Below are 72,089 nucleotides of genomic sequence, written 5' to 3' on the forward strand. Positions count from 1 at the left end.
ACCAGATTCTCAAAACAAAAAAAAGGGACAGGTCATAGACATAGAAGTAGGACTACAGTTTGAAGTAACCATCGACATAAAAGTAGGACTATTTGACAGCTGTCATAGACATAGAAAGGGGACTACAATGTCAGGTCCCTCCACAGACCGAGTGGGCACTAGCTATGCAGAATCTGTAGGTTGTGAAGGAAACTCACACTGTCACAGGCTGCTTGAGCAGGACCCTGGGTGTACATACATCTGTGAAGGAAGCTTACGGTGCCACTGTCTGTGCTGAGCCTGTACTGTATAGGAGAAACGCGCACTGCCACAGCACATGCTGCCAGGCAAGTGTGCGTGTGTGTGACGCTTGCATTGGTGCTGCGTGCATTATACCTGCTCTCTACAAGACAGGATTTTGCCCTATCACTGCCTGTGCACTTTCGCTGGTGTGTGTATGTGGTGTGTTGCAGCCTGAGGTGGGGGTATCAGCGTAGTTCTCACAAATGCACCTCAGGTGATGGGGTTTCCTGGATATGTCACCTGTAGGATTAAGAAGACCTGTGTTGTTATCCTGGCTGTCCTCACGGGACCGGATTGTGGGATCCTACGCATGTCTTCCTCTTACGCACTTTTCAAGAAAAGGGCAGGCTGTGAGCAGGCACAGCGTTTGAAAATAAGCGTGATGGAAATTATACAAGACGCAATCTAATTCCTCCCGCATACTTTGGAAGCAGAAGACTGGGGCTGACAAATGTAACTTAATTTCCTTTTCTGTGCCTCAGTTCACAATGTGGGCTACTCGAGAACATTAATTAATTAATTCAAGAGGTTTACAGTGCATGTCACATAGGGAATGCATGGGTGTCCCGTATACAGGATATGTAAGAAAGAAAGCCAGTTTGTCTCGGTGTCACAGAAGGTGCACTCATGAACTTGCAGGGTGTTCCATACAGGTGTATGCCTCGGCTCAAGAGAGTCCCCACTGGTGAATCCCTCATGCATTATATTAATGTGCAGATACATTCCTCAGGTGGTAACCATGTTTAGGTTGAATTCGTAAAAGACGATCTTGGCAAATGTCCAAAGGAAGATGCCCAAAACTTTAAAAGGAGCATCGGTTTGCAGCACTTTTTTTTAAAGCACTTCAAATCATCACTTTATTCAGTTCGACCAGATGAAAGTCATTTGTGGGGCTGCAGAATACCTCCCCGAACATCCCTTAAGCTGAGCAAGTATACGTTTTAAAGGGGAACATTAGTGTACTCAGTATCGGCCTGCTGTTTGAAAGACTATATTCCAAAAAAGGCAACACCTACTCGCTCCAGTAATTTAAATCTGACTTTTTTCTCCTAAAAACGGAGAATGGCTGAGCAGTGGATTTACAGGTTTGACTAGACATTTGTCGATTTCCCCCTCCTCTAATGTGCACATGAGGCCTGAAGGGCCCACTCGAGAATGCACTGTAGTTCTAGTTGACAAAAGTGCCAATGGCAAAGCATCGGGCCATTGGAGACCAGAACTCGCCAGAATCTTGGCTAACTTCAGCTTCAGAGTGCCATTGTAGCATTCGACTAAACCAGCTGATTGGGGGTGATTCGCAGCATGAAATTTCTGCTTAATGCCCAAACCTTCACACACTCTCTTCATGACTTGGCCCACAAAATCACTTTCATTATCACTCCACACCATCCTTGGCAATCCATATCTAGGGAAGAATTCCTTGAGTAGGGCTTTGGCTGTGGACAAGGCAGTATCATCTTTCAGGGGGTATGCTTCGACCCATCTCGAAAAGGCACAAACAACTACAAGGACATATTTTAAGTTGTTACATCTTTCCATGTGTATAAAATCCAATTGCAGCACCTCGAACGGATACGTCGGAGGTGCAAAGTGACCAGCTGGAGTTGGGGTTCCCTTGCCAGGATTATACATCAGACAAACCATGCAATTTTTGACCAGATTCTCCGCACACTTAGGAATTCCAGCATTCTGCCATACTGGAGCCAACAACTTACAAATCCCTTTCACACTGATGTGAGCCATTCCATGCGCCATCGTAACCACTGCAAGCACATACGCATCAGGTAACAACCATCGCTGATGTTCCGACAACTCAACCCAGCAACCAGTCGAATCCAATTTTCCCGTACTCTCTCCACACATTCAATTCTTTCACCGCAGCTTCAGCCTGAATTGACTTCACACTCTCTATCGTATCCTCACACATTCCTCTATCTGGAACCCATCTTGCTGGACCCGCAACATACATTCGACTCGTCACATCTTTCGCTGCTTCTTTTGCTACTTCATCCGCAAACGCATTACCACGACCAACGTCATCGGTAACCTTCTTATGTGCACTACATTTCACGATCGCAACTTGCGTCGGCAACGTAAGTAACTCAAAAAGCTCATTCACCAACTGACCATGTTGGATCTTCGTACCATGAGAAGTAAGAAATCCACGTTCTTTCCACAAGCGTCCGAAGCTATGAGCAACACCAAACGCATACTGGCTATCGGTATACATAGTCAGTCGCTTTCCTTTCGACAACACACACGCTCTCGTCAGTGCAATCAACTCTGCTGCTTGAGCTGAATTCTGCGGTATACGTGAAGCTTCAACAATCGTATGCAAAGTTGTAACCGCATAGGCTGCAGTCGTATCGCCATTCGGAAGCTTAAAGCATGAACCATCTACCCATAAGGTACCATCAGACTTCGCAAGAGGAGTATCTTTCAGATCAATTCTACCCTTTGTTTCTTCCTCTGTCCTAAGAAAGCAATCATGCTGTTCCTGAACATCCGTCTCTACAGAAATCGGCAACAACGTAGCTGGATTCAACCTGTTGCATCGCTTTATATGCACATGACTCGCCAAAAGCGTCAACTCGTAACCTGACAATCGAGCACAAGTAAAGTGCTGTGTTTTACTCCTGTTTAACAAAGTATCCACTGCATGTGGAACCATCACCATCAACATATTATCCATTACCAAACCAGCAGACTGTCGAATAGAAACAGCTGCTGCCGCTCTAGCTCTCAAACAACTCGGCAACGCTCTAGCTACCGGATCCAAAGTCGATGAGAAATACGCACATGGACGCTGCTTATCGCCAAACTGCTGTGTCAGGACTGACAATGCACATCCCTCTCTCTCATGGACATAGAGCAGAGGTATTCAAACTTTTCCAGGTTGAGCCCCCCCAGCTGAATTCCCGTAGATGTTGGGCCCCCCCACCACCCAACCGAAACCTCGGGAATCCGGCACACCACATGACCGACTGCAACGCGCACACCACGGGCCATATCCGGCAAACAATGCTCAACACAACAAGAGTGCCTAGCAAACTGCAGGCCTGTGAGTGGGTGTGGCGAAACGACAGAGGCGTACCACACAGCTCTAAACACAATCCTCCATGGCAAAGGAAGTCATCACAACCCTCCCCATCCATCATGTACACCTTGTGATCCACCAACTCCCCCACCATTCATTCCTTCCCTCCATCTGTGCCCCATCCACATTCAAACCCCTTCAACCACTTGCAAACCCATCCACCATCCATCCCTCCATCCATCATCTCACCCATCCATCCCTCCATCCACCCCCTCACCCATCCATCCATCATCCATCCATCCCTTCACCCAATCCATCCCCTCACCAATCCATCCACTCTTCCACCCATCCATCCACCCACTCATCGATCCAACCACTCACCCCTTCACCCAAGTTATCCTCCCACTCATCCATCCACTCCTCCATTCATTCATCCATCCACTCCTCCATTCATCCATTCATCCACTCCTCTATTCATCCATCCACTCCTCCATTCATCCACTCACTCACTCATCCATCCAACCACCCACCCTCTCACCCATCCAGCCATCCCCCCCACCCACTCATCCACCCACCAAGTCACTCATCCGTCCACCCACTCAACCCCCCACTCATCCATCTACCAAGTCACTCATCAGTCCACCCACTCAACCCCCCACTCATCCATCCACCAAGTCACTCATCCCTCCCGCTCTCCACCCTCCCCCCACTCATGCATGCACTCTCTGACCCATCCATCTCCATGCTCCTCTCCTCACCTATCTATGCACACACCTGCCCATCCACTCTGCCAATCATTCATCCATGTCCTCACTCATCCATTCATCCATCCTCCCCCTTTCTCTCCATTCCCCCCTCACCCAGCCACCCATCCCTCCATCCACCCTTTACCCATCCACCCACTCATCCATCCACTCATCCACTCATGAATCCATCCATTGACCTCTCTCACCCCTTCACTCCTCCATCCATCCCCCCGTCCATCCACCCTCCTCAATCACCCATCCATCCCCACATCCACCCCTTCACTCATCCATCCATCCATTCATTCACCCCTTCACCCATCAATACATCAATACATCCATCCATCACCTCTTTCATCCATCCACCCACCGACCCGTCCACCATCCACCCCCCCCATCGATCCATCCACCATTTCACTGATCCATCCATCCCTCCACCCATCCATCTACCCTTCCAACCATACACACATCCATCCATTCCCATCCATCCCTCCACTCATGCATCCATCCTCTCTCCCACCATCCATCCACCCCTTCACCTATCCATCCACCCCCTCACTCATCCATCCACCCCCCACCCATACATCCACCATGTCACCCACACATCCACCATTCCACCCATCACTCCACCCATACATCCACCACTCCACCCATACATCTATTCACCCACATGGCAACATAACGGACGTCTGGTAGCCGGCTCCACCCGACATCCCTCGCTCTCCCTCTGTCTGCCTGTCTCCCTCCCTCACTCTCCCTCTGTCTGCCTGTCTCCCTCCCTCGCTCTCCCTCTGTCTGCATGTCTCCCTCCCTCACTCTCCCTCGCTCTCCCTTTCTGCCTCTGTCTCCCTTGCTCTCCCTCTGTCTGCCTCTGTCTCCCTCCCTCACTCTCCCTCTGTCTGCCTGTCTCCCTCCCTCGCTCTCCCTCTAACTGCCTCTGTCTCCCTCGCTCTCCCTATGTCTCCATCGCTATGCCTCCCTCGCTCTCCCTCTGTCTCCCTCGCTCTCCCTCTGTCTCCCTCGCTCTCCCTCTGTCTCCCTCGCTCTCTGTCTCCCTCGCTCTCCCTTGCTCTCCCTCACTCTGCCTCACTCGCTCTCCCTCTGTCTGCCTGTCTCCCTCCCTCGCTCTCCCTCTGTCTGCATGTCTCCCTCCCTCACTCTCCCTCGCTCTCCCTGTCTGCCTCAGTCTCCCTCGCTCTCCCTCGCGCCGCCTCCCTCGCTCTCGCTCTGTCAGCCTCTGTCTCCCTCCCTCGCTCCCCCTCACTCTGCCTCCATTGCTCTCCCTCTGTCTGCCTGTCTCCCTCCCTCGCTCTCCCTCTGTCTGCCTGTCTCCCTCCTCAGCAGCCAATGGCCAACACTTATAGGATATGTAGTGCTCTTCCATTCCAACCTGCTTCACACGCAATGTATCATACTCTATTGCCAATACTTAGCAAATTTTTTTGTGTTGTAATTCTTTATTGAGAACAAAATCATGTTACATAGCAATTTTTTATGTTTTTTTTACTAAATTATTTTGGAAATACAAATCGAAGCATGATTGTGGCCATTCGTGTTAAGGTGCATCTAAAGACAAATACATATCCAGGAGAGTGAAGGCGTGAAAATAAAAAATATCATGGACTTATAAAGCAGCCACTTGTAATGAAACCAGTGTTCAACTGGTAACACGCACAAGCTAACTCTAGAGTTATATACATATACTCCGCCATTCTACCATCGTTTTTAAAGCCGCCAAAGTGAACATTTCATATGTTAGTGATTATTATAAAGAATCCTTTGATATGGGTCCAAATGAACTTCTAATTGCAGCTCTGTCCGTCTGTCTCTGTCTCCTTCCTCCCTCCCTCTCCCTCTTCATTTCACCATGCCTGTGTGTGCCCGGGCTGACACAGCTTCTGGGCACGCACACACTCTGCCAGGCAGCCGCATCCAAGCACTTCACACCTCTTTAAGAGACCATTCGCATGCTAATGAGCTTTGTTCAGCTCTTAGGCCCCTGCAGCCCCACTCTGACGGAAATCGCCTGCCCTCACAGAGTCTCTACAAAGGGAAGATCGGAGTGGAGCTGCGCCCCCCCCTGGGATGGTGCCGCGCCCCCCCAGGGGGGCGCGCCCCACAGTTTGAAGAACCCTGACATAGAGTGTACAAGGCTTGCTGTAGTCGGGGGTACCCAACACCGGAGCTGAACACAATGCATTACGTAATTCAGAAAAACTTTTCTGGCATTTGTCAGACCAAGGAAGAGGATTCGGAGTATCCTTAAGAGTAAGTGCTAACAAAGGTTTCACAAGTAGAGAAAAGTTCGGAATACATTGCCTACAGTACAAGGTAATACCCAAGAAAGCACGCACTTCTCTCTGTGTGGTTGGCACATTCATTTTCGCAATCGCTTGAATTCGTTCTGGAGTCAACCTTCTTCCCTCCTTTGACAAGAGATGACCTAAGTAGGTCACTTCTTGGCAACAATACTGCAACTTCGAAAGTGACACTTTATGATGGAGGTCAGACAAATGCCGCAACAAAGAAAGAGTAGCTTCTTTACAAGTCTCCTCATCATCAGCAGCAACTAACAAATCATCTACATACTGAATAAGAGCAGCACCATCAGGTAAGACAATCGCATCAAGCTGTGTTTTCAAAGCTTGACTATAGATGGACGGACTTTCACAATAACCTTGAGGAGCGCGCTTAAACCGAAAGCTTCGGCCTCCTAAAGAGAAGTCAAAAATATCTCTACTCTCCTCAGCAATCGGGATACTGAAGAAAGCATTCTTCAGATCTATCACCGAAAACCAGGTAGCTGAGGCAGGAATCATAGTCAGCAAAGCAGTAATATCTGGAAAAACCGGAAACTGTGGCACAATAATTTTGTTTACTTCTCGAAGATCGATCACAAACCTATACACAGCCAGTTGAGAAGAATCCGTACGCTTCAGAACAGGCAAAACCGGACTATTGCACACATTATCTCTCGTCTCTTCTAGCACACCTTTCTCAATCAGAACATAGATTATCGCTAAAAGTGCTCTTTCACCGTCACTAGAAATCCTGTATTGGGAAATACGTGGCAATCTAGCATTCACTTTCAGCGTCACAACGTATGGTGGAATCTCCAAAAGACCCACGTCAGTAGGACCAGTAGCCCAAAGAGTATCAGGGAGAGAACGCAATTCCAATGGAAGCCGATCTTTAGACAAATACATCGGAGAGACCACTCCCTTACCCAATGTATGCTGTACTCCTGAAGAAGAACAATGCAATGTCGCATACAATCTCTTCAACAAATCCAATCCCAACAAATTCTCACCACAACCTGTCGTCAGAATGAGGGGTGCTTCTAATTCACAAGGTCCAACAGAAAGAGACAAAGGACTAGAAACTGGATTACAAACCGGGGCGCCAGAAAAACCTACCGAAACATTCGTTAAGCCAGACAAAGGTGCACCAGGGAGTTTAGAGTGCATGATAGAACTCTTCGCCGCACCAGTATCCAACAGAAAAGGCTCTGACACACCTGATGTAATCACTTCAACATAAGGTCCACTCTGATCTACTGGAACTGACACTGCTCCCTCTCTTTGTCTAGGCTGTCCTAGCAATCGTTACCGTCAGCATTCTAACTCTCAACATAGTAATCATCAGCATAATATTGAGTCGACTGACCAGACGCAACATTCTGTTGATCAAAACAATTCATCGTATTCTGTGGAGGAAAGGATCGTGCATTCTGGGGGAACACACCACGTCCTCTACCTCTAGGATCTTGCTGAACACCTCGGCCTCTCACACCAGAAGCACCATTCGTACACTGTAACAGAACCGGACAACTACTCTTAATTAAGCCCTGGAGCAGGCACTTGGCACTGTGAGCAGACCCCAGGCGCTGTGAGCAGCCCCCTGGCGCTGTGAGCAGACACCTGGTGCTGTGAGCAGACCCCTGGCGCTGTGAGCAGCCCCCCGGCGCTCTGAGCAGACACCTGGCAATGTGAGCTGACATCACTAAAAGGGGCGGGGCTGGGCCTGGCATCACCCTCTGGAAAAGACCAGGAAGACCTCTTGGAAATCTCTGCAGTCCATAAACTGGAGAAAAGAACAAAGGTGGGGAAGGGGCCTGTGGGAAACCCCAGGAGACATCCCAGACTGCGTCGAAGTATCCCCGAGCCCTCCCCTGGCTTCCTAGGATGACAGATGGACTTAGATGATAGTGACGGTGATATCAAGAGGGTGTGTGCGCGCTCAGATATATAGCTCCTCTTCTGTATGCTTCTACACCTGAGCATATATGTATGTACAAATGAAACTGCAATTCTAGTTACAATCGAACACCAGATCTGAACCCCAGACACATAACAGGCAAAGTAGTCTGTGCCATGGTAGAAGCAGCATGTACCTGATAAAATATGTCCTCTGGAAAAAGACCTACAGAAAATCCTTTCTAAATGACACCAAGTTTGAATATTTACCACTGCTCCTCTGCCAGTTAATAGCCCCTTAAAATTCTATCATAAATGAATCTCTAACATACCAGGGCTCTGCCATCACATGCCAAGCTTCTTCCAATACAAATGTAAGTTTTGCTCAAATATGCCAAAGTTTCCCCAATTACATAACGCTGAGTGTTGTTAATATGATGATCAAGGCGCTAGCCTGTCCCCGGGGCTGCTCAGCTGTGCGAGACATTAGGATGCTGCTCAACGTGCCAGGGGTCTGCTCACAGCGCCAGGTGTCTGCTCACAGTGCCAGGTGTCTGTTCACAGCGCCAGGTGTCTGCTCACAGCGCCAGCGGTCTGCTCACAGTTCCAGGGGTGTGCTCACAGTACCAGGGGTCTGCTCGTAGTGCCAGGGGTCTGCTCGTAGTGCCAGGGCTCTGCTCACAGCGCCAGCGGTCTGCTCACAGTGCCAGGGGTCTGCTCACAGTGCCAGGGGTCTGCTCGTAGTGCCAGGGCTCTGCTCACAGCGCCAGCGGTCTGCTCACAGTGCCAGGGGTCTGCTCACAGTGCCAGGGCTCTGCTCACAGCGTCAGCGGTCTGCTCACAGTGCCAGGGGTCTGCTCACAGTGCCAGGGGTCTGCTCACAGTGCCAGGTGTCTGCTAAGAGCGCCAGGGGGCTGCTCACAGTGCCAGGGGTATGCTCACAGTGCCAGGTGCCTGCTCACAGCCCAGGGGTCTGTCAGAGCACCATGGGTCTGTCACAGCACCAGGGGTCTGCTCACAGTGCCAGGGGTCTGCTCACAGTGCCATGGGTCTGCTCGTAGTGCCAGGGGTCTGCTCATAGTGCCAGGGGGTCTGCTCATAGTGCCAGGGGGTCTGCTCACAGTGCCAGGGGTTTGTTCACAGTGTCAGGGGTCTGCTCACAGCGCCAGGGGTCTGCTCATAGTGCCAGGGGGTCTGCTCATAGTGCCAGGGGGTCTGCTCATAGTGCCAGGGGGTCTGCTCACAGTGCCAGGGGTCTGCTCACAAAGCCTGGAGTCTGCTACTCAAAACTAACATTCATGTTGGTAATGCAGTGATGCCCCAGAGTGTGAAATGCGTCTTCCTGTGCCAGTCACTTACCCGGCCCCTGCAGATAAAGCACCATCACCATGTCAATAACTCACATCGACGGAACACACAAAGACGACCATGGACGATTTCAATATGTCAATGAGTATATCACAATAAGTAGGAGTGTACCTTCTTTTTTAATTTTGTATTTCAAATTATTTTATTAGGAAATTGTTTACTTACACAGTACAGAGATAGTGAAGGCAAAACTGGTCTTGTTATAGCGTCGTCCGTTGCAGTTAGTATACACTAGATATGATGGGTCGCTTTTATGCTGAGTATGCATAAACGGCCTATGACATTTGCAGCATTTAATGTTCTTGTGCGTTGCCTTCGCAATTGAGAAATCAATTGGAATTTTTTTTATTCTCCCCCTTTTTCCTAATGTTGTGTTCTTTGTTTCTTCTTTTTTTCCCAGAGTTTTATATAGCGCGAACTTGACCCGAAGGTGTAAGGTATTTGAGCGCTTTACACGAGCACCAGTTGCTTTAAATGAGGACACATTCATTTTTAGTAGGCACAGGAAGATGAACTGATTTTCCCAGGGTTACAGGATGTTGCGCATCCTTGCTGAGACTTGACCCAGTTCCCCAGATTTGAGGTCCAGCGCCCTGGCCGTTAGGCTACTTCCTCTCCCCTATGTTATTAGTTTTCGGCAGTACTGTGCTTGTGAAATCTATTGTTTTTCATATAAACTTAAGAGGGGTTTAAATCCTGCCACCTCTCTTTCCAGGCTTTTCATTAGTTTATGTGCTTGCCACTTACTTTTCCTCCATTTCTTTTGGCTGTAGCATATTTTCCTGCGTTTACCAATGATTGTAACTCATCTGCTTCTCTTGTCAGTTTCCCGTAGCCAAAATACTGTTAATAGCCGCTTTGGTAGAACTATTTTTGATAAAGTTTTGCCTCGTTCTGCTTTTTTTGTCTTGCAGCAGCTTTACATAACACAATTTATCACCCGGAGAGATGAAGTGACCTCACAGAATCACAGAACGCCGCGCCGCAGAGACTCGAACCAGGATCTACAGCTCTTGATTCGCCCGCTCTGGTCGCTATGCCACATCCTCTCCACTCCCATGAGACTTGTCAGGGAGCTCTTTCCTTTGCCTTGAACAATGATTGATAAAAACAGCTTATTATTCTTCACACAGGCGAAACCGATGCATTGCCATTGCTTGTTTTTGTTACATTGATTGTGCTCTGCAATCATTCGGATTGATGCATTTTAATGAATAATGAATATATAATTAAATGATCTATGTGTGTTTTAAAAATTACTCTGGTACTACATTTGTTTGATTGTGGTGACTGAATGTGAGTGTATTTATTGTTTAAATAATCTAGCAAGGGGAATCCTTTAGATTGACTGGTTGCTTAAGCACTGTCCCTTGGTTTGAGGGGTGTCTCTCTTTTTTCAAGCAGAAGTAAAGGGACCCTTTAATCGGACACTCCAGAACCCCATACACGGAAGGCTCTGTCCAGGTAAGTCCTATCTCTCTTTCTTATATAGGTCACTCACTGTACCTCCCTGTTGTGTAATTATTAGATTATTTACGTTTCTGTTAGTCTAATCTTTATATGTTTCTAATTGTACACGCTTTGTGTGTAGTCTATTCCCTGTTCCTCGGTACAGGCGCTATGGTGCCTCGAGAGGCCTAGTTGGCACTACATTGCAATGAATAAACACAGAAATGAAATCCGTTTTATTTTATATTCTCTCGGAAGAGATGCATTTCATTCCCCTTTAAACCGATGTATTTTCTGTGGAAATCACGAGCACCTTCTCCCTCCCTTCCCCGTCTCTGCCCTGTCTCTGGAAATGTATTCCTGCCTGTCCTGGACACTGTCCTGTATGTGAGGTGTGACCCCTGCTGCTAAGGGTGCCCGTAGAAGCAGCTCGCGGGTGTGAAACCCCCCTCCATGCTTCGTACCACGCAGCTGGGGGGGGGGGGGGGGGGGAGGAATGAAAGAGGGGGGGGGGGGGTTGCAAGGCGTTGCCCTTTCGGGAAAATCCCACTGCGCCGTCATTGACAGCGACTAGACACGCCCCCTAGTGGACACTGCAGATAAAGAGCGGCTGGGGCCGGGTGTGAAGTGAGACACCAGCGGTGACTGACCCGGGCGCACTCCAGCTACCCCAGCCTGACGGGCTCCAGATTCACCCACGCTCCGGACTCACTGCGGATTCAGCCCACACTCCAGACTCACTGCGGATTCAGACCAAACTCCAGACTCACTTCGGATTCAGCTCAGACTCAATCCAGATTGACTCAGCCGCAGGATGCCGGAGCCAGGGAAGGCCCCAGAGCCCCTTCACTATTCCATTGGGATCTTGTCCATCTCTGCAGGTAGGACCCATACTGCCACTTTCGTTATGTTTGGTGCGTTATATAGCGCTAGGATCCGATTGAGGCAGGCAAGCGCTTGGTGAATGGAGAGTCCAGGGCTCTGTTGAGATGAGGTGTTGGGGAATCATGTAAGTCTCGAGTTGTTTTCTGAGGCTTAAGAGAATGGTTTAGGATGGGTTAGGGCCAGGAGCCGGTAGAGCTGGTGAGAGTCAGTGACATGCTATCTTCACAACTCAGTGCGACTGACTGTTTCGGCTCCACCGGCCTTCGGAGCAGAAGCCTCTCAGGAAGTCTTGGGTCCCTTATAGCTCAGTTCATGTCTGAATACAGCCATGTAGGCGCTTTCTCCCAGTACCTCATCTGTGACCAATCATTATTGAATATTGGAATAATAAAGTAAACAGGTGTTTTCTGGGTTAAGGCGCGTGCTGCGGAGATCTGAAAGGAACAGGTGTGTGTTTGTGACACGGATGTCTTTGCTGTGTATCCGGGCTCCTCCCAAGATGGGAGAGAGGCTGGTGGGGGTGTAAGTTATCATTTCATGTCTGTCTCTGTGTTTCCAGACTCCCTCCTAAAGGGGGTCCCTGGCAGGCGAGTGTTTTATTTATCTTTGCATCATGGCTGTCTTTGCTGTTCTTCCAGGCTCCCTCCTGCTGGCAGTGACGTCATACAGCTCCTCCAGAGCCACGCCCCTCATCCCCAGTACACCCCTGGGGGTCCTGCTGGTCATATTGGCAGCTCTGCTGGGATATACAGGTGAGATCACACGCGTGGGGTTCAGGGAAAGTAGAGAGGGAGGCACACGGCTGAGAATGTGCGACACAGTGCCTTAAATACACCATGATTGCTTCAATGCGCTTATGACATCTCAATATGGGAATGTAGTGCTTGAAACTAATGCTAGGCGGAGATGCCCAGAGAGGAAGCCTTCCCTCGCCCACCCTGTGGGAGCGCCTCGGGGTTATGAGTGAGAAGAGACCCCTTCTTTCGTATAATGATAGGAAAGTAAACCTTCGAAAAGCCTGGTGCCGGTTCTGTGGGTCAATGGTGGGTAAATAAAGTGCAGTCCAGGAATCAATAAAGCCCGACCCCGGCTCTGGCTGAGAGTTTGCAGAACTGGTGAGAACTATCGGCCAGGGAAGGCAGGAAGTTACATTGATGCTGATCTGAACCTTTTTCTTGCTCCATTTCTCGATCTTGTTTCCACCTCTGCTTTCTCCCTCGGACCATCATTGTTCTCTTTCTTTTTCCTCACTTCCACTACTTTTATCATTCCTTTCTTTCAATGATTTTCTTTTCCCTCTTTAGTCACTTCTCCCCTCTGTCTCTCTTCCTCTCTCTATCTACTATATTTATCTCATTCCTCACACTACCCCCTTCCTTAAATTTGTGTTTTCATTTACTCAGTCTCTCTGCTTGTCATTCTCTCTCTCCTTTCTGCCGTCCCTCTTTTTATTCCTTTGCCACACTTTTCATTGTATAGTTTTCTTTAATTTTTAATTTACTTTTCCCTTCTCTCTTTCTTTGTCTCCTCTCTTTGTTCCTCCTCTTTCTCTTCATCACTCATCCTTTCTCTTTTTCCATCCTCTCCCTTTTGTCTAATTTTCTTTCTTTCAGTATTTACCTCTCTCTTTCCTACCTCCTTTCTTATTTTCTTCTCTCAATCCTCTTCTTAGCACGTTGTCTCTTGTTTCGTTGTCTAGTTCCCTTTTTTTAACTTAAATGTATGGCTCCCATCTCTCTTTCTCTGTCTCCTCTCACTCAATCCCTTTCAATCCTCTAATGTTCCCCCCCTTTCAGCTTTCTTTCTCTTTAAACCTACCTTTCCTATACTAACTTCTTCCTTCCATATCTTTCACTCTCTTTCCAATCTCTACCTTGTCACCTACTTTTGTCTCTAATTTTCTTCCTTCCTATATTTACTTCTCCCTTGCTTCTCTCCCGCAGGAGTCCGCAGGAGCCGTGGTCCTGTCCCCTTGTTTGCGTCCTTCTGCCTGATGGTCTCAGCGCTATGGTGCTCTAAGGGAGTGATCCATATCATGGACGGGCAGGGGGTCTTCAGCGGGTCCCTTGATCTTCGTAATGCCATGGTCCCTGGTCTTGCAGCCTTCACCCTGGGACTGCTCATCATCAGTCTGGTGGCCGTCCTTCAGAAGGAGGCTGCCCTCGCCATGATGGCGTTGGCCATCTCGCTCTCCGCTGCCCATGAAACCGCCACATACTATGACAGTAGCTTTGGTGCCTCGGCGGTGGCTTCTAACCACCTCCTCGTCTGTCTCGTTGGGGCGTACTTTGGTGGAGGGAGGCTCCTCTATATACTTACTGGGAAGTTGGTCACCCTCCCTGGCACAGATCTGGCTACGGCTAAAGCCATCCCCCAAGGCTCACCCATGACCGCCAGCAGCAACGACCTGGTCATCATTGGGCTGATCTTGAATATGGTGTCCGCCAGCGTCTTTGGGTGCAGGGTCCTGGGAGTGACCACCAGTCTCTTTGTGGGGCAGGTGCCTTGGCTTTGGATGGCGGGGGTCTTCCAGATTGGGGTCTGCATCCTGTCGTATCGATCCTTGGATAACCTGGCGGCCACCTTCTTTGGCTTCACCTCCATCCTGCGGTTCGCTGAAGGGTATTCCTTGCTCTACCAGTTCTGGCAGGCCACTGAACCCATTTTCCCTGTCCCATTACTGGTGGTCTTTCTGTTCCTGTTCATGGTCTTGGCGGTATTCATGGCTGGTAGGAGCCTGGTGGATGGGCTGTATCCGTTGTTTTATGTGACCTACTGCATCGCTTTGGCTTCACGTCCCACTGGTTTCTTCCATGGTGGATCACAAGGAGTGAATGTGGCTATCTACGTGGCTTCAGCACTTATGACCCTCCTTAAACTTTACAACATGAAAGCGGCCACCAAGATTCCAACAGGGGAGGGGATTGTTAATAGCCTGTTCACATCGATTAGCATTTTCAAGTTACGTCAAGAAAAAGACCTGCATGTTCCTTACCTCGGCTATTCTAAGTATGCGGATGGAGAGGTGCTTGGCCACGCAGGCAGCATTTTGGCCGCCTTTGCAATCACTATGTCTGTGGACCCAACAGACGCACGTGCCACTGTCGTCCTACCGTGGGTGGTGGTAGCGGGAGGGCTTCTGAAATGTGTCTGTGGCTCTGTGGCCTTCTCACGTGGTAAGACCCTTGAGAGCTGCACCTTTATTCTTTATGGAGTTATGTGGATCATCTGGGGTCTCACCAGGTACGGTGGCCTCTACGGCCCCACGAGGGGCTTCCACGTGGCTGTGGGTATCATCTGCTTCATGCTCTTGAATGGGTTCATTATTTTCTGCACGCTGTTCCTAAGCAAAGCCTGGTTCCTGTATTGCCTCAGCTTTGAACTCATCCTCATCAGTTTTCTATTGGACGCCGTCGCAGCCCTCCCAGTTGGGTATGACATTGCTGTCACCATCATCTTTGGCCTGGTCAGCTTCTACTGCTTCCTGGCTGGGCTGGTCAGTGACACCTTTGAAGAACCCCAGCTGCCCATGGGCCGCCCACTTCTGCAGCTCCAGGGGTATGGGGGTGGAGCCTCCAAGTGCCCCCACCTTCCTGCCAGGAGGGCCACATCCGTCAAGCAGATCGCAGGTAAGGAGATTCTGGGGGAAAATCCTTTTTTTTTAATGTTGGGAAATTTAAAACTCTACTAATTTGATTACAGTTATGTCTGCAATTTTTAAATGTTCCCATTCTTAGTTTAACAAAGTTTTACATTGTTTACTGCTAAACTTTGTCCGGAAAGACTTAGTGAAAACATGATTTTACCAGCAGAAACATTTCGCCTTGGCAAAAATAAGACTTCTATTTTACCTCCAAGTCACATTTTGAATCCTTAATAACATTAGTCATATTATAGTTTGTACTTCTTTGTTATATCCATATTTATTCGGGGTTTTGTGGAAAAAGTAAGCTGAAATTAGTATATTTCCACATTCATTTAACCAATAAATATGCACTTATGGTTGAATGTCTGCCAGGGTTCAGTGCTGTGAACACTTCAGAAGATATATCAGTGCATTTCGTGAAAATATGTGAATTTCAGGATCAACCTTGCGCATATCTACTGCTGTTAAAGCCTTTTACTAAAATTCCTTTCTTTTTTAACCCCCTTATCTATCAATCCACACATCTATTGACCTGGCAGTCATGGCAAACAGGGTTTAGAATTACCCAAAAGCTCCCCAATTTGAGTTTTTAACCACATTTCAAAATAAATACATGCAAAAAAATAAATGTTTTCTGTCTGCATTTATCTGCAAAAATCAGTAAAAACGGAAAACAGGGTGCCTTACCTATAATCGTGGGGTTCTTGCTCTTCTGTTGCAGAAATCATGATGGATGGAGGAATCTGTGGTGTCCCCACAGACACGGTGTATGCGGTGGTGGGAGCCTGTAACCGGCCGGCGGCCGTGGAGAAGGTGTACAGGTGAGTGTTATCTTCACAGCCCTTATTTTCAACCAATAGTGAATACTTTAGATTGATGAATTCTTATAACAATGAGAACCACAGAATGAAATAGCCAAACACCAATTACACTGAGGAAACCCGAGAAAGAAACAACAATATACCAAGAGCAGAGAACCCCTGGAAATGAAGCAACAACAAACAAGTAACCTTAGACACTTCTGTAAAGAAGAAACCAAACGTCCTTATAAAACTGAGAACAGACCAGCAGTACTATCCCTCTTTCTGCACCTTTTGGGGCATGTGAAAACACCTAAAAACCAGGATTCATTTTGTGACAAGTAAAAAGGACCAGTGTCTTGCTCTATATGACTGTATAAATCGTTCAGTTTTAAGATGGAGAGTAGATCTCATCCTAATGTTGCTTTTTCCATCATCATGTCCCTGCTGGTGGTCTGAGATTGGCCAGAATCTCAACTCTGGATCCTCCAATCACAGTAAGATGGATCTCTTCCCTTCACTCAGTTGACCTCTGTCTTGTTTCCTTCCAGGACAAAGCTGAAGCCCAAGGACGCCCCCATGTCCATCTGGATCTCGACCTTGAAGCAGCTGGAGCCGGCTAGACACCTGTTCAGCCCTCTGCTCTGGGACTTCATGCAGGCGGCCTGGCCTTCGCAGATGAGCCTGGTCATACCAAGAGGTGAGCAGGGGGTCTCTATCTGAGAGCACATGAAGACCAGCAGATCCCAGTTCATGACCACAAACAAGGGGGAAAGATGAGAAAAGTAACACCCATCATCTGGATACAAACCTACCACACACATTAATTGTGACTGTAGACTAGGACCCAGTCCCACCCACCCCAGGCGTCAATGCTTCATGTGTACACACAGACCATACATGCTCTTCAGCTTCCATGTAGGATTGTTTCCATGTTCCCTCATGTACTGTTTCTTTACCGATCCTGTTGCAAACATTCACCACAAATTCCGAGTGTGATCTGACCCGTTACATTAGAGTCGCCTGTCCTGCCAACACCTGTGCTTTATCCTTCACATGTCTATAGGGAGGAGGCCCCTTCATTGCCTGATCCATGTATATAGGACAAGAACCAACATACTGCCTGCTCTGTGAGTCTAAGGAGGATCTTTAGTGATTATTTGGATCTTGGGCGCTCCTGTAAATATTCTGGTCCATAACTGCAGAGGATGAGCACTGTCCGCTCGCTGACCTGTATCCTTCTCTACAGGGTCTGAGCCTCTCCATTATCTGCCCTCACCCATAGGAAGAGCACTGTCCGCTCGCTGACCTGTATCCTTATCTACAGGGTCTGAGCCTCTCCATTATCTGCCTCCACCCATAGGATGAGCACTGCCCGCTCACTGACCTGTATTTTTCTCTACAGGGTCTGACCCTCTCCATTATCTGCCTCCACCCATAGGATGAGCACTGCCCGCTCACTGACCTGTATCCTTCTCTACAGGGTATGATCCTCTCCATTATCTGCCCTCACCCATAGGAAGAGCACTGTCCGTTCACTGACCTGTATCTTTCTCTACAGGGTCTGAGCCTCTCCATTATCTGCCCTCACCCATAGGAAGAGCACTGCCCGCTCGCTGACCTGTATCCTTCTCTACAGGGTCTGAGCCTCTCCATTATCTGCCTCCACCCATAGGATGAGCACTGCCCGCTCACTGACCTGTAACTTTCTCTACAGGGTCTGACCCTCTCCATTATCTGCCCTCACCCATAGGAAGAGCACTGCCCGCTCGCTGACCTGTATCCTTCTCTACAGGGTCTGAGCCTCTCCATTGTCTGACCTCACCCATAGGAAGAGCACTGCCCGCTCACTGACCTGTATCCTTCTCTACAGGGTCTGAGCCTCTCCATTATCTGCCTCCACCCATAGGATGAGCACTGCCCGCTCACTGACCTGTATCCTTCTCTACAGGGTCTGACCCTCTCCATTATCTGCCTCCACCCATAGGATGAGCACTGCCCGCTCACTGACCTGTAACTTTCTCTACAGGGTCTGACCCTCTCCATTATCTGCCCTCACCCATAGGAAGAGCACTGCCCGCTCGCTGACCTGTATCCTTCTCTACAGGGTCTGAGCCTCTCCATTGTCTGACCTCACCCATAGGAAGAGCACTGCCCGCTCACTGACCTGTATCCTTCTCTACAGGGTCTGAGCCTCTCCATTATCTGCCTCCACCCATAGGATGAGCACTGACCTGTATCCTTCTCTACAGGGTCTGAGCCTCTCCATTGTCTGCCCCCACTCATATGAAGAGCACTGCCCGCTCGCTGACCTGTATCCTTATCTACAGGGTCTGAGTCTCTCTGTTATCTGCCCTCACCCATAGGATGAGCACTGTCCGCTCACTGACCTGTATTCTTATCTACAGGGTCTGACCCTCTCCATTATCTGCCCTCACTCATAGGAAGAGCACTGCCCGCTCACTGACCTGTATCCTTCTCTACAGGGTCTGACCCTCTCCATTATCTGCCCTCACCCATAGGAAGAGCACTGCCCGCTCACTGACCTGTATCCTTCTCTACAGGGTCTGACCCTCTCCATTATCTGCCCTCACCCATAGGAAGAGCACTGCCCGCTCACTGACCTGTATCCTTCTCTACAGGGTCTGAGCCTCTCCATTATCTGACCCCACCCATAGGAAGAGCACTGCCCGCTCACTGACCTGTATCGTTCTCTACAGGGTCTGAGCCTCTCTAGTATCTGATCCCAGACATAGGATGAGCACTGACCACTCGCTGACCTGTATCTTTCTCTACAGGCAGTGACCCTCTCCATTATCTGACCCCACCCATAGGATGAACTCTGTCCTCTCACTGGCTTGTATCTTTGTCTACAGGGAGTGAACCTTTCCATCATCCGACCCCGCCTGTGGGATGTGCACACTTTGCTGTCTGTATCTTGTATAGATGAAAGTTTCTCTTCATCATCTGACCCACACCTATAAGGTGACATCTTTACACTGCCTGACATATTCCCAATAGGGATCCTCTCCATTATCAGAGCCCCGTCTACAGGGTCAATATTGTCCTTTGCACGCTTTTTGCCTATAAGGAGATGTTAGTTCATCATCTGACCCTTCCTACCTATAGCGCGAGCACCTGTGTAGTTTGAAGGCTGGTAATATAGAGGCTACGAGCCAGAGGCTCGTTGAATATTGGCTTCCAGGGATGAGCTGAACAGCAGCAGGGCACGTTGTGAGTTTAGTGCACACCATAGGATCCTCCTGCGGCTTGGGAGGAGAGAGGTGCTCTGTGAGCGCGCAGGAGAGGACCACGCTCGACTGGTGCACGGTCACTCACAGTGACTGCATGGGATTGGGGTATTTCCAAGGGTACCCCTCACTTTACCAGTGTTTTTTTGTGTATTTCTCCATTATGCAGGACTCACATCAGTGGTTAGTTTTTAAGTGGAGGGGCCCATAGCTTTCCTGAATGGTAGGGTTTAGCAAATACAAAGGGTGTCTGACCTTGTTCCTCCTCATGCCTCTTTCTCCCACAGCCCTGCACTTCTTGTCTCTTTATCTCATTTTGAACTTTCTTTATCCTTGCTTTCATTGTCGCTGTTTTCCTTTCTTTCACTTCTTCCTTATTTCTCTCTTTTCTTCCTTTGTCCTCTTGGTCTAGGGTCCAAGTGTGATGATGAAATAAAAAAAATGTGGTCCCCAAACATGAGTGCTGGTGCCTTTCAATGGCAGACACCTGCCCAAAATAAGCCCTGCTCACACCTTTCTGTCTTCTTGAACCCACAGGCGAGTGGCTGCAGTGCTTCGGACTGGAGGACTCCGCTAAGTACATTGGCACCGCAGAGAGCATCGCCATCAGGATCCCGGATTGTTCTGTGACCACATCCCTGATTGACCTGGTGAGTTGTCCGGTGGTAACGGGATGCCAGCACTGCCCGGGCATTGCTGGCACTGTCTGCCACCAGTGATGAGCATGGCTGTCAGTATGCTGCACCCTTTGTGGGGGCATGAGAGGCACTGAGCTGCTAGTCCTGCTCAAGCATGGGTGGTGTACATCAGCATACATTTAAGATATGTAAACACATCTCTCTATATCTAGGGAGGGTGAGGAGGACACTGCTTTGTGCCGAATGAAAGTGAGTTGAATCTCCTACTCTGTTTCTTTGTGTTTCACCAGGTTGGGCCCATTGTGGTCTCATCTGCCAATCCGAGCGGAGAAGCCGATACCACTCACCACAACCAAGTGTACGCCAAGATGGGCGACAAGGTAAGTACCATTACAAGCACAAGAGGTGTATCTGAGGACACTGTGTCCAGAACCCAGAGTCCTGATAGACCAAGGAGTCTTCTGTGTGGCCTGCATTGAACAGACAACATTTACCAGGGATAGCCCATGTGCACTGTCAATTATCCTCATGAAAGGAGGTTTTTCTAAATAGTTCTGACTTATTAACTAATATTTTGTAGTTTTTTTGCCAAATATACACTGGATGAAGTCTGGATAAAGTTTACAAATGTGATTCGGTTAAAAAAACTTAAAATTGCTAATGGGACTAGGTGACCGGTGAAAACTTAGTTTATCGACTGCCAAGCATTTCAAAATGATGTGATGGTCCCTCTTCTATATCTAGGGAAGATCCCAGAGTGGGATGTTGAAGGTGTCCGCAGCATGTGTGGGGATCCCAGAGTAGGATGTTGAAGGTGTGCGCAGCATGTGTGGGGGATCCCAGAGTAGGATGTTGAAGGTGTGCGCAGCATGTGTGGGGTATCCCAGAGTAGGATGTTGAAGGTGTCCGCAGCATGCGTGGGGGATCCCAGAGTAGGATGTTGAAGGTGTGCGCAGCATGTGTGGGGGATCCTAGAGTAGGATGTTGAAGGTGTGCGCAGCATGTGTGGGGGATCCCAGAGTAGGATGTTGAGGGTGTGCGCAGCATGCGTGGGGGATCCCAGAGTAGGATGTTGAAGGTGTGCGCAGCATGTGTGGGGTATCCCAGAGTAGGATGTTGAAGGTGTCCGCAGCATGTGTGGGGATCCCAGAGTAGGATGTTGAAGGTGTCCGCAGCATGTGTGGGGATCCCAGAGTAGGATGTTGAAGGTGTCCGCAGCATGTGTGGGGGATCCCAGAGTAGGATGTTGAAGGCGAGTAGGATGCTCACAGTATCTAAGGGTGGTCCTCTGATTAGGGTGATGAAGATGCCTGGGATGCGTGGAGGGGGTCCTAGGGAAGAATGGTTAAGGGGTGCACTGTGCCCGTAGGTGATCCCCACAACAGGATGATGAATAACCATGCTGTATCCTGAGGGCTCCAGGACTGGCCAATGCTTATTTAAAGTACTGGAGCATCAGTTCTGCTCCTGGAGCAGGATGGTGAAGATGCAGGCTGTATCCAGAGAGGATCAGAGGGGATTGTTGTCCATGCAAAGCCTCAGGCAGTTGTGACCAATGTTTGTAGGAAGGAAAGATGGTGGATAAAAGTGAAGGTGTTGTGTGATGTCACTCGTACTGCAGTGAAAGCGAGGCCTCTGCAGTGGAGGAATCCTGGTCGATAGGGGAGAAGGTGACCTCACCTTTAGTAATGTTTGTGTTATTCTTAAACACTCCAGAGAGTAATGACTGGATGATGATACAAGAGAATTATTCAGTAGAGTAGATCTCCCTGTTGAGGTGCCCACCATGTCTTTGGTGAGAAGGAGGTTCAACCAGACCCTGAAATGAAGATAATGATGCCATTGTTGTGGAAGAGGTGTGGCGCAGCGGTCAGGGCGACTGACGGTGGACACTGGGGATCACGGTTCGATCCCCGACACCATGTGTCTGCCCAGCACCATGTGACTCTGGACAATAGCTTGCTTAATCTTCATGACGGCTCCCAGCACTGGGAAACCTACGGGCAGCTGTGCTCTTTACAAATAGAGGATTATTATTGTTTTAGTATCCGTGGAAGCCCCGCAGCTGCCTGTGTGATGGGAGTCTGTGGGCGGTGATCTCAAGTGTGGCTTTGCTCCTCAGGTGGACGGAGTCCTCTGCAATGGGCCTTCTCCAGAGAACATCGCCTCCACCATCGTCAACTGCACCAAGATCGACAGTGGGACCATCGGATTCTTCAGGATAGGAACGGTGCCCAAATCCCACGTAAGTAGAGTGTGTGTGTATGTGTGTGTGTGCTGTGCATCTCTGAGTCTCTGTGTGTGGTTCTGTGTTTGTTTTTCCCTTTCTGTGCGTGTGTGTGTGTAGTGTCATCCAGTGGCAAATACAAGGAAGGCAACTGATCACGTGCTCTTGGACATTGGGAAAAGAGAGTGGAAAGAAGAGAGAGAGAGAGAGAGACAGAGAGAGAGAGAGAGAGAGAGACAGAGAGAGCGAGAGAGTGTGTGTGTGAGGGGGGCTTAGGATGTTGGATGTCCAGGGCAGGGGTTGCATGTGGAGTTACAGGAGTGCCATCACAAGAAGGATGTTTGAATATCTAGGGAGGAAGCAAACCTGAAGATTGGAGTTCTCAGGGGCCATATTTAAGAACATTTCTCACTCCAGTCTGATGCCACACACAATGCTGCTGATAGAGTAAAATGTGGAAGCCCCAGAGAAGAAATTGTGGGGCATAAACATGTCAGGAGAGGAGTCATGTCATGCCAAGAGTATGTGTTTGAAGTAGGGTCTAGTTGAGCATATCCAAGAAGGCAGTAAATTCAGAGAGGGGACTAGTGCATAGATGGCCGAGGTGAGCTCGTGAGATAGTGTTACTCATAGCATTCAAAAAGTCGTTAAAATGTCACTCATAATTACTCAGACATTATGAAAATGTCACACATAGCAATCTGAAACCTTGGCAGATATGCATTAGTTTCTTAGAAGAACAGACATTGAATTACTGCAGCCCTCACGTCCAATCACAGCTCTGACTACAGCCTCAACGCACTGTCGGAAGAGTGGAAGATTCCATTCCATCTCTCTCTGAGGGGGAGGCCTGCAGTCAGTCATACGTTGTCCAGACCCCCTGGTGGTGAAGTCATGACATTGCTTCTTCAGTAACGGCGCCAGTGTCTCTCATTACAGGTGACCCAGCTGTTCAAGCAGGTCCAGAAGAAGCACAGCTCCGATCTTGTCTCCAGCGCCCTCGCCGAGGTCCCCTTTGAGCCGCCATACTCGTCCAGTTCCATCACAGAGCACGCGCTGCCCAAGAGCTCCGAGGACACTTCCCAGCAGTCCTACGTCAATGGAGGATTCAGCATGGAGGATGAGAAGTTGTGATGGACTTGTGTGGGGAGAGCGCCACCTAGTGGCGCAGGAAGGGTGCCCGTGACTCTAGTCGAACCAAGGAGAAAGGACTCCCTACCCTATGACAGGGTTGTACAACACAGAACACAGAAGACATTCATCCTAGGATGCAGTGGAACCTGAAAAGGCTGGTGCCTTTAATAAAAATGCAACAAACCTTTACCATCTTGGACGAGTATTCCAAAGTCATAGATCACTGCAAAGTCCTAGAAGGCAGAGACCTCGCCGGCTCGAGAGGGTTCACCCCATCTCTTGAGTTTGATATTGCACACCTGTACTAAAACTCTTTATTTAATATGTTCTTTATCGCATTCTTGAGATTGTTTCAATGTGTACATCATCCTATTGGTAAGGTTTTCAAAACATCTGTATTTTATTTATAAATGTATTTATTTATTTTTTGTATTTTGTATATGAATAAACTCAAGTTTAAAATTATGTTATTTACCTTTTTTTTCTAAATCAGACCATCGGTTCAATCTTGCATCCAATTCGCAAGCTAAATAAAGCCATTTTACATCCTCAAAAAATCCTCTTCATAGCACTTAACCGACTGGGCGCTATAGTTTGAGTAGTGAAGAGTGGTGGAGCCCAATCCCGCTAAGGGCAGAGTTTGATTCTGGTTCATCGCATGACAGATCGCAACCCCCGCTAAGGGTTCATTTCACACACGTAGCTCACTGAATCGTACCTTGGCGCTGTAGCTCAGCTGTGGTTGGATTGGTTCTGCCCGCTCACTCTCATTCGGTCCTGAGTTCTTATTTGCGAACACTCTGGGTTCCCTTTATTGGCATCAGAGTGCAGTGCGGGCACCATCTGGGGGCCTTTACCAAACAGAAGCACAGAGCAGACAGCGCCTCCGCCTGAATCTCTACATGAGAACTGTGCACGACCCTCACTCAACCATGAACGTGCTCCCCCATCAGTCAGAGGTCACTACAGTGCAAACATATGGCACAGATCCCTCTGAATGTGAACTTCGATGCCCGATTCACAAAACACTTTATAAGTCAGTGCCCGCAGGCTCGGGCCTTGCATAACAAAGCGTTGAGAGTTAGACAGGCTTCAAGTCTCTGAAAACCTTCGTGAATTGTGAATTCCGTCTACACAAAGGCATTTGTGCGTGCATACTTGTAGATGGTGTAAAATTACACATAAGGGAAAACATTGCATTTGTGTAGTTTGTTTATACAATAAAACAATAAAGCAATTCAATTAAAGCAGCAATAAAAATATGATTATGGAGCAAACACTGATCTTTGTTTCTCACTCAACGTCTGAGCACCTAAATCTAGCTCCTACTTCACAGGTGTGTTGGGCGAGGCACACTCTCACCCTAATGAAGTGTATGTGTTGGAGTCTCTAAATCCAGGCGCTAGGGTTACTTGGTTGGCCCCAGTAAGAATTAAAAGATCCCAGACACATAATAGGTAAATTAGTCTGTGCCAAGGGCGAAGCAACATGTATCTGATAGAATATGTCCTCTGGAAAAAGACATCGAAAATCCTTTCGAAATTACACCCAGTTTGAATGCTCATCACTTTCCCTCTGACAGTTAATAGCCCCTTAAAATTCTATTATGAATGCATCTCTAATATACCAGGTCTCTGCCATCATATGCCAGGCTTCTCCCAATACAAATCTAAGTTTTGCTCAAATATGCCAAAGTTTTCCCAATTACATAATGCTGAGTGTTGTTAATATGATGATCAAGGCGCTAGCCTGTCCCCGGGGCTGCTCAGCTGTGCGAGACTTAAGGATGCTCCTCACAGTGCCAGGTGTCTGCTCACAGTGCCAGGGGTCTGCTCACATCGCCAGGGTCTGCTCACGGTGCTAAGGGTCTGTGGACAGCGCCAGGTGTCTGCTCACAGTACTTGGGGTCAGCACATAGTACCAGGGGTCTGCTCGCAGCGCCAGGTGTCTGCTCACAGGGCCAGGAGTCTCATCGCATCAACAGGGGGTCTGCTGACAGCGCCAGGTGTCTTCTCACATGGCCAGGGAACTGCTCACAGTGCCAGGGGTCTGCTCACAGTGTCAGGGGTCTGCTCACAGTGCCTGGGGTCTTCTCACAGTGCCAGGGGTCTGCTCACAGTGCCAGGGGTCTGCTCACAGTTCCAGGGGTCTGCTCACATGGCCAGGAGTCGCTCACAGTGCTGTGGGTCCCCTCGCATTACCAGCGGTCTGCTCATGGTGCCAGGGGTCTGCTCACGGTGCCAGGGGTCTGGTCACAGTGCTATGGGTCTGCTCACATGGCCAGGGAACTGCTCACAGTGCCAGGGGTCTGCTCACAGTGCCAGGGGTCTACTCACAGTGCCTGGGGTCTGCTCACAGCGCCTGGGGTCTGCTCACAGTGCCAGGGGTCTGCTCACAGTGCCTGTCTGCTCACAGTGCCAGGGGTCTGCTCACAGCGCCAGGGGTCTGCTCACAGCGCCTGGGGTCTGCTCACAGTGCCTGGGGTCTGTTCACAGTGCCAGGGGTCTGCTCACGGTGCCAGGGGTCTGCTCACAGTGCTATGGGTCTGCTCACATGGCCAGGGAACTGCTCACAGTGCCAGGGGTCTGCTCACAGTGTCAGGGGTCTGCTCACAGTGCCTGGGGTCTTCTCACAGTGCCAGGGGTCTGCTCACAGTGCCAGGGGTCTGCTCACAGTGCCTGGGGTCTGCTCACAGCTCCTGGGGTATGCTCACAGTGCCAGGGGTCTGCTCACGGTGCCTGTCTGCTCACAGTGCCAGGGGTCTGCTCCCAGCGCCAGGGGTCTGCTCCCAGCGCCAGGGATCTGCTCACAGTGCCTGGGGTCTGTTCACAGTGCCAGCGGTCTGCTCACAGCGCCAGGGGTCTGCTCACAGTGCCTGGGGTCTGTTCACAGTGCCAGGGGTCTGCTCACAGTGCCAGGGGTCTGCTCACAGTGCCAGGGGTATGCTCACAGTGCCAGGGGTCTGCTCACGGTGCTATTGCAGCGTCGCGTAAACACACACTACGCCTCACTGCGATTAGACTCAACTCGCTGAGACCAGACTCTGCAAACAGTACTTGTCCTCTGCGTACCCGACCAGCAACAATGACAGCAGCCCGGCCGAAGCTGAAAGCGGGAGGCACCGGATCCTTGCACTTGTCGTCAAAAAGTTGTTGTAATGCAGGCAATTAAACAAACATCAAACTTCTGATGAGAATGACACTTTATTTAATTCCTCTCGCTGGTCTGCGTCACTCACAATAAACAGGCGCTCAGCTTGGAATCGTCCCGAGCATAGGGGCAAATTTACAAGCCACTTGCGCCACTTTTGCATCACTTTTCCCATGTTAAAAGTGACGCAAAAGTGGCGCATTGGGCTTGTAAACCTGCCCCATAATGTTCTAGGAGGAACCAATCTTACCGCTAGAGCAGGGGCAACACAGGAACAATGAAAAAACATTAATACAATAAGTGGATATATTTCAACACAGCATATATAGCATTATAATACAAAAGAGCTCTCAACAATCCAATGTTCTAATTACTTATATGAACTTTCAGTCAGCCCCATTTATTCATTGGTCTGCTGTGTCAATCATGTTTTTCTTCTGCCCACTACAACATAGAGCGTGGTGTAGGAGAGTAGGATCTGCTTACTTTGCTTACCCCCACTTTTTGCTGTGCTTCACTGGTTTATCGACTTTAGTCTGGCTGTGGCCCTGCTAATCAGGACCCCCGCCTAGTTGTTCTCTCTCTAAATTGATATCCTGTACATTAGGTACACACCAGATTGGTTACTGGGTTACCCTTGTGAGTCCCTAGTATATGGTACCTTAGGTACCAAGGGCATAGGTACCCCAGAGGTCTACCAGGGGCTGAAGCATGTATTATGCCACCCCTGGGAAGCCTTCCAAAATGGCACCACAGGTCTGCACTTGCAGCCTGGGTAAGGTGGTGTAAGCACCCCTTACTGAGATATAGGATACCTATATCTACCTTTAAAAACAAATATACATATAAACCTATGCGTTCCTTCTATGGTAGGCTTTGACAATCCTGAAGGCAGAGTGCTTTGTTTTGTGTGAGAGGGTGCCCTAGCTTGAGCTGAGCCCCTCTGCAGCTTTCGATATCCCTTCTTTATAGCTGGTCTGGCCATACCATATACTCTTAAATGCATTATAATCCTTGCGGTTAATGCAAACTTTGGTTTGGCTTTATCAAAACATGTTGTGTTTGGTGTCAAACACTTTGGAATAGTACCCCCCCCCCCCGCCCCCCCCTGCCAGTTCTGGCGACAGGGGTAGCATTCCATCCTTCTAGAGGGAGAAGACATGTAAACACTTACTTTCCCGGTAATAGTTTAAAAGAGTCCCAGCATCACAAAATGGATGCTGCGGCACAGACACTGGTCTGACCTCCTGCTGCTGGACAAAACTCTGGCAGGGGAGACCTGTACAATAGGTTTCTCGTCCTCACCTCCTCAGACAGGCTTTAGTGTATTGGGGCAGGGTGGGTCGCATTCAGTGAATGCTTTTCAGACACTGTCTGGGGCACACAAGGTGTCTCATTCATTTCCAAAGTTCAAACCAGTTGCTGGGGCACTCAGCCCCAGCTCTGGTGCGAAACTGGATAAAGGGGAAGGGGTGTAACCACCCCCTCCCCAGGTCCTCCCATAGGTGGGACCTGTTGGACTTGGGCCTTTTTGGAATGTTCACCACTAGACTTTTTGCCTTTAGCCCCTGGCATGGTGGTAGTGATTTTAGGCCTCTGCGCATCTTAGCACTGTGGCCCAGTGTAAAGAGCGTGCCCCACTCTGAGTGCGTGTCCGGAGAGTGGCCTGCCCTCCTATAGGAATGCATGGGGGATATGTGTGTCCATTGTACAGACCCCCAGGATATAGCGGCATGGATTCGCAAATTTAGCGGCACAATAATGGAAATTTAGCGGCACAAAAATGGAAATTTAGCTGCACAAATATGGAAATTTAGCGGCAACTTTGCCGCATTTTATTTGGCCATTTTTCCTACAACAAACACAGATATCTTAGCTTTTTTAGTTATTTAAAAACATGAAGCTATGTATATTTGGTTTAATTACAATGTAGACACTTTGTTTCCCTCGAAAAGCATGTACAGATATTCAAGTGTATATGGATATGGTTTGGGAATTCTCAACGTGTCAAATCCTGGTGCTTGTCGTGGGGAAATGAAGTGGTGAAGTATTCCAGGGGCGTGACGTCGTTGGACAGTCCGCACCATTGGTCTCTTGAAGTGCGTGCTCTGATTGTTGTCGAACCAGACCTGGAGTAGGTGATGGCGTGATCGAGCGAGATGTCAAATGCAGAGTTCACCCTAGTCCTCTGTGATGCACACCCTTTGGCTCACAGCCCTACTTATGCCTCGTCGTGATGCACGGTGCATCTTCGATTCGCTGCAGATATATGTGTACTGTGAATGCACCCTCTCCTAACCCCTAAACCCCAACATGCAGAACTCCCTATGCATTCCCAAGTCCAATGGCAAATCCAGAAGTCTCTTCTAAGTAGCTGCCTGCCCCTACCAATCCCCACACCTGTGCAACGCAAACAACCTGCTCGCTTTCAAGAAACTGCTGGAAACACATCTCTTCAAGAACATGTTCCACACTTTCTTGCATCCTTCTCTTTTCTCTCTGCCCCGAGAAGCAATTCAGGCATCCGGTGCACACTATTTAAATATATGTAAATAAAATAAGTATTCAGTGACAGTGCAGCTTGCATTGTGGGCACCCCACCTGCAAAATCGTATGCAGTGATGTGGCCAGGAGTATAGGGTGGTACTTGGGCACGCACAGCTATCTTCCCTAAAGGGCTGTAGTGACTGTGCGAGGTTGGACCTGAAGAAGAAAGGCTGCAGTGCACATTAGATAAAAACAAAGACTCCTGAGGGCATTGTGGTGTCTTATTTACCAAAGCCTCCATCAATCTGGGCGTGTACCTGGCTAGGTAATAAAGGACCTCCTCTGGCAATTGAGTGGCATTTATTTTCTACCACAGATCTACCCGGTCCAAGGCGCCCAAGGGGCCATTTCCCTTAATAAGTGTGACAATTCAGACTATTTTAGGTCACACAAAGCTATAATAGTGGCATGAGCGGTTGGGATTAATAATTTTCAATCTATATTGTGTAAATAAACACTGCTGTTGTGCTAATCTCAAAATTAAAAACAGCGCCACCATCTGAAACTAGGGGTGGTACACTTTTGCAGACGCTTGGTAACATATAAGACTTGGTAAGACATCTAAGACTTTAATGCCCCTCAATCACTGTGACTGTGTTTTGTAAATATTGCGTAAATATTGCATAATTGGGACTTTTGCAGCTGTTTTACTGTACTCTTGATTTACTAGACCCTTCTAATTATTTTTACCTCAGAACTACACCTAATCCCACTTATTTGGTTCTTGTTTCCGGTATTTTAGGTCCTCTCCTGACTTGCAATGATTGCAGAGCGAAATTGTTTCAAAACGTTGGTAATTTGTCTGAGGTCGCTTGCAACCAGACCCCCCAGGATATAGTGGCATGGATTAGCTTTTGTAAAAATACAGCGGTTTCTACGAAAGTGCTGCTTTCGCGGGCACTTTTGTAAAAATGGCCGCATTTTTACAAAAGTGCCGATTTCGCGGCAAACCACGAAATCGCGAAATCGCGATATCCTGGAGGGTCTGATTGTAGTTCCTGATATGTGGGGAGTGCAGGGTCAAGTTTGGTATGTGCGAACTCGTGAGAATAAATGTTGCGCGATGGTGTGCCCAGATTTATTGTGTCTAGTGGAGAAGTGCCACTTTTAGAAGTTGCCATTTCTGTGTGCTGTTAGATGTGAATTGCCTGTCTAGCTTGTGAATGACAGGGGCTGGCTGGTGTGGTTGGCTCCAGGAGCCAGGATGAGTCTGCCCGGTGGTGAATAGGGAGATCTGCATGTAGATGGGAGGGAGGAGTTGCACATGGGACCTGAATAGGGCTGTGCCTTCCCACTACAATGTTGGCTCCGCCCCCTGTGGTGTGTCTGATGTCCCTGGCCTGTCTTGTGAATAGAGAGGGGAGCTGAGCAAAACAAAGTGCTCCAGAACCAGTTGTGTCTGGTTATCCCCTTGCCTGCACCTTTGAGAACAAACGATTTAGCTTTATAAAAGGAGGGGCTGTGACCCCATGAAGATGTTCTCGTTTGTGGACTTGAATCTACCAGGGGCGTGCTGATGCTGGGGCCCAAGGGAAGGCTTATCTCCCTGGGCTCTGCCCTGCCCCTTGAAGCCTGGAGGACTCATTGGGACCCTTCTTCCTGTCCCAGCTATGCACTAGGACTATTTTTGAGCTATTGATCCCTTTGGGGCTGGGTGTCTGTACGTTTAGCGCCTGGGCGCTTTATCTCAATTATGCCCGCTTATTTTAATATTCCATTGCAGGTGCCCACCCTGCATTGTGTCCGCTTGTTTTATAATTAATTATCCCCAGTGCGCAGGTGCCCACCCTGCGTCTTTGTTTTTACTTTATAATTAATGAGGGTGCCCACACCGCTTATTTGAGTCTAACGCGGGTGCCCACTCCGCTTCTACAGTTATATTCAACCCATGGGAGCCTACCACTCATTGCCCAATAATACTTTAGTGACCGTTGTGGGAGCCCAACCCGCGCTTTCAGCCTTTTTCGCTCCGGGCCCCTCCAGTGCAACCCGGAAGACAGTTGCCATCCCTGGGACATGGGCGGGGCCTGGTGAACTCTGTTTCCGCTTCACCCTGCCTGGGGAAGCAGTCCCGCACCTGGCTGGTCTCCCGTGTAGAGACGGAGACCGGAGATGCTCCCCGTCGCGCTGAGAGGAGATCCGAGTCCCTTGGCCCCAGAGCCTGCCTTCCGCCACTGAGAAGACAGCACTGGTGGAGAGAGAGCACCGCGTGGAAGGCGCAGCTCCAGAGCAGGTGAGTGCAGCTCGATGGAGTTTGGGGGGGGGGGGGGAGGCAGAGTCAGAGCGGCCCGTCTCGCAGTGGGCCGCTCCAACATTGTAAATGCACCTCCTGGGAGCCCCCGTGGGCCCCCGTGCTCGGGGGCAAGTTCTGCTTTGGCCCTGATTTGTTTAAAGTCCCCGTGAGGGGCTTGGGGCCTCATTTGTTCCACAGAGCCCCGTGGGGCTTCCATGCTTTTGGCCCCATTACTCGTGGAGCCTAGATGGCTCCAATGCTTCCTATTATTTCTTGGAGCCTAGATGGCTCCAAAACTTCCTATTATTTCTCAGAGTCCAGGTGGCTCCAACTGGGGGCATGTTTGATTCCAGAACCTCCGTGGCTCCAACAAGCCCCCAATTGCTTTCAGAGCCAGATGGCTCCCAGGGTGACATTATTTATGTACTGAGCCCCGGGTGACTCCAACGCTTTGCACATTTTGTCCTAAGGACTACTGTGAGCCCATGCAGCATTTTCTAACTTCCCAGCTGCCCAGCTAGTAGTGGGAAGCTGCACCCTTTAGGTCTTTTTGCATTTTAGGGGACATGTGTTAAGTCAAGGAGTGAGACGCACTCCTTTGCCCTACCTTGGCCTGCACAGCTGCGCAGCACTTAGTGCCAGCTGCTACATTTAGGCCCTTCATTGAGGACTCCCAGCTGCCCAGCAAGTAGTGGGAAGCTGTAATGTTCAGGTTTGCGCCAAGTGCACCCCTTTGACTGTCACTGCATTGGCAGCGTGCCCTGACTTTGGACAGAGGGCATTTGAGCCCCTTAGAGATGGCCAGTTGGCCCTCGCGACTGCTAGATTTATAGGGCCAGGCCCTAGTGTGATTTATATAGGTACTCGGAAATGCAATGTTTATGTAGTATGGTTTATGCACCTTGATTTATGCTTTTAGATGTGCTTTTATGCTTATTAAGGTTTTACCTACTGTCTTATGTTTTATTTGGTTCTCTACTGTGGTCTAGGTTTGATTTATTCCCTACTACAGGTTATGTTATTAAGTTTAGTTTCTAATGCAAGTTATGTTTGGGAGATTATGGTCTACCAGATTTTAGCTTATGAGGTTGGTGCAGAATAGAGTTCTCGCCTTATGTGATACTGTGCCTATTATGATTTATGTTACAGGTTGACACTGAGTATAGTGTCTGCCAGTAATTACTGGCTGTGTTCTAAGTTCATGATATATTCTTGCTTTTACTATTTTTACCAAGTGCTAAATCTGACAGTGTCACGATCTACATTTGACCGACATAAAGCGCCTACTTGAATACCAGGTCAGAATTGTTTAATGGTTACCATATGTGACTTTAGGACTACTTGGTCCACAATGCCTAGCGCCTGGGAGGAGTTTGGTGTTCTATTAAGGTGGCCATCTTGGTGCTGCGGGTTCTACGTGATTTGCTACCCGAATTTGGAACTTGTTCTGGGAACTGTTTCTGGATTTTCGTTTAACGTTCAGCGGCTGCTGGACGTCTGTGTTTCCTGCTGGGGGAATCATCGTGTCTTGAAGGAGACACAAGAGTTGTTTGTTCGCTCTCAGCTATTTGCTAGCGTTCGGCGGCTGCCGAGCGCCTCCCTGGACTCTCCCGTGTTGTTGGACTGTGACACGAGAGAGACTGTTTGTCTTACAGCCATTGAGTTAAAGCGTTAAGCGGCTGCTGAATGTTTTCCTGGAACTGTTTTTGATCATTAGGGAAAAAAAGAAGTTTAACGAAGTGTTCTCGGCTGAGACACTTCGTCAACAATATTGGAATCCTTGAGTACATATACTATGTGGAAGGCAGTAGCGGTTTTCTGCGTAACGTGAGTACTCGCGTTCTCGGCTGAGACGCGCTTTGATGCTTGTTGGATTGGCCCGAAGAAAAAGAGAACTTGGCAATTAATGTGAGTGGAACTTTCATTCGGAACTTGGTTCTATTAACGGATAAAGAAACTTATTAGTTCATCCATTAATAGGAGTTGATTGTGCAAGACTTTCATTGACCTCTAGATTCCTCTACAAATATTTTTACACTTTTATTTTTGATGAATTGACAAAAGGGATTTCTTTTCAGTTATATTGGGAAGGCTGGAAGGTATGCATGAAACTAGAGAGAGGTGATTGTTGGTGCCTGGTGTGCTGAACCCCATGTATGAACGCTTCTTTTGTTTATGTATTACAGAGTCTTATGCTAGGGTATAGAGGCGTTTATCTGATACCTACCAAGAAAGAGGAGGAGAACAGGCCACAGCTAGTCGACTTGGTAGGTGGTGATTTAGCGAGAAATGAATGAGAGTAGTTAGTATTTCTTGTACTTACCTTTGTGTGTTCTCTTCTTTTCTCGTTTCAGCCTCCCTTTCCTGTTCCAGACCCTTCCCTACCTTTCCCACGCCTGATTTCCTTTATGCTCTGTGTTATAATACAGTCAGAGTATAGGGCAATCTTGAGGTGGACCCCTTTTAAGCATCATCCTGATCCTGAGGAAGCCTGGTTGTGACAGAATCACGTACCTAAGAATATTCTTCCTCCCGGTCCGGGGTGTTTGGAAGATGGTCACTATGGAAGATGTTATGCATGCTTTGGGTTTGGTGCAACAAGAGTTAGAGGCCTCACAGGTTGAAACTGCAGCATTGAGGGAATGTTTTATAGACAAGCGAGGAATCCTTTTGATGCAAGTACTAGTGGTTCCCCTATACAAGTCACAGTGTCGCCTCCCATACCTTTAGCTAGCCCGGAATGATATGCGGGCGATCCGAATAAAATACAAACCTTTCTAACTCAGATGGTGTTACATTTCTCATGCCGACTGGCCTCTTTCCCTACTAACATATCCCGAGTCGCTTTTGCTATTTTGTATTTATTTGGGGATGCAGCCAGTTGAGGTGTGCCCTTAGTGCGTAATGATGATCCGCTGTTGACGGACTGGGATTACTTTCGTAGAGAATTCGAAAAAGTCTTTGATAGGCGTGCTACTATGCTTAGTGCGGATAGGGAGCATTTGGGGTTGCGACAGGGCAAAAAGGAACTTGTTACATACATAGCTGCCTTTAATAGGTTGGTAGTGGAGACATCTTGGCCCGAAGAAAAAAGAATGCCCTTATATTATCAGGGTCTGAATGACGACCTTAAGGATGTGTTGGCGCAGATCGATCCTCAACCCACCAATTGTACTAATCTAATGAATCTTACCTTGAGGTTAGATCATCGCATGTCTGAAAGAGGAGGAGAACGTAAGAAGGGTGATAAATCTAGTGGGGGTCTGGAAATGGCAGGACGCACAGGAGTGAAAGATGCGGATCCTGAGCCTATGGAGATAGGGGCCGTTAGACCTCCTTTGACCAAGGCAGAGAGGGAAAGCAGGCGTGCTCAGGGTCTCTGCATGTACTGTGGTAGAAAGGGGCATTATGTTCGGGAATGTACCATGAGACCAAAGAAGAGCAATCCTTTTTCCCCGGTAAAAAAAGTTGGAGTAATGAAGGCTACTGAAAACCCTGTATGTCTGCCAGATAGTAGAAAAGTACTGACAGACCCTAGTTCTTCACTGGAGTGGAAGACACCTTCTTTGGAGGTGTCCAAATGTAAGAACACAGAAACACATATAGTGTTATCTATGTTGTTGAACACTGAACATCACAGTCATCCTGTATCGACTATGATCGATTCCGGAACTACTGGAAATTTTATCGATCAAGGACTGGTAGACAGATTGGGGTTGGTGAGAGTGACAACCTTTACACCTGAGTTAGTCTTGGCTGTGGATGGCACGCCGTTGAAGTCGGGCCCCATTATTGCACGTACTGAGGCTCTGGAACTCGTTATGCCCGGGGAGGTAAACAATCATAGGGAGAGGATTATGCAAAACATCATTGAGGCTCCTCAATATGAGGTGATTTTAGGTATGCCATGGTTGTGGCTACACAACCCTTCCATATATTAGAAGAGTAAATCTGTTAGTTTTGAGTCAGAGGGGTGTGTGTATCGTTGTTTGCAGTCTTCCATATCCCATGTGTCCTCATTTGCCCAAGCTTTTACCATTGCTACCGCTGCGGAAAAAAAAGTAGAGTTGCCTCAGGCATACACAGGTTATCATGATGTCTTCAGTGAGGTGAAAGCAGAAACACTTCCCCCACATAGAGAGTATGATTGCCGGATTGACTTGGTAGTCGGGGCAGTGGTACCTTCATGTTGGGTGTATGCCCTGTCAGTTTCAGAGACAGCTCATTTGAAAAGTATCTGGAACACTTCTGTTCTATAGGTTTCATTCGTCCCTCGCGCTCTCCTGCAGCCTCGCCGCTTTTTTTTCATTTTCAAAAGCTAATGGGAAATTGCGGGCGTGCATCGATTATAGACAACTTAACAAGGTTACCATCCCAAACCGATACTCGCTTCCACTCATCCCCATCCTGCTGGATCAGGTTCGGAAGGCTCCTATCTATATGCGCCTGGACTTGAGGGGGGCCTATCATCTGGTTCGTATCAAGGCAGGTGATGAGTGGAAAACGGCGTTTAAGACTTGTTTTGGTCTTTATGAGTATTTGGTAATGCCATTAGGGCTTTGTAATGCCCCGGCGGCATTCCAATTCTTTTTGAATGACATCATGAAAGAGTACCTGGACCACTTTGTGGTTATCTATATCGATGACCTGTTGATATACTCTGAGTCCCCAGCCCAGCATGTTAGCCATGTTCTCATGATCTTGCAGAGGTTACAGGAAAACAGCTTATACTGTAAATTAAGCAAGTGTGAGTTTGATGTGGATGAGGTGGAATTTCTGGGAGTGATCCTTAACCCAAAAGGGTTCAGATTGGCGTAGAGAAAAGTAAAGGGGGTTCAGGAGGGGTCGGTGCCTATGAATGTGAAGGATGTCTAGTGCTTCCTGGGGTTTTCAAATTATTACAGGAGGTTTATTTCCAATTTTTGCACAGCTGGCATCTCCAATCACTCGTTTGTTGCGAAAAGCTACTCCTTTTTTATGGACACTTGAAGCCTCGGATGTTTTTGAACAACTTAAATCGGCTTTCAGCACTGCTCCTATCCTGGCGCATCCCCAGATGGATGTGCCCTTTGTAGTGGAGGCAGACACTTCCGATGTGGCAGTCGGGCGGTTTTGTCGCAGAGAGATAAACTGACAGGCCAGTTGCATCCTGTGGCGTTTCTATAGAAAAAACTCAATTCTGCAGAGGCAAAATATACAATCGCTGAGAAGGAGCTTCTGGCAGTGAAGAAGGCGTTTCAGGAATGGAGACATTATCTGTGGGGGGGGGGCATCATCCGGTAACTGTGTATTCCGACCATCGTAATCTCCAGTACCTAAAAACAGCAAGACATCTGTCTCAACGCCAGATGCGTTGGATGCTTTTTTTTGCGGAATATGAGTTTACCATCACTTTCCGTCCAGGAGTTGAGAACAGGAAAGCAGACTCATTGTCTAGACAACTGGATTCAGAAAGTCACCAGAAAACAGATCCACGGCCTATTCTCTCCCCAGAGGTGGTGTTATGTTCCATACAAGTGGAACAGTTTTTGGAGAAGGTGGCTAATCAACGGTCTTTGCAGCAATGGAAAGAGTGGGCCGCAGCGAACGTACATCGTTCTCTCAAACATGGTTTGCCAATGGTGCTAAATCGACTGTTCCTTCCAGTGCATGCCCTGCGGCTAATGGCGTTCAACTGGTGCCATAATGCACTGATGGCAGGGCATCAGGGTCATCAGAAGACTGTTCATGCATTACAACGTCACTTCTGGTGGAAAGTCAGGCCAAGGACGTGAAATTGTGGGAAAACCAATGTGAGACATGTGCAAGAGCAAAGAGTGTTCAATCGAAAGCATCAGGTTTGGTTATGCCTCTTCTGACTCCCTCCAGACCATGGCAAGTCATCAGCTTGGATTTCGTGTTGGGTCTGCCTTTGGATAAAGGTAACGACGCCATCTTGGTGGTAGTGGACAGTTTCACAAAAATGGGACATTTTATCCCTTGCAAAAATCTCCCGACATCATCTCAAAATGCACAGTTGTTGTTAACCCAGGTGGTTCATCTTCATGGAATCCCTCAGGTTATCATCTCTGACAGGGGTCCGCAGTTCATCGCCAGGTTTTGGCGTACTTGGTGTAAGGCATTGAACATTTCTGCTGCCCTATCGACTAGTTTTCATCCACAGTCTGATGGCCTGACAGAGAGGTTAAATCAGACCTTGAAAAAATATCTGCACTGCTACGCCGATGAAGGGGCGGACTCTTGGGTTTCTTTGTTATGGCTGGCTGAACTGTCATATAATAATGCTTGGCATTGTTCCACTGGTGAGTCACCTTTTCGCGCCAACTCTGGATTCCATGAGGACACTCTGCCTGTGACAATTCCGAGTGATGTAATGAACTATCCCACGGTGGCTGGCCAGGTGAAGGCTCTCAGAAAGATCCATAGGAGGATGCAGTTATATCTGGAGAAGGCCAAGGAGAAGTATAAGAAATGGGAAGATAGGCATCGGCAGGAAGGTCCGGTGTATAAGGTGGGGGACCGTGTGTGGCTTTCCACCAAAAACATTCATTTTCGTCTCCGGAGTATTTTCCATCCTCAGTTCATTGGGCCTTATTCCATAATACGCCGTGTGAATACAGTGGCGTACAAGCTGAAACTCCCAGCATCGTTGAGAATTCACCCGGTGTTCCATTGTAGCTTGTTGAAACCGGCTCGATCAGCTCGTCGGAAGGCTGTTCCTCCGGTTCTCCGTGATGGGAACTTGGAATATGAGGTCCATCGAATTCTGGATTCCCGCTTCCGGCAGGGGCGCCTGCGGTTTCTTTGGTCGTGGAAGAGGAACACTGCGGAGGATAATTCGTGGGAGCCGAGCTCTGGGGTCCATGCCCCTATTGCTGTTCGCCGGTTCTATGCCCGACATCCGGAGAAGCCTGGTGCTAGGAGGGGCTAGGGAGAGGGGCATTCTGTCACGATCTACATTTGACCGACATAAAGCGCCTACTTGAATACCAGGTCAGAATAGTTTAATGGTTACCATATGTGACTTCAGGACTACATGGTTCACAATGCCTAGCACCTGGGAGGAGTTTGGTGTTCTATTAAGGTGGCCATCTTGGTGCTGCGGGTTGTACGTGATTTGCTGCTTGAATTTGGAAATTGTTCTGGGAACTGTTTATGGATTTTCGTTTAACGTTCAGCGGCTGCTGGACGTCTGTGTTTCCTGCTGGGGGAATCATCGTGTCTTGAATCAGACACAAGAGTTGTTTGTTTGCTCTCAGCTATTTTCTAGCGTTCGGCGGCTGCCGAGCTCCTCCCTGGACTCTCCCGTGTTGTTGGACTGTGACACGAGAGAGACTGTTTGTCTTACAGCCATTGAGTTAAAGCGTTAAGCGGCTGCTGAACGTTTTCCTGGAACTGTTTTCGATCACTGGGGGAAAAGAGAAGTTTAACGAAGTGTTCTCGGCTGAGACACTTCGTCAACAATATTGGAATCCTTGAGTTCATATACTATGTGGAAGGCAATGAGTGTTTTCTGCGTAACGTGAGTACTCGCGTTCTCGGCTGAGACGCACTTTCATGTTTGTTGCATTGGCCCGAAGAAAAAGAGAACTTGGCAATTAATGTGAGTGGAACTTTCATTCGGAACTTGGTTCTATTATTGGATAAAGAAACTTATTAGTTCTTCCATTGATAGGAGTTGATTGTGCAAGACTTTCATTGACCTCTGGATTCCTCTACAAATATTTTTACACTTTTATTTTTGATTAATCGACAAAAAGGATTTCTTTTCATTTATATTGGGAAGGCTGGAAGGTATGCATGAAACTAGAGAGAGGTGATTGTTGGTGCCTGGTGTGCTGAACCCCATGTATGAACGCTTCTTTTGTTAATGTATTACAGAGTCTTATGCTAGGGTATAGAGGCGTTTATCTGATACCTCCCAAGAAAGAGGAGGAGAACAGTCCACAGTTAGTCGACTTGGTAGGTGGTGATTTAGCGAGAAATGAATGAGAGTAGTTAGTATTTCTTATACTTACCTTTGTGTGTTTTCTTCTTTTCTCGTTTCAGCCTCCCTTTCCCGTTCCAGACCCTTCCCTACCTTTCCCTCGCCTGATTTCCTTTATGCTCTGTGTTATAATACAGTCAGAGTATAGGGCAATCTGGAGGTGGACCCCTTTTAAGCATCATCCTGATCCTGAGGAAGCCTGGTCGTGACAGACAGTGGCCCACGTTGCCCTGTCATGTGTAAATAATCCCTTGTAAATATTACCCGTTCCAGTTGGCACAATGTATATGGTGTGATTACTATCTAATGTGTTTTATTACAATACAAAGGCTGTTTTTATGTATAATTTTGTGTGGAGTTCCTTTTGTGGTGTGCCTAGTATGTTGTTACTGTGTGAGTTGTGCAAATGCTTTACACATCGCCACCGGGATAAGCCTAACTGCTCGTGCCAAGCTATCAAGGAGGTGAGCAGGAGTTATCTTTGGCGTGTAACTCCCTTTCCCTGACTAGAGTGGTGGTCTCTGCCTGGCTTTGGCGCAAGCCTTAGCCAACCACAGATCCCCATTTCTAACAGGACCTTAGAGTTAGTCCAACCCCTAAACTTAGTATAAGTATAGGAACCCAGTCCCTCGGACTTTAGATTACCCTGGACGAAATTCTGAAGAAGAAATCTTGGACCTTCGACATTACATATCGACTGGAAGACGGAAGTAATCTCCCTTGGGTTCAAGGAGTGACTCCCCTGTTCAAACAGGCACCAAAGAAGCATCTTGCTGGTCTGCATTTTCGAGGCTCCTGCCAGACCCTGAAGAATCTGTGACACTGGATACGGACCTCCAGACATCTCCAGATGAAGGGTGAAAACCCCAAACTTCTCAGGTGGTCCATTTCCCTACAGGGGATGGACTATACAGTGGAACATAGGCCTGGGAGTAACCATGCCAAGGCAGATGGACTCTCCAGATATTTCAACTTAGAACATGAATACTCAACTGGTCAAGGTTAGTTTAATGTCCCTGCGTTTGGGGGGGGGGGGGCGTAGGAGAGTAGGATGTGCTTACTATGGTTACCCCCACGTTTTGCTGTGTTTCACTGTTTTATTGACTTTAGTCTGGCTGTGGACCTGCTAATCAGGACCCCAGCCTAGCTGTTCTCCCTGTAAATTGATATCCTGTACATTAGGTACACACCATATTGGTTACTGGGTTACCCTGTGAGTCCCTAGTATATGGTACCTTAGGTACCAAGGGCATAGGTACCCCAGAGGCCTACCAGGGGCTGAAGCATGTAGTATGCCACCCCTGGGAAGCCTTCTAAAATGGCACCACAGGTCTGCACTTGCATCCTGGGTATGGTGGTGTAAGCACCCCTTACTGAGATATAGTATACCTATATCTACCTTTTAAAACAGACATATATAAACCTATAAGTCACTTCTATGGCAGGCCTTGACAATCCTGCAGGCAGAGTGCTCTATTTTGTGTGAGAGGGTGCTCTAGCATGAGCTGAGCCCCTCTACAGCTTTCAGAATACCTTCCTTATAGCTGGTCTGAAATATGGCCCTATTCTTAAGTGCATTATAATCCTCTCGGCTCATGCTAACTTTGGTTTGGCTTTATGAAAACATGTTGTGTTTGGTGTCAAACACTTTGGATTACTAGCCCCCTGCCAGTTCTGGTGGCGGGGGTTGCATTCCACCCTTCTAGAGGGAGAAGACATGTACACACTTACTTTCCCGGTAAAAGTTTAAAAGAACCCCAGCATCACAAAATGGATGCTACTGCCACAGACACTAGTCTGACCTCCTGCTGCTGGATGAAACTCTGGCAGGGGAGGCCTGGACAATAGGTTTCTCTTCCAGGGAGGTGCCAGCACCTCCCCAGACAGGCTTTAGTGTATTGGGGCAGGGTGGGTTGCATTCAGTGAATGCTTTTCAGACACTGGCTGGGGCACACAAGGTGTCCCATGTATTTCCCAGTTCAAACCGGTTGCTGGGGCATTCAGCCCCAGCTCTGGCGCGAAACTGGCCAAAGGGCATGGGGTGTAAACACCCCCTCCCCAGGTCCTCCCATGGGTGGGACCCTAGAGTTAGTCCAACCTCTAAACTTAGTATAAGTATAGGAACCCAGTCCCTAGGACTTTAGATTACCCTGGACAAAACTCTGAAGAAGAAATCTTGGACCTTCGATATTCCATATCGACTGGAAGACGGTGGAAATCTCCCTTGGGGTCAAGGAGTGACTCCCTTGTTCAAACAGGCACCAAAGAAGCATCTTTCCGGTCTGCATTATCGAGGCTCCTGCCAGACCCTGAAGAATCCGCGACACAGGACATGGACGTTCAGACATCTCCGAGACTGACACGAGTCCCCAGCAAAGCTGAGACCTGTAGCCATCACGAGAGACATGGGACCGGAACTCCTGGACATCTAGCACATTTGCTAGTTCATCAACTTTCCGAGCTTTTCCAAAGTTGTGCATTTGGATACTTGTAGACCAATCCCTGAGCATCTTGTGCATCGAAGATCATGAGCCTACACTCCACAAGTGTTCCGTGGGCCCACTTCTAACATTTCTGCTTGAGGTACTTTTGCGAACCAAGGTCCGTCGACTGGTGGGTCCCCATGAAGGTAACTCTTCTATTTTTTGGGCTTTCCTGCTTGCTCCAAACATGCCCTGACTCCCCTCCAAAGGGTGAGTCTGTCAGACCTTGCTGGTCTGCACCGAAGCCAATCTTTGCATCTTGCGTGGGTTGCTGTTGCCAAAGCTTGTTGGGTCCAATCCGGATACCGATGCTGCAGCACTCAATATCCTTTGTGGTACAGCCGAATCCAGCTCCTGGTTGTCATGGAGGCCTCCTGGTCTTCGTGGTTGAAGAGTCAAGCTTCACCTACTTCACTTGAAAGCACCCAACATCGGCTGGCATCTTCTTGTCGCCATCCTGGTCACTGGCTACTGGCCCAGACTCTGTCCCCTCTGCTTTCAGGTTCTTCAGATCTCCGATCCACCCTTGGATACATCCGGACACTTTTCTCCTGGTCGCCTGCAGCACTTCTTTACAGCTCTCCATAGGAAACAACGACGAAACCCGACACAAAAAGACACCTATGCACCCGGTTTCCCTGGGTGAGGTAACACAAATACTTTGGTGCTCCCGTGGGCCTTGACTCTCGATGTGTCCAGTACTGAAGGGGTTCCCTCGTAGTCCACTCCTAAGTATCCCTAATCTTTAACTTTGTAACTTTAACTTTCGCCAAAGAAGGCAATGGTGATTTGCGGCTGTGTTTAGACACTGCACGCGTCCCCTGTGGGTCCTCTGCGTCCCTACCTTGGGTGGTTCCTGGTTGCCCAAGTGGTTCTACAGGTCCTAGGTCTTGTCTCTATGTTCACAGTGGTACCTGTACCACTTTCTTAGTATATGGTTTGTGAGGCCCCTAGGGCAAAACGTATACTGTGCTATTTACTGTGTGCTATTTAAGTTCTTGTATTGTATTTTTGCCCCTAACTTCACCCAGAGGCTAGAGGGGCTGTGTTTAGAATAAATACATATATATTGGATATATACCTGGTGTGGTGTGAGGAAAATAAATTTTATATGGCCAAGAATGTCCCTTATCGTGTACCCCAACGTTTAATGTATGTGCATGACATCCATGCATTTTCCCTCTATGGCTGAAATGATGACGCCTCTGTGTTTACATTTGCGTCCAACGTTAACATGTCAGTTACCAGGCCCACCATGAAAGAAAGGATAATTCTGCTTTTAAGCCTATGTTGCCAATGTCTTTACATGGTGCATGTTTAAAATATCGAGAAGCACCCATTTTGAGGCTCCGCAGGGCCAGGAGACGAATCCAGGCCCCAAGCCTCCTGAAACACTCTGAAAGCTGCAGCCCCGCCTGCATCCCTGACCTTTCCCTTATTTCCTGCTCAGCCGAGAGGTGCCCGGCGCAGCCTGGCCTGGCCTGCGAAGACAGTGTTATGCCTACAGTTATCTGTTCTGCTCCACAGAAACACATTCCTGCCTAATGAAAAGGATAAACATATCCTGCCTGCAGAAGATAGAGTCCAGTCTTTCTGTCTCCATGCAAGTGATTTACTGAACCAGTTTCCATAGAAGATCCATAGCCCCACGCAATACATAAAGAAATATATGCATACACCAGCCTTTAGTGATGAGCTGCCTTTGCCCTGATGGCCTTTAAATCAAGCAACATGTACTCCAAACATAAGATACCAGACAATGCCAAAGGTACAGGTCGCTCTGACATCCCAGACTCTCCTCCTAGTGCTAGAAGTCAGCCCCCGCAGCTTCCCCTAGTCACACGTCAATTACACGTCATGACCAAGTTGCACACAAGTAGGGCAAAGTTCCAGCTGGCCATGCAACCCCCTCCATGTATCCACCCACTTATGACACCTCCATGACATCTCAAGTGTACGCCCACATGCTCTTATCTCTTTCTCCTGCTCCACCTGGAGTCCTCCTCTTTTCTCTATGTACGAGAATAATGTATAAATAAAGGACTCTGTGAATAAACGTTAGAAGACCCTTCCTGAACCTTAGTGGTGATGGAACAGATTCTCCGCTAACCCGGGTTATTGTAAATAAAGCCCCTTTGAATCAGGACACCACGGACTCTGCCTCTCATTTAATGCATGAGCTTTCCTTTAAGTATAGAAATTATGAAAGGGTAATATTTATTTACCACAGTAATTTGGTGCCCGAACAGGGACTGGTCCCTTTCCCCACTCGCCGGTGATGTAAGTCCAGCTTTTGCCCCCTTCTACAGCCGTGACGGACTTCAGAGTGCACGCCGCGGGACTTCCCGCTTACTCCCTCAGGCCCACGAGGAGGACGGACTGTGACCAGGCATCCACACGAGGCGGTGAGGAATGCGGATCATCCCAACCAGAGCCCAAGCCGTGAGAGAGCAAGGTCCGAGGTTTCCAGAGGCCCACCTGTTCCAAGGCGCATGCGCAGTATCAAGTTTCCGAGGCCTTCAAGTTCAAGTTCAAGTTCAAGTCTTGCTTCCCGGTGAGTACCGTTGCTGGGGACGCATCTAGACGGGTGCATTAATTTGTGTCCGGTCAAGACGGGTCTGGGTACACAGATCCGGTCTGTACTGTTTTAGCAGTGCATCTGTACTGTTTAGCAGTGCATCCAGTAATTCAGTGATTCAGTATTCTAGTATAGTCTTTCAAGGTTTCCAGTATTGTGTTGTACTATGTACTAAATAGTATCTGTTCAAAATGTTTTAATGTATCTTAATGTCGTGGTATGAATGATGGCTTGACATCTATTACTGCGTTTACTGTGTTTATTGTGTTCACGCTCTAGTAAGTACAAATATGCCACTGTTTTTAAAGTTACGTCAGATAGGGACCAGGAAAGGAATATTAGAAGAGTCAGTTAACATCCCACCTAGAGACACACCTGGTCATTATATGTACAACAAGCATGGGCTAGATGCCATATTGTTTTTAGACTTTAGATTACACGAAGGATTTAGAGGAGAAGTACAGATGGCCCATCTCGGGAACATGGGATTCTGAATGCATTATGAGAGTAGAGGAAGCTCTATGGAAAAAGAAATCAAGACCCTCACAGAAAGATGCCATTGAGTTATGGCGCAAAGAATCACATAGGAGAACAGAGAAAGAAATTCATCAAGCAGAGAGAACTAGACAAGGTCAAGGAAGAACAGGCTGATAGAGAAAGAAATGCCGTTGTTACTGGTCCTCTCAGTAGAACTAGCTAAAGTGACCCCCTCAGAAACACCCCGTAGGTCGCAAACGCCACCACCTGTACCCTTTAGAGTATGTAGAAAGAAGCAATTCCCCACTGTATATACGATCCAGAACCAGGAAAGGGCTCAATGCTCGTGATTTCACTAAGACTAGGAAGATTTGTGGAGTTTCTTGTACATAGCTCCTTGTAAATATGGCTTGTGAGGAGCATATTCTCATTTAGACTTGTTGTGTTCCTTGTGCATTGCGCCTTGTAAATATGCCTTGTGAATAGCGTGTCATTTTTGGACTTGTTGATTTTCTTGTAAATATGGCTTGTGAATAGCGCCATGTGGATATGGCTTGTACAGAGCATGATATTGTTGCGTTAGTCAGGAGAGAGCTGGATCTCTTTCAACTGCTTGGAGAAAATGTTTTGAAGATGTGCGTACGTGTTATGTGAAAACGTGGAGAGATGAGTTCTTGACTTTCCCATGTATCTGCAGTCATTGGGGAATGATTGTGTTTGAGCCGCCTAAGGGTTAATTTCTTGAATTGAGAAGGCAGTATTTATTTCAACATGCTGTTTAACATGCATGGTTATGTGAGCTGACACTAAAAGTCAGTGATTGTTTAAATGTATGATGGTTTGATTTCACTTTTTCATTGGTTACTAGTTCTGCCTATGTGCTTTGTCAAGCTTACTGACAGCATGGTCACATCTTGCATGGAGAACAGAAAGCAGTGTTCATTTAACTTTCTATTTGAAATGCGTCCACGAATGTGTGTTGGTTTGCCTTGGAACACATGATTTAATGTGTTTTTCCGGAGGTCGGAATGTTATAAATCAACCAGTCGGATTGTGATAAGGGTTTCCAGCTGTGGATGGCACACAAGCCATTGTTTTAGAATTAGTGTGTTCGGTTGTGGAGAAGAATTTATAAAACAGACCCATCATAGAATGTGCTTTTAATTAGTGAAATGCAACCGTGTGCTTTTATAGAAAATAATATTATAGAAGATATATATGGATATTTTCCTACTGCAAGCTGAATTTTTTCAAAATATAAATGTTTCTGACATGCAGCAGACCATTGTGTGACCGTTATCACACTCACTTAGTTAGTAAAAATGGCTGTTTGAAAATTAATCAACCAGGCCCTTTTAATAGGTAGAATAGAAAGGCTTGCACACTAAATTTAGACTTCTTTGTTATACAATGCAAACCTTTTTAAACATGCTGTCTGATATATGTCCACCAGCTTTTGAAAATAGGATTTATTATGTCTGATCCAGAGGTCAGTTAGACTGTAATGCTCACACAGGAGGTTTCAGATTAGAGAAATATTAAACCCAACAGTCCATGATAATTCGTTTTTTCAGAATCAAATTGCCCCCCCTTTTTGTGTGATAATCTGCATACTAAATAAATGCCCATGTTTCAAATGTCTTGCCTTCTAGCTGCATTAGTTAGACAAAAGTGTTTTCTTAGAAAGTGGAGCTTTTAAGTAGCAGTACATTGTAACAGAATTTTTTTTAAATGCCAGCATGTGTCCAAGTTACAAGGCAAAAAAAAATATGTCCTTATTAATTACTGATTTAGGATGCTTTACATCACATTTTAAATTTCCTTCAGTTAGTTTGAGAATAGTGGTCTGGCCTGGGAACAGATTTTGTTTTGAGTTACAAAGAATGTGTTTTCCGACCTTGAGTAGCAAAGCTAGCAAAGAGGGTTTTTCCCTCTTGAAGTGCCGAAGCAGTGCCTGTCTTGTTATCATTGGCCAACATCCAATTTCGTTCCGCGCAAGAAATGTTTATGTAAAGGGAGGGCTACACTCCTCCAACTGGCTCAGGCTCCCTTCGCATGAAGATAAAGGGATCCTTGCACATGCAGAATGTATTGGCAGACGCTTGGCCCTTGGAGTAATATAGATACAGAAGGCCTAAGTGAGCTTCCCTGACTGGAGATTAGAGATGCTTAGACAGAATAATTGGCAGGGAGTGTTGCTCTTGCAATGAGATCAGCATTTGGCAGTGATTCAAAATTACATCGCACTGTAGCTTATTATGCTTGGATCAGATTCAAGCTCTGAGCGCAAACATCTTTCTGGAGGTGGGGGCTGCTTCTCAGAGGAGTGAGGCAGTACACGCAGTCAGACTACACGGTCTACAAATCTTTCTCATGAAACAGCCTAGAGAGGGTAGATGGCTTGTCCCTTATTGAGGTTCCTGTAGATTAAAGGGGTCCCTATGTACAAGGTCGTGTACTAGGACAGGACATTAGGTTTCTGATTGACACAGGGGCGAGCAGAACTACCATCAGCCATGACGAGGTTCCAGGGGCACCTCTCTCAGGCTCACAAAATATTTCCTTGGGATTTCAGGAAAGCCTATTGTTAATGAAGTGTCAAAGCCAGTTTCCCTTGGAGTTGGTCCACTGTCACGTACCACAGACTTGGTACTTACCAAATCATGTCCAGAAAACTTGCTAGGTATAAAGACATTAAAGGAACTAGGAGCAGTTATTTGTTGTTCTCCAGAAGGAGTGTGACTGTTCTAATGTGATTTTAAGGGACATTATGTTCTGAAAGATTTTGACCCCAGAGTCCAGAATGTACCACAGCACCTATGGGCACAAGGTCCGACTGACGTAGGTCACATGAACATAACACCACACCGTGTCACTTTCAAAACAGGAGTAGTACTCCCACGTATACGACAATACAAGATATCACCTGATGCCATAGTGGCCTTATTAAAGATTGTTGACGAACTCATTGCACATGGGGGGTGGTAGAGACTGACTCAAATGTATGTAACTCACCTGTCCTTCCTATCCTTAAACGATCAGACCCTAATGCACCACCAGTTTACAGACTAGTAGTTGAACAAATGTGTAGTACCACAATACCCAGTGGTCCCAGACATTTCTTCATTACTGACTGCTATTGATTCTGAAGCATCATTCTTTACTGTAACTGACCTGAAAAATGCCTTTTACAGTGTTCCAATTCATCCAGGTAGCCAGTATCTCTTCTGATTCAGTTTAAGTGGACGTAGCTTTAAATTTTCTAAAGGTTTTACAGAGTGTCCCTTTCAAAGTGCACAGCAAGTGGTGTGTGCCTTGTACACTTGCTGTACAAGAGGGGTAGACAGCTGACACAAGAACGTATTCAGTTAATTGCCAATCTTTCACAGCCCAAGACACAAGGCCTTCATTGGCCTCACTAGTATGCCTATCTAGCCAAAACACTCATACAATTGACAACACAGGAGGCAGCGTCTTCGACTGTCCTCCTTTGGACTCAAGAACATACCTTGGCATTTGAAGAATTAAAAAGAGCCTTATGTCAAGCGCCAGTTTTAGCGACTCCTAGTTACAGCAAACCTTTTATGCTTTTTGTCACTGAACAGGAAGGGACAGCATTATCTGTCCTTACACAAGATCAAGCTGGAAAACACAAGCCTTGTGCTTATTTTTCTAGTACACTAGATCCAGTGGTCCAGGCTCTGCCTGTGTGCCTGAAATCAGTTGCAACAACAGCTCTAGCCATAGTGATTCCATAGTGTTAGGACACCCCCTGATAGTCCAGGTACAACATGCAGTGGAAGTTCTCTTTAACAGAACACAGACACAACACTTAACTGTAGCGAGACTGACAGGATATGGACTGACGTTATTTCAGCCACACATAGAGATCAGACAATGTAACATTCTTAACCCTGCCACACTTTTGCCCGTAAGTACAGTAGACACCCACCACATGACTGTGTGGAAGTAATAAATACAGTGACGAAACCAAGATAAGTCCTGACAAATATGGCACTTCCAGATCCTGACCTGACACTTTATGTTGATGGTTCATGCATGAGAACAAGCACAGGAGAGTTAGTGGCCGCATATGCCGTGACCACTGTTACTGAAGTCATAGAGACCCACAGAATAGACACACTGTCAGCACAAGCAGCAGAGCTCATCTCTCTGACACAAGCCTGCATAAGAGCCAAGAACCTGAAAGTGAACATTTATACAGACTCACAGTACGCTTTTGGCGTAGTCCATGACTTTGAAGTTCTCTGGAGGAAGAGAGGTTACTTGACCTCTCATGGGGCTAAAATTCAGCATGGCCCACTTATTCAAGACCTGTTAGAAGCAATACATTTGCCTCAGCCATAGCTATCCTGAAATGCAAAGCATATACCAAAGTCACAGACACCATTTCCCAGGGTAATGACCTGGCAGACCGAATTCTAGACTTACAGTCCAGACACCAACAGACACGACAAAGACAGAGGTACCATTACTGACGAATAGCATGACAGTCAGGGATCCTTCACAAGATGTACTCGACATACAGACACATGCCACTTCAGATGAAATAAAGAAATGGACTGAACAAGGAGGGGTCCAGACTGACTAAGGTTGGATGACTAAAGGCAAAGCTACATGGTTTCGTCCAGATTCCATGGTACAAGTAATCATAAACACAAACACATAGTCCAGCACACTTGGGAGAGAAGGCAATGCTAGACAGTTTACAGAATATCTGGTTTAACAAGCACCTGCGTGCAGCAGCGAAGCAGAAAGTACGTACCTGTATGATCTGTTGCCAGTTCAATCCAGGTAAAGGCATTCCGGTGGAACAAGGCGGATTTCATCCTCCTGACCACCCTTTTGAGTTCCTTCAGATGGATTATATCCAAATGGACAAATTAGTGTGTGCACTAACTAGATGGACAGAAGCGTACCCAGTCCCAGATTATACTGCAACAGGCCTTGTAGAAAGCCATAATCAGACAATAAAGACATGCGTATGGTAGCCCATTCCAGAACAGGCCTATCTCCTATGCCTAAAATAAAATATCTGATGTTGACAATAACATGCTGACAGATTACCTGGCTTCCTTGATGTCTGCACTACTCTCTCTTCATTCACAGGTTGCCGCCGCCTTCCCTGACAACACCCAAGTCCAGGAGCCTGCCATAGTCTCTGGAGATGTTTCCAATGAGCGGAACTTTTGACAGATCAAGCCCCCTTGAGCCGCATTGGAAGACACCGAGGATTGTGCTACTCACCACAAGGACTGCTATCAAGATCAAGGACGTAAAGGATGGCGATTCTATGGACAATTTGGAACTTTAATTTTGACCAAAAATGACAATGACCCCAGTGACTCAAAACCCCTTTTTCTAGAAAAACTCCGCATCAGGAGTATTAATCCAAGTTACGGTCTAGTAAGTCAGACAGTTTAATTGTTTAAGTCCCTCTCGGGTGAATCGGTTAGACAGGTTCCTGACATGTATTAGACCATAGACCCAAATAGCAGTAGACAGAGAGATAAGAGAAAGACGTACTGCAAATCCCTTCGCAGTCGATTTATAATAACTCTGATTATTATGTTCCTTTGATTCCATGTTTTCTTTCCTCCGATTACCTCACATGTACACTTTTCTTTTAACGACACTGCAGAGCACACATTTAGTGATCTGCCACCCCATGAAGCACTGCGCAACAATTCTTTCATTCGTATGTTGCACCATTCTCATCAGACCAGCAATGCAACAGATTGCTGGGTATGTGGCCAACTCCCGCCTTATCAGAAAATGAAGGGAGTTCTGCCCTTCTTCCCTTTTCCGTTCTCCCACAATGGTTCGTGCGGAGCATGGTTTGCTTTAATGACATCACTAGACAGAACATCCGTAGTTTCCCAGAGTGACTGGATACATGGAAACCTGAATAAAGTAATGAATGAAGTATGTTTCCCAGACAAAGACGGGCTCCCTCAAAGGAAGGGGACCGACCTAGAAAATGAAGAGTACGCGCAAGGAAATGCTTCCCTCAATTTTATAATACTGAATGTTCAGCCCAATCAAAATACAGGACCACAATCTATTTCAGTCCTACCAGCAAAAGGCGATTTGTGTGTCAGAAAGAAAGGATCAATACATATGGGACACAGTGAATGTAATACTGTAGTAGAGTTTAATGACCTAGGAAAGTCCATTTTCAAAGCATCACGCCATACCTATTTCATTTGCGGTCAGACAGCCTATGTACATCTGCCCTCAGACTGGGGTGGAACATGTTATATAGCTTTCCTTCTGCCCCCTATCTTTCTAGCCCCATCCCATTATCATCAAGATTCACGACTAGTACATGTCAGACACAAGAGGGAGATAAATTCCCCAGTTATTGATCAGACTGAGACAGCTTGGGAGCAATATACAGATTTCAACAAAGGATTCTTTTTCTTCATAGGTCCCGTCCAAAACAGTAAACTCATACGAAGGTTAACAAGAACTCTGGAAGCAGTAGTAAATGAGACTGCATCTGCCCTGGCTAACTTGACCCAGGAGCAGTCTGCCATGAGACTGTCTCTGTCTGCAGTGTGCCACTGCCTGTATTCCCCATCCACGTATCCAGAAGAGACAAGAAGAGCAAATGATGCAGTCTGACCATATACAAGGTTTTATGCATATAGATGTCACTTGAAGGGAACGTAGGGGACAAGGAGGGAATGAGGAAAATAAATTTTATATGGCCAAGAATGTCCCCTATCGTGTACCCCAACGTTTAATGTATGTGCATGACATCCATGCATTTTCCCTCTATGGCCGAAATGATGACGCCTCTGTGTTTACATTTGCGTCCAACGTTAACATGTCAGTTACCAGGCCCACCATGAAAGAAAGGATAATTCTGCTTTTAAGCCTATGTTGCCAATGTCTTTACATGGTGCATGTTTAAAATATCGAGAAGCACCCATTTTGAGGCTCCGCAGGGCCAGGAGACAAATCCAGGCCTCAAGCCTCCTGAAACACTCTGAAAGCTGCAGCCCCGCCTGCATCCCTGACCTTTCCCTTATTTCCTGCTCAGCTGAGAGGTGCCCGGCGCAGCCTGGCCTGGCCTGCGAAGACAGTGTTATGCCTACAGTTATCTGTTCTGCTCCACAGAAACACATTCCTGCCTAATGAAAAGGATAAACATATCCTGCCTGCAGAAGATAGAGTCCAGTCTTTCTGTCTCCATGCAAGTGATTTACTGAACCAGTTTCCATAGAAGATCCATAGCCCCACGCAATACATAAAGAAATATATGCATACACCAGCCTTTAGTGATGAGCTGCCTTTGCCCTGATGGCCTTTAAATCAAGCAACATGTACTCCAAACATAAGATACCAGATAATGCCAAAGGTACAGGTCGCTCTGACATCCCAGACTCTCCTCCTAGTGCTAGAAGTCAGCCCCCGCAGCTTCCCCTAGTCACACGTCAATTACACGTCATGACCAAGTTGCACACAAGTAGGGCAAAGTTCCAGCTGGCCATGCAACCCCCTCCATGTATCCACCCACTTATGACACCTCCATGACATCTCAAGTGTACGCCCACATGCTCTTATCTCTTTCTCCTGCTCCGCCTGGAGTCCTCCTCTTTTCTCTATGTACGAGAATAATGTATAAATAAAGGACTCTGTGAATAAACGTTAGAAGACCCTTCCTGAACCTTAGTGGTGATGGAACAGATTCTCCGCTAACCCGGGTTATTGTAAATAAAGCCCCTTTGAATCAGGACACCACGGACTCTGCCTCTCATTTAATGCATGAGCTTTCCTTTACGTATAGAAATTATGAAAGGGTAATATTTATTTACCACAGGTGCTCTTTCATTTGGTCATTCAAGAGATTATAGACTGGTAAAACAAGCTGCTTCAAGACTTAGCCTGAAGGCTGCTCTCCACAGCTACCACTAGGATAGCTTTCCACATAGGTTGTCTTTAAACCTACCATCAATCAAGGTACTTTGGACTGGTGCAAGGTTCCCACTAGAATAGTGGACTTCATATGCCAGCCCAACTTCTCACACATGGGACAATGGTTCAGCCCACTTCTGCCACTGGCTGAATTCACTATGAGGGGTGGTATTCTGTCTTTTCACAAGGAGCTCAACTACACACCAAGCAGATCCCTTAAGTGCCTAAAACTACTGTGGTAATACTTACTTTTTTGAGCACATGGATGACGGAGAGCAGTTTCCCCAACTATAAAAGTGTGTAAAATCCATGATAAAGCAAAACAAGCATTGACAAAGCAAATAGGGTGGCTCCCATTGCCAGAGCTATAGGCTTTGACAATGCTTGTTTTTATCTATATGTGGCTGTGGTGGTTAGCAGGGAATAGGGGTTGCGGGGTGGCTTAAAATGTTTTTTAAAAACACCATTTGCAGGCCACAGTCTCTCCTCTGCTTCGGTCCCTTCCCATGCCACCTTCTCCTCAGCTTCAGTGGAACCAGTAAGAACACAGGTTTCCTCCCCTAAGCCAATCACAACACTGCACTGCAGTGCTGTGATTGATCTGAGCACCATGGTTCAGTGCTCAGATGGTGACAGGGAGCCTGCGCATGTTCCTCACCAGGTTGTGTAATGCAGCCTGGTGGGTAACATGCACAATGAGCATCACTGTTTGGCTGGCCCAAGAGAACAGACCAAACAATCATGCACACTTAGGGAGCGCAAACAATTGATGGCAGTAGGAAGTAATGCCAATAAAATCACGCACATCTTTCTGAGTTTGAGGAATAGACATTTTAACAATGGTACTGATGCGCTCAGGGGTCAATCGCCTACCCTCCTTCGACAGTAGATGACCTAAATAGAAGACCTAGTGTCAACAATACTGAAATTTGAAAAGGGACACTTGATGTCCGTTGTTTGCCAAATGCAACAACAATTTAACCGTACTATCCTTGAAACCTTGATCAGTGTCGGAAGCTATAAGAATATCGTCTACATATTGGAGTAATACGTTACCTGCAGGAAGCGCAAGGGAGTCCAATTGGGCTTTTAAAGATTGAGTATAGCTACTAGGGCTCTCAGGACAGCCCTGAGGAGCTCGAGAGAATCTAAAGCTTCTGCCAGCTAGTGTAAAACTGAACAATTACCCGCTGTCTGGATGGATAGGAATACTGAAGAATGCATTTTTTAAGTCAATGACAGAAAAGAATTTAGCTGTAGAAGGAATCATCATAAAAAGAGCAGTATTGTCAGGCACCACTGGGAACTAGGGAACCACTATTTTGTTAATTTTGCACAAATCAATCACAAAGCGATAGACGTCGACAGAGGTACCCGGAGGTGCTCTTTTAAGATTGGGAAGAATAGGGCTATTGCAAACATTATCATTAGTCTCCTCAACCACATCTTTTTTAAACAAATCATGTATAATCTGCAATGGAGCTCGCATTTCTGACTGCTGTATTTTATACTGAGGGATGCGGGGCAAACTGGCATTGTCTTTAACTCGAATCGAAACAGGTGGTACTGTTAACAATCCCACGTCTGTGTCACCTGTCACCCACACAGTGGGGGGCATGTCCTTAAATTCAGCTGGAAGGGGTGCATCCTTAAACAAACCCTGTCTAGCACATACTACGTTTAGGCCCATAGTCATGTAAACACCTTCTGGAGAGCAATAAATTGTAGCATGCAACTTCTTCAACAAACCCAAACCCATCAAATTTTCTCCACATTTACACATCAACAAAAATGGCGAATCTACAGTAAAAGGACGTATAGTCAATGCGAGGTGTTTAGAAATGGGGCTTACAACCGGTACACCAGAAAATCCGACCAACATGTTATTATGGCCAGACAGAGCTACCCCAGGGACCAAAGAACGAGAAATAGAGCTATTTGTTACACCTGTATCCAACAAAAACTCCTTAGTTGAGCTATGCAAATCCGCAGTAATGTAAGGACCACGCTGATCTACAAACATCTGAACTGTCCCTGGCAGTCCTAGCTGTGAGACATTCCTGTCACCTCATCCATGTCATAGTCATCATGATAATACTGTCCGCCCCGAGCGTCATCTAAATAGTTACTATCCTGGCCATCCTGTGAGGCCGTGGCATGCTGAGCTCTGTCCTGTCTGCCAGCTTCCCGCCCTGTCCATGATAACCTCGTCCTCTAGGGGCCACGACTTTCTGCAACAACACTGGACACTCTCTACCCCAATGTCCCTCCCCCTTGCAAAACGCACACTGATTTGGCCCCACTGGCATAGTATTCCAGATAGTACGCTAAAGCTGCTGGTCTGAACTACCACGTCCTCAACCGTGCCCCAGAGAAACCTGCTGTAACAACAACTTTGTCTTCGAATCCTTATGATTTTTTCTCCGTCTTCTCCTTATCCTCATTGTCCCTATGGACCAATCGCTTTCAGACGCCTGCAACTGAGTCATGATCTCCGGGAGTAAATTTGATACAAACCTATTAACAAACAATCGGACAACTCCGTCTACTGTAATCCAGAAATACACCTTCAAACCGAGTGAAAAACTCTGACACACTCTCATCCTTCTTCTGTTGACAAGCCGACAATTTGTCCCAATCAACCTTTCTTGGTGGAATAAGAGTATGTTTATACGTGATAATACAGACTGGCAAAGAGAGTAAGTCTGCCCTAGGCTTATTGCCAGGCTTCCTATCCTGATCCCATGCCTTTATTTGGTCCCAGGTACCCCCTAATTCTGCAACATGGTCTTGTGGTTGCACCTGTCTCAAAATATCAACCTGAACTAGCAGACCAAAAAACATTTCAATATCAGCAAGTGTCATTACTCTTGAAGAGGCTGCCTCTGTCAGCTCCTTATAATAAGCAGTAAGATTTTTCATAGGATCAGGTGACTGAGTCTTAAGAGACAGAACTTCACTTCTGTTCCATGGAGTATAAACCCACTGTATTTGGAAATGGGCCTCTACCCATGGTCTAGTAACAACATCATGCTGAACCCGCAGCTCTGGTATTTCATGGTGATATATGGGGTGGACCTCCGTCATCGGAAACTGAAATACTGTCCTTGGGCTCTTCTCAAGCAACCTACTCCAATAACGAACTAACATTGCAACATTACCAAAAACTTGACCGGGCGCCATATCAGCAAAGTACACATGATCCTTAATTTCATTGATAATCCTTGGTGCTGCATTCTTGAATCACTGCTCACAAAGTCCGATCAAAGTAGCAGACATATGCTTAAGGGCACGCTGCTGTACGAAAGGCTCATAGTCCTTCATCACACTCCACACATCTTCCACACTGTAAACAGGGTTACAAGCCCACTGGGCGGCCTGATTGGCTACTACCTCTGTCTCTTCATTCCCCACATCAGATCGTATCAGTGTCCATCTCAGACGCTCCCTGACTGTTGCCCAAACTCTGTCTACCAGTCCGCACACCGGTGTCCCGATACTCAGTGACGTCAGGGGACAAAAGAACCAGGTGGGACTAGCAACAGAAGTAACGGTCACCAACGTTGCAACTGGCGGCATTGTCGGGCGTAAGAGCTGGGAGAGGGATGCTGAAACAATAGGCGTAGATTAAACTAAACAAATGCCAATGCTGTTCTTTTAATTAGTGAAACCATATTGAAAAGACCAAACAACATGTGCTATAGACTTCTAGTTCTGTCATGAATAAATCTTTTTCTTTTTAATTAGCTTTTTGTCAAGACGAAAACATTTTCAAATTTACAAAACATTTACATTTTTCACATCATGATTGTAACACAAATAACTCAGTAAAACATTTACATTTACATATTTCCTCCATTCAATGTCTCATTCAACCTTTACACACATTCAAACATACATCCACTACATTCACAGCTGTCACTTTCTATTTACAATTCAATCTTTTTGATTTGGAAAAATGCCATAGAAACCTAAATCATCTTTTATTCTTTTTGAACACAATTCAGAGCTTTGTTGGACTTTCTTATGGCTAGAAAAGACTGGTCTATGCGTTTTGAAAGCTTAGTAGCTGTAGAGTTCTCTTCAGGACCCAATAGCTTATCTGAACAAGCTTTCTGATCAAACCGACAATGGGAAATCAATCTAGTGATCTCACGTCTCACTCTAACTCCTCGCCTTCGCCTTCAAACTTCTTTTCGTACGATACGTTTTATGCAAACCCTATTCTTTTGTTCGATCTCGTTATGGCGATTGGGCAATCAGGGGGAACCTGTGAGCTCGTAACTTAGCTCCGGTTGCTGTGTTCAGCGCACTCCATTGTCTCAATCGCTCATGAGCTCAAGAAGTCTGAAGGCGAAGGCGAGGAGTTAGAGTGAGACGTGGTATCACTAGATTGATTTCCCATCGTCGGTTTAATCAGAAAGCTAAGATGCCCCCGGCCATGCAATTGGACACTTATCCCCTCCCTTCACTCAACTACCTGACACCACATGGACAGAACAGCTTCGCTATAAATGTCCCCCACAGTCTCTCCTTCAAAGCGATATAAAAGGCTTTAAACAGTATTTAATTAGGCAACATTCCGAAACACTAGTTGTTGACACCTACCATTGCTCATCTAGAGGGCAGAGGAAAAAGGACTTCATTTTCCATACCAACAGGCCCGACCTTTGGGTCACTATCTCCAACTCACATCTCCCCATTTCCAAAACCACCACCATCGACCACAACCGTAACCTAACAATCTCCTCCCTAAAAGAACAGTCCCTGACAGGAGATATTTCCATTACCATTTTTGAGAACGGCACCATCCTAATTCAGGCTAAAGACGAGAACCTAGAGTTCTTCGACTCTCTACCCCACACTAAAGATGGCAACATGAGTGTATGTTAGGAAAGAATGTGATATTTAAGATTTGCTTAACGCGGTACAGAAGGAATAGAAGGGTGGAAAGAGTTGGTTATGGTGAAGTGGAAGGTTACAGCAAAGAGAGGGTTATTTATCACCGAGCAAATTAGTGCAGCTAAACATGCGCAACAAATGTTTCTTTAAAAATACGTTTTGTAAACATGAGCGAGTTGGGATATAAGTCTAATAGGATGTTCTTGATGTTGTCATTACAGTTTTCCCTGACGAAGGACCCTGTGAGGTCCGAAATGCATTGGATCACAAATAAACTGCTTTTTATGAATGGTGCTTCTTGTGCATATTCTTGGAGGAAAGGTTCGGAAGGTCGACAGGAATATGAGAAACTATGGAAAATGGCACTGATCTTGCATGGTGATGTGATTCTCTAATAAAAGAGAGAGGGACCCCTAGACCAAAGGGAGAGGGTACCACAATAGACACTAGTCAAACAAGTCAATTCCCTTTGGGTAGATGAACATTAATACCACCGTACTTACAAACAATAACCTCACAAATACATGAACATGACAAAGAAGCAATGAAAAAAATGTCAATTCAAAAACGTGAAAACACTATAATAGGATCAAAACATTAGTACAATTTATTAACATACATCATGTTGATTAAAAATTGGGAAACAGACATAGGACGTGACAATAATAAATAAAAAACATTCCAATTAAAGTTAAAAAAGGAGCTAGAGGAGAAGGACTAAATTCAAACACTCTTATTATGAATTTTCCTTAGTTTTGTAATCCACATTCACTCCTTGGGCATCGACGCGTTTCGGCGGAATGAACAGAGTATAACCGCCTTCATCAGGGTATATGTATATTTGTTTCCCAACAGTTCTGTAAATTTAAATGAGATTGGTCTAAATTATAATGGTCAAAATAATCCAAACAAATCAAATATAGCTTTAGAGAAGTACACTTTTCTAAAAAACACAATGAAATGTTCTACTCTATCTTTGAACGCACTTTATGACATTGCTTCCAACGTTTAGACAATACATATATACAAATATACAAGGAACATTAAATATACAAATTTCACAAACTTTAGCAGCATCCTAGCCCGATAATACAAAAGGTTTCCAGATTAGAATAATACCTTATAATTCATTGCATATACATTTTATAAATCAAACCTTTCATCCAGCCACAGCCTATCGGCCCAAAATATCTACATATTTACACAGGTAAATAACCCTGTATTCACAAAGGGGTGGCAATGATATGGAGCATGATACATCACCTACCTCGTGAGTAAAAATATTTAAGTCAGAACGTCATAAGGGGTGTATATCCTCCTTATCCTTTCATAGGGATATTCGGCCAGCAAATTATCCTCTAGTTTGCCTAGACATAGGGACGAATAGATATCTTAATTAATGTAACCCGATCCAAGTGCTATGGTCAGTACTAAAGTAAACCACACATTTTATATTGGTAAATTTAGAGACCCCGAGGGAGAAAAATAGTGTTTATGATTCACCCCTAGGTCTTTGTCTAAGAATCATAATGTCTCTATTGACCAATTTGTGTCATAATATTGTCCATAAAGGTCCACTAAACAGTTCTTTAAGTCATTCTCCATAATGGTTTATGGTTGCGGTAAAAACTCTCATAAGGCCAATTGTAGCCGGCCCCAGGCGCAAAATAATATCCATTTTAACTATTTCTATATTTATTTAACTGGCCAGAGACAAATTTATAAGGCCACTTTATAAATAGGATATTGAGCCCAACCCATCTTGAAAGAGATGAAGAAGTGATGCTTAATGTAACTTACTGAAGCTTAAAAAATGTTCAAATTTCGAGATACGTCCAGCGCTATCACTGGAGGCTGTGAATAGACAAACAGGATGGGAATACCATAAGTTTCTGTGGCATATTCATGGTTGTGAAACACTGACTACCACTATTGAAAAGTGTCATCTGCATGAAACTTACTCATAAAAACATAGTTGTTGTCATAAATCCGACTTCCAACATGCGTCCAAAATACGTCTGGCGCTTGTATTTAAAAGCTGTAAGTTAATCAAAAGAACAAAAGTGCCATAAATATGTATTTCAAGTCTAATTGGCTTCCTCGGATATTTAGAGACTTTCAAGCATATACTTACACGAAGTAAGAAAAATTTGAACTTTGAACGCGGTACCGTCTTGAATAATAGTGTTAATAGGGCCACAGCGTGACTCCTGATATCCTTAAGTATGGGCAGTTGCACATAAGTCTATGTCCTGGAATATGAACACAAACAAAACGGCACCCGATTAGAGATATATACGGAGCCGAAATACATAGAGTTAGTGCTGTGCACGACTAACTAGGACCTCTCACCTCTATCGTTTGATAAACCGGCGTCCCGCGTTCGTCCTCACGTAGTGTAGGATCAGATAGAACAGAAGCTGCTAATCCGGCTGACCAATATATACCAAACGCCCGGATGGGCGTAAAACGCGAAGCCTGATTGAAGACACGGAAGTGCCGTGACGCGCCCAGAAAAGGTAGACATCGTCGATGGACTACATTACCTACCATACGGGACGCAATAGGTATAGAAAACGGACTGCAGAGAGCCTCCCCAATGTAATGTGTGTCAGAAAACACGATGGGACAAGGCTTTATTATTTATATATAGAGACTCGTGTGTTACCGCGAAGGGTACACATTAGGTATATCGAGCGATATAGACAATGCCCATCAGATGTGTTTGAACACTACAATGCTGGTCAAAATAAAGCCACATGTTTGTAATTTAGACGATAATTTAAAATATGGGATTATTCCCTGAGCTGAAATATATAAACATTATTTTCAATATCATTATGTTACCCTCAAACATAGGTGTTAAGGGATACGTGGTAATTTCGAGTTCTATCTATATTCATAAAGATTGATTATTGGTGTATTCTTATTTATGTACACAGGTCATTATGATGACAATATATCACTGTGTATATTGAGTGCTATGTTTATTAGCTTAATAGATCGCGAAACTCAGTAATCCTACTCTAGTAAATGAAAGCACCAATGGACCAAACAGGCTACTAGCCATGTTTCTAAGTAGAGAAAATCCTAGTCCAAATAAATGACTCCTCATATCCTATGAGGATAAACACTCAGAAAAGTAATTCACATAATTCATACAGGAAAAATATAATCCCTAGTGAGACTCTATGGGTGCTAAATAACAAGGGAGTCCCTATTAATAAACAGAGTTACAGGGTGACACAATTGACACAGAATTATTATACTGCTCCAGTGATACGCTCCCATTCTTCCCTGGAGTTAAGGCCCCGTTTTACTGTATCAAGGTAGGAGATATACCATTGCTCCCTTTCCTTTCTTCTAGATACAATATTGCCACCCCTTTTGCCTATCCTAATCTTTTCCAGAATGAACCACCCAAAATCTGATTCTTTGTGTCCCTTTTCAAGAAAATGTGCAACAATTGGTGCGGTAATTTTCTTGGTCCTCACTGCTGACCTATGTTCCTGAAGTCGTATGCGTCATATCCCTATGAAAGGATAAGGAGGATATACACCCCTTATGACGTTCTGACTTAAATATTTTTACTCACGAGGTAGGTGATGTATCATGCTCCATATCATTGCCACCCCTTTGTGAATACAGGGTTATTTACCTGTGTAAATATGTAGATATTTTGGGCCGATAGGCTGTGGCTGGATGAAAGGTTTGATTTATAAAATGTATATGCAATGAATTATAAGGTATTATTCTAATCTGGAAACCTTTTGTATTATCGGGCTAGGATGCTGCTAAAGTTTGTGAAATTTGTATATTTAATGTTCCTTGTATATTTGTATATATGTATTGTCTAAACGTTGGAAGCAATGTCATAAAGTGCGTTCAAAGATAGAGTAGAACATTTCATTGTGTTTTTTAGAAAAGTGTACTTCTCTAAAGCTATATTTGATTTGTTTGGATTATTTTGACCATTATAATTTAGACCAATCTCATTTAAATTTACAGAACTGTTGGGAAACAAATATACATATACCCTGATGAAGGCGGTTATACTCTGTTCATTCCGCCGAAACGCGTCGATGCCCAAGGAGTGAATGTGGATTACAAAACTAAGGAAAATTCATAATAAGAGTGTTTGAATTTAGTCCTTCTCCTCTAGCTCCTTTTTTAACTTTAATTGGAATGTTTTTTATTTATTATTGTCACGTCCTATGTCTGTTTCCCAATTTTTAATCAACATGATGTATGTTAATAAATTGTACTAATGTTTTGATTCTATTATAGTGTTTTCACGTTTTTGAATTTACATTTTTTTCATTGCTTCTTTGTCATGTTCATGTATTTGTGAGGTTATTGTTTGTAAGTACGGTGGTATTAATGTTCATCTACCCAAAGGGAATTGACTTCTTTGACTAGTGATGAATGGTGATGTGATTGACATCTCGAGAGGAGAAAGTTAACATTAAGTGAACATTGAATAACAGAAAGAATCATGGATTTGAAAATGAAGAAACGGACAGTTTCAATTTATAAATACTGAATGCAAATGCGCAATGAAAAGAGGCTGTCGCCACTGTTTTTGGGGCAAAGAGAAGCCCAGAAATATTTGTAGTGAACATCTCACTACTCACACCTTTCAAAGACCCCCCCCAAGCAGCTCTGCCCATCCTCCCCTCCCCTCCCCCCCATGCACGCTGACGCAACGCCTTGATCTTCTGGAAAAGCAGCTCGCAACCCTGATTCACTGCCTGAAGGAAACCTTATGATCCCTAGGGAAAATCCAGCTGCCGACCCCTCACTCCGCAACACCCCCCATCCCAAAGCTTCCCAGACGCAATGAATATCCTCCCCCCCAATTGGACGCTGACACCCCCAGGTTCTCGGCCATCACTCACCAAACCCTGGACTGAGCCCCGAGATGACAGACCCAGAAGAACAAATCCCATCCTCTCCCCCCAGGAAGCGACTGTGTTTCGCCTCATCATACGAACACCCCATCAACCAGCTAGCTCAGGCTCCGTCGCCAAACTCTACTCCCATCTCCTTGATCCAAGTAATTACTGGAATGGGTAGGGACCCTCCCACCGAAGAGCCACCAGACCCCCAAAGTATATTTCCTCCATACCCAGAGCCCAGCCTGACAATCCGAAAATGATAAACTTTCCATTAACTGTATGCGTATCAACAGCCGTTCTGCCGTCAAACATGCAACCGAAATAGCAGAAGCCATCCTCTCCCACAACCTGGATCTAGCTTTCATCACAGAGACCTGGCCAAACTCCCTGTCCTACCCCAATATGGACCTGCTGGTGCCGTCTGTTTTATCAATTATCCACAAAGACAGGCCCGAGCAAAAAGGTGGCGGCATAGCAATTATTCAAAAAAGTGACATCTCCATCTTAGAAAGTCCCTCCTGCCTGTATAACTCTTTCGAATGCCTATCGGTCAACATAAAATCGCCCACAATCAGTTCACTACAATGCCACCTCCTATACCACCCTCCAGGCAACTCCAACGAATTTGGAGCTCAGCTGTCGGACCTGATCACCCAATCCGCACTCAACAGCGACAACAGCATAATTCTGGGCGACCTCAACCTAAGATGGAACGAAACAAAAAACCTGCTCAGCCAATCTCTCAACAACCTCCTGCAAGACAATGATATGATCCAACACTGCTCAGAGGAAACACACCAGAGGAGCGATCCTGGATGCAATCTTTGCGGACAAAAATTAAATCACCATTGACCACATCATCCTAGTGGACTGGTCTGACCACCACATCATACTTTTTCATATCAACTAACCGGCCCTATCCCAACCACCTATTCAAGCCTCTCCTAAATGGGTCAGGAACACATCCCAAGTCCCCTGAGAAAAGCTAGAAGAAGGACCAAGCACGCTTCTCCCACACACGGCGGAGCACCTCTCAACCACAGAACTCACCTCGCTCTACTATTCCAACTAGGCACTCACCTTGGACCAGCTGGCACCCTTGAAACTTAAAAAACCCAGAAGCATCCCCTCCAGGTCCTGGTTCACCACAGACATAAATGAGGAAAGAAGACACCTCAGAACCCTAGAAAGAACATGGAGGAATAACCCCTCCTACCTCCACCGGGATCAACTCAAGGCAGCACACAGAAACTACTATATACACATCAAGAGCCAAAAGACAACCTTCTTCTGTTCCACCTTTGACAATGCTAAAAACCGCCCGAAAGAACTCTTTAATATCATTAAGAGCCAAACATCCAACCTAGTGACAGCCAACTTGGTGGCATCCAAAACCCACTGCGACAACTGTGCAAGCTTTTTCAATGAAAAAATCACCAAAATTGATCGATCGCTCAGCACTAAGCCCTAGTCCCCCACGGAGATCCCGACTCCAGCAACAAATTGCAATACCCCAGTGATCACGTCTACCCGTTGGTCATCCTTCCGGCCCGTCCAGGAAGAAGTGATAAGCAATCTAATCGCCTCCGCTAAACCCTCTTCCCACTGCCTCGATCAGCTACCCACGAGACTGACTAAAGACCTGTAGTTGACACTAGCCCCAATTTGGTGCAAGATTATCAACAGCTCTTTGAGCGAGGGAACCATTCCAGAGTGCCTCAAAGTAGGACAAGTCACGCCGCTACTAAAAAAACCTGGCCTTGACCCTAAGGACATGAACAACTTTACACCGGTATTGAACCTTCCTCTCTTATCCAAAATTCTAGAAAGATGTGTTCTGCCACAGTTAACCCAACACCTAGAGAACATCAAACTACTAGACCCACACAAATCAGGATTCAGAAGGGCTGCAGCACCGAAACCGCAATCTTAAATGTCGTAGACGATCTTCACATGTCACTTGACTCTGACCAAGGTAGCCTTCTCATCCTCCTAGACCTTTCGGCCGCATTCGATACAGTTGACCACACCCTGCTCCTCAAAGTCCTCCAGGAGAGAGCGGGTATTGAAAAGACGGTTCTAAAATGGTTGTCTTCATTTTTCAAAAACCGCACACAAAAAATAAAAATCAATAGCTTTGAGTCGGAACCCCTCCCCATTAGTAGAGGAGTTCCACAAGGTTCAGTACTCTCCCCTCAACTTTTCAACATCTACATATGACCCCTCACCTCACTTCTAATGAACTCCAATATCCCCTTCCACCTCTATGCGAATGACACACAACTTTATCTGGAAACCACCTCGATCGCAGACATTCAGAGACTTAATGTCACGCTCATTGAGGTCCAACGTTGGCTCTCAACCAACCACCTCAAACTCAACCAAGAGAAAACAGAAGTGTTCCTCATCTCGAATAGAGATGAAAACCCCCAAATCGTAGAATGGCTCAAAGCCATAGACACCCTCATTGGTGCCCTTGCGCCAACGGACTCGGTGAAATCTCTAGGGATTACCCTTGACTCCAAACTGGACATGAAAAAACACATCTCAAAAACCGCCGAAAGTGTGTTCCTTAACCTGAAACTGCTCTACAAAATAAAACCCTTCCTCCCCCCCGAAAGATCTGAAGCAGACCACTCAGGCATTGGTGCTCTCCAGAATTGACTATGGTATCGCAGCACTGACCGGAACAGCAAAATCTCACCTAGGGCCTCTTACCACTACCCTCAACGCCGCAGCAAGAATGGTCACAGAATCGAAGAAATACAAGCACATCTCACCAGCACTCGAGGAACTGAAGTGGCTCCCTATCGACCAACGAGCCAGCTTCCGTACAGCTTGCCTCACACACAAAGCCTTGCACACAGGCAAACCAGAATATCTGGCCGCTAAACTCAAAAGGGCCGGGCAGTCTAGGAACCTCAAAAGTTCCAACACGCTTCTACTCATCCCACTGAAATCACGGAAACACAAAGCCTCAAATAAATCCTTTGCTGGAAACGCTCCTAAGATCTGGAACTCCACCCCCCCTATATCAGAATGACCACCTCCTTCCCGAAATTCAAGATACTACTCAAAGCCCTCTTCCTCGAGCGCTCTCGACCGTAACGCGAAATACACGATTGACTAGGGGAAGGACTGCTTTCTCTCCTTCTCGAAATCCCACAGCCTGATGATGCGCTCTTGAACTCTGTTCCATATTGCTCTCAAGTTGTTGATCTGCAGACTATTATTTCTCTTTCTGCTCTTTGCTCTTCTTTACCGCCCAAAATTTCTTGTTCATAGCTGTACATGCTGTGAAGCGCTCTGACACCCTCAGGTCCAGCAAGCGCTATACAAAACTTCAATAAATTCATAAATAAATAAATAAATACTTCAGCATGAAATTTGGATATCATTTTGTGTTTTTCATTTGCCTCTCATTCTGGGTGTTTCTAATTGCTTCATGTATGACCATCTGGTAGCAGGACATTTAGGTGAGCAATGTCTATGCAGTCTTACATTTGCGATTACCTTAGGTGGGGCAGTGACTTAGTTCCCTAGCTGCCAATACTTTTTCAGAAGAAAAAAACCTGAAAAACGCAGACGCCATTGCACCATGGTTGGTACAAGGGTGCCTGTGACCATGGTTGGAGCAAGGGTGCCTGTGACCATGGTTGGTGGAAGGGTGCCTGTGACCATGATTGGTGCAAGGGTGCCTGTGACCATGGTTGGCGCAAGGGTGCCTGTGACCATGGTTGGTGCAAGGGTGCCTGTGACCATGGTTGGTGTAAGGGCGCCTGTGACCATGGTTGGTGCAAGGGCGCATGTGACCATGATTGGTGCAAGGGTGCCTGTGACCATGGTTGGTGCAAGGGTGCCTTTGACCATGGTTGGTGCAAGGGTGCCTGTGACCATGGTTGGTGCAAGGGCGCATGTGACCATGGTTGGTGCAAGGGTGCCTGTGACCATGGTTGGTGTAAGGGCGCCTGTGACCATGGTTGGTGCAAGGGTGCCTGTGACCATGGTTGGTGCAAGGGTGCCTGTGTTGGTGCGTGGCAGCCAATTGAGCTCAAGCATAGAGAAAAAGGACAGGAATGCACCGTAGCTGATGGATAGGGTGCATTCCTGCCCTTTTCTTCTGCCCTAAGGCAGTGCAGCAGGAAGGTTTGCAGCGCTGACCTAAGGAGGCCCAAAATGCATTGGGTGGGACATTTACAGTCTCCATATGACACTTCCGGCTACAGGCATCAGACACCGAGAGTGACGTCAAGGGTTCGTAGATGGACAGGACTTGTAGGTGAAAAACTGCAAAGTGTTCCTCTTTCTGCAAACATGTGACAGTACATACGCTCTGACTCAGCAAATGGGGAGGGGCCTAAGTCGTTTTCAGAAGAAAGCGCAGATCTAAGACATTAGCTATTTATTCACTGTGACCACCGCAGCCCTGGCTCTGATTGTGACAATGACAAACTAACTACACACATGTCATGTATACAGGACACGCATGACACACGGCTCAGCGCTGCAGTCTGTGTAAAAAGTGAAACACTTCCCACCTGTAACCCATGTTAGAGTTTAATTTGTGTACTACTCGTCTGCTCCTGAAGTACTGAGAAGATGTGGCCTAACACCGCCCCAGCTGTCGACTTTGAGACTGGTGAACTAGGTTTGGATCCCCAGCGTCTATTCACCACCCTGTGATTCTAGGCAAACCACATGATCCTCCCGGTCCTAGAAACACAAAAGAGCAAAACGAAACCGACTTTACCAGATATTTAAGCGCACTGACGTCAGCAGTGACGTGTCCGCGCTTTTCAAATAATTAAATGAAGAGGTGTTATGCTAATTGACGGCGTCTTTTCTGTCCCGAAACAAGGGCCTTGAGTAGTGGTCCCCTGCGGGGCCGACTTGTCAGTCCCGTGCTACTTCAACACCCCTCCGCCATCAGAAGAGATGGAACTTCCCAACCGGAGCTGAAAGTTATGGGGAATTCCCAGAGAGACCCCCCCTCTTCCCGTCTGCGCCCCTCTGCTTCTGAGATCTCACCTCACAGGAACCCGAAGAAAGGTGTGAATATTTTTACGGAAAAATTCTATGCATATGTGTAATAAAATCAGGAGCTTCAGAATTGAAAGGAGAAACACCCAGAGTGATCTTGTTGCGGGAGACTGTACTAGGCCACGCCCCCTACACTCCAGAGGTCATAACATGGAGCTCTTTGTGAAACACATACCTGGCCGTGGCCCAGTCCCAGCGACCCTAATGTCACTATATCTAGCTCTGGTGACACACATGGAGCTCTTTGTGAAACACATACCTGGCCGTGGCCCAGTCCCAGCACTCCTGATGTCACTATATCTATCTCAGGTGTGACACATGGATCTCCTTGTGAAACACATACCTGTCCATGGCCCAGTCCCTGCACTCCTGATGTCACCATATCTAGCTCAGGTGTGACACATTGAGCTCCTTGTGAAACACACACCTGGCCGTGGCCCAGTCCCATCACTCCTGATGTCACCATATCTAGCTCTGGTGAGACACATGGAGATGCTTGTGAAACACATACCAGGCCATGGCCAGGCCCCACACACCTGATGCCAACATATCTAGCTCTGGTGTGACACATGGAGCTCGTTGTGAAACACATACCTGTCCATGGCCCGCTCCCGGCACTCCTAATGTCACTATATCTATCTACGGTGTGACGCATGGAGCTCCTTGTGAAACACACACCTGGCCGTTGCCCAGTCCCTGCACTCCTGATGTCACCATATCTAGCTCAGGTGTGACACATGGAGCATTTAGTGAAACGCATACCTGGCTGTGGCCCAGTCCCCCCACTCCTGATGTCACCATATCTAGCTCAGGTGTGACACATGGAGCTCCTTGTGAAACACACACCTGGCTGTGGCCCAGTCCCTGAACTCCTGATGAACCTTTGCTTAAGAAGCCTTCTCTAGACCCCACTATTACGGCCAACTACAGACCTATTGCTTGCCTTCCCGTCCCGGCTAAAATCGTAGAGGCCATTATGAACCAACAGCTCTCAGAGTTTATTGAGCAAAACAAACTCTTGGATGATACTCAGTTCGGGTTCCAGAGGGGTCACGGAACTAAGACAGCACTGATAAAGGCCTCCGATGAAATCAGAGACATCATGGATTCGGGAGGAGCGGCAGTGCTTATTCTGTTGGACCTGTCGGCGGCCTTTGACACGGTCGACCACGTCATCTTGGTCGACCGTGTCGCAGCCCCTGGGATTAACCATCTGGCCAAAGATCTTATAGCTTCTTTTGTAGCTAATCGTAAGCAGGCAGTCAAATTGGGTAACCATTACTCACCGAGTTCTGAACTGCCTTGTGGGGTCCCTCAAGGATCCTCGTTAAGTCCTACGCTCTTCAACATTTATGTCGCAGACTTGGCGAGGGTCATCAAATCTCATGGGATGCGTTTAACCACCTACGCAGATGACACCCAGCTTGTGCTGGCGGTGCATAAGAACGGCCCAGTGGTAGCAGCTAAGCTTCAGGAGGGGTTACTGGATGTACAATCATGGATGCACAGTAACTGTTTAAAACTTAATGCGGAGAAAACTGAGGTTATGACCTTCGGTAATATTTCCCCAGAGTGGTCCCCGATATGGTGGCCCAGTCAGATGGGCCCTCCCCCGGTCCCAGCTACCAAGGTCAGGAATCTGGGAGTGATCTTTGATAATAAGCTATCGTTTGGATATCATGTTAACAAGGTGGTTTCTGCTGCATTCTTCATGCTGAAAAAGATAAAAAAACTCCTGCCGTATTTACCAGCATCAGCAGGAAAAATACTGATTACCACCTTAGTGTTTTCCAAGCTTGACTATGGAAATGCTCTCTTTTTCAACACGCATAAATGCATCCTGAAAAAGCTTCAATCTGTCCAAAATATGGCAGCACGGATCCTGCTCAACATTCCCAGGCGCCACTCCACTTCGGCAGCCATACGCCATCTCCACTGGCTAAGAGTGGAGAGCAGGATCACATTCAAAGCTCTTTGCATCGCCTATAAGGCTATCCATCAGACTGGACCGAAGTTCTTAAAGGAGGCATTTCAGGTGTATATTCCTAAAAAGAATTTAAGATCAGCAGCAAGCTGTCTATTGTCTGTACCCCGTACAAGAACGGCTACATGGGGCGACAGACGATTTTTGGTAGAAACTCCCATATTGTGGAACTCACTCCCCTTAGACATTAAAACTGCGCCAACCCTCATTGGCTTCCGCAAGGCTTTGAAGACCTGGCTCTTCAATCAATAGGATCGTGTCCTGACTATTGTATCTTACAGTATCTCACTGCGCCTAGACACCTCAGGGTAGTAGCTGCGCATTAAAAATCCCATAAATAAATAAACAAATAAGTAAATGTCACCATATCTAGCTCTGGTGAGACACATGGAGATCCTTGTGAAACACATACTTGGCCGTGGCCCAGTCCCTGAACTCCTGATGTCAATATATATAGCTCTGGTGTGACACATGGAGCTCTGTGTGACACACATACCTGGCCATGGCCCAGTCCCAGCACTCCTGATCTCACCATATCTAGATCCTCTGTGACACATGGAGCTCCTTGTGAAACACATACCTGGCCATAGCCCGGTCTCTGAACTCCTAAGGTCGCTATATATATCTCTGTTGTGACACATGGAGCTCCTTGTGAAACTCATCCCTAGCCGTGGCCCGGTCCCTGCACTCCTGATGCCAGCATATCTAGCTCGGTATGACACATGAAGCTTCTTGTGAATGTATGACCCAGGCACCGGCCACCCGGACTCCCCGCACTCCTGGTTCAGCCACTGTGATTTCATTGTACACGGTTGGCCCCTTTCACACCCTCTCTCACAATCAGACTCACTTCCTTACGGCGCTGAGTAACTATTCACGAGGAAACCCCGGCTCGCGGCAGCGCGTGCGGGAGAAAAACTACGCACAGACGGTGTCCGTGTGGGAACTGCGTCTCGTCGCCCAGACCTGCCTTGAATATAATAATACTAATAACCATCATCATAATTATTACAAAAAAACCTTTTAAATATATGTTTCTCAAACTAAATATTAATTAGTCTCTCGAGCTCTACCATCGTGTGTTTCCTCTGGTTTTATTACAGTCCACTCTGTCTTTGGTGACCTGTGCCCTAGGAAGAGAAATCTCTGTATTTTAAACTTTGATGAATAAAAGATACGGGTCATTCTTGAGGCCCCTGGAGTGGGAGGAGCTCGGAGGACGGACAGGTTGAGGTGACGGGTGGAGGAGGGAGAGCGAGTGGGGGAAATTCCACTCACATTGCAGGGCTCCCCCCACCAGCCCCTCCCACCTCAGATTGTATAAAACCTGCCCGAGCCAAAAAGAGGAAGAAAAGGAGCAGCTGGCCTGCCCTCACCGTATTCCCAGGGGAGTAACACTCCCGGAGGCTTCCCCGTTGGAGGATAGGGTGTTGGACGGTCATATTCTGACAAAAACGATCTCCTTGATTTATAGAAAGCTAGTTAATCACTTGGAGGATCCCCTTGGGGCTCTTAGAGACCAATAGACTGCAGACGGGCTGATCCTTGACGATGAAGTTGGAGGGAGGCGGTGGCTTCTCCAAGGGTCATTGCTGTCCAAATGAGACTCCGGTTGGTGCAATTGAAGGTCCTCCACCGCTGCTATGTTACCGGTCCACGATTGGTGCGTATGGGTTTGGTGCAAGTGATGAGTGCAGAAGGGGATGTGGTGAGGCTGGAACGTTCATGCATATGTTATGGGACTGAACCCTCATCCGGTGGTATTGGGCCGCAGTTCATGGTAAGGTGCGCAAGGTGTGGGGAGTGGGCTTTGAGTTGGAGGCACGTCGTTGTCTCTTGAATGTCTGGGAACCAACTGATCTTACGTCTCACTGAAAGGTGTGGGTCACGCTGGCATGTGCTATCGCCAAGCCTAATATCGCTCAATTATGGGGGGCAAATCAGCCGCCTACTATGGTAGTGTGACCAGATTCTCAAAACAAAAAACAGGGACAGGTCATAGACATAGAAGTAGGACTACGGTTTGCAGTAACCATCGACATAAAAGTAGGACTATTTGACAGGTTTCATAGACATAGAAAGGGGACTACAATGTCAGGTCCCTCCACAGACCGAGTGGGCACTAGCTATGCAGAACCTGTAGGTTGTGAAGGAAACTCACACTGTCAAAGGCTGCTTGAGCAGGACCCTGGGTGTACATACATCTGTGA

At 46.8% G+C, this 72,089-nt stretch overlaps 1 protein-coding gene across 1 annotated transcript; it reads left to right on the forward strand.

Moving 5' to 3' along the window:
• Positions 1–11,889: 11,889 nt before the first annotated feature.
• Positions 11,890–23,656, forward strand: LOC147689237 (uncharacterized). The gene is made up of 9 exons (XM_086940047.1): positions 11,890–11,956; positions 12,599–12,712; positions 13,904–15,589; positions 16,328–16,427; positions 16,958–17,106; positions 20,195–20,307; positions 20,586–20,675; positions 22,418–22,540; positions 23,462–23,656. The coding sequence occupies exons 1-9, from the start codon at positions 11,890–11,892 to the stop codon at positions 23,654–23,656; spliced, it is 2,637 nt and encodes an 878-aa protein (XP_086796173.1).
• Positions 23,657–72,089: the final 48,433 nt, after the last annotated feature.

The sequence above is a fragment of the Lissotriton vulgaris genome, chromosome 10 (genome assembly GCF_964263255.1).
Source record: "Lissotriton vulgaris chromosome 10, aLisVul1.2, whole genome shotgun sequence".
Lineage (NCBI taxonomy): Eukaryota > Metazoa > Chordata > Amphibia > Caudata > Salamandridae > Lissotriton > Lissotriton vulgaris.

Excerpts from the sequence above, each read along its gene's own strand:
- LOC147689237 (XM_086940047.1), top strand. The coding sequence starts at position 11,890 with ATGCCGGAGCCAGGGAAGGCCCCAGAGCCCCTTCACTATTCCATTGGG. Across the intron at positions 15,590-16,327 it reads ATCCGTCAAGCAGATCGCAG|AAATCATGATGGATGGAGGA; the intron begins GTAAGGAGATTC and ends CTTCTGTTGCAG. Across the intron at positions 20,308-20,585 it reads CCACATCCCTGATTGACCTG|GTTGGGCCCATTGTGGTCTC; the intron begins GTGAGTTGTCCG and ends GTGTTTCACCAG.